Genomic DNA, 72,089 nt, shown 5'->3' with positions numbered 1-72,089 from the left:
CTTAAAATGTTATCTTTTTATTATTACAAACCATGACAATTTACAGTGACATTTACGGTACATTTAAGGACAAAGATAAATGTATTTACATTAGACGTGAAGACGGAATGTCAATACTGCTGTATTGTTTCGTTAATTTCTAGACTCATCTTGTTTGTTGGTTTTAATTTTAAAGATGCTAATCTAAACTTTATATCTGCTGCTTGAAATTATTTTGGTAAAAGATATTGGTATAAACGGATATGCACTGATCGGGGGTTTCAATTCCAAATTGTATATCTGACAAACTTGATGAATATTAAAAGTGATAAATTGATGATTATTAAAAAGTTTTCAAGAATTGAAAATTATATTGTCATGACAATAATACTCTTATTGAAACCGGAATATCATTTATAGACTGGTAAACTTACAGTGTAAATTTATTTATGTACACCAAACTTTCGGGCAAATACTTTTGTAACTGTGTAAGGCAAATAATTTATGCATTGCAAATTCTAGAATTCACAGTGATAAATATGTATAAAATGTAATGCAATTACACAAGTGCTGTGAATTACTTGCTTTTGTCCTCTAATATGCTTTCTAATATAAATACGTTTGAGGTACAGGATTTATTCCCTTGTTCTTTTTTTTGTAATTTTCACTGCCAGTTAAGTGTTTCACTAATATTTGATCCAGTTATTAATAAAAATTACATGGTTACAAAAAGTAGTGTTTTTGTTTGATGTTTTTCTTCTTTGTATCGATCCTATAAGTTAAGCCTCTTTCAACTGATTTTTATGGTTTGTTCTTATGTTTTGCTGTTACACCACTGTCCCAGGTTAGGAGAGGGTTGAGCACTCACAAAATGTTTAACCCCGCCGCATTCTTTATGTTCCTGTCCCAAGTCAGGAGCCTGTAATTCAGTGGTTGTCGTTGGTTCATGTCAGTCATATTTGTTTTTCGTAAATTGTTTTGTTATAAATTAGGCCGTTAGTTTTCTCAATTGAATTGTTTCATATTTTCATGTCGGGGCATTTTAAAGTCGACTATACGGTATGGGTTTTTCTCATTGTTGAAGGCCGTAGGGTTGCCAGTAATTGGTCACAACCACTTCATTTGAACTTTGGTTGATAGTTGTCTCATTGGCAATCATACTACATCTCCTTATTTTTAGATTAAAGATAGAAAACTTATAGGATAATAGAATGTATAGAACAATTAAGGATTGATGAAGCAAATAATTTTATATATAGTTAATAATATTGGTACAGCTGGGAAGAATTTGTGTGATAAGTTTTATATAAATCATCTGTTACTGTATTGTGTGTTACGTGTAAAAACCCTTATTATATGAAATTCAATGACAATCTATGGTATAATGCAAGGTGTACATCTAAAAGAAAATTTTTTCACACAACTAAGAATAATGACGTTACGCACGTCATAGCGTCAATACCGTGACATTAACAAGTCCACACTGATAAACAGCTTTTTTGTAAAATCAAAACAGTTAATCAGTGTGGATTATCTGTCTAGTCTATGGACATAAATTTTAAGCTATATAAAATATATGTCCATATATTAGACAGGTATTACTGTTTCCAAAAACACAAATATTTTTTTTATAACATTTTTATGATAGTTTAAAATAAGGACAAAATGTTGGCAAAACGTCACAAATATCAGTGTCAGACGTAACAAATTATACGCATAATAACATTTATTTCTTATGCAAATTTTGCCAAACAATAAAAAAATAAAAAAAATTGCCAAAATAAAGAAAAAAAATTAAAATGTCAAAAAAAAAAAAATAAAAAAAAAAACAAAAAAGACAAAAATGTCAACAAAAAAAAAATATAAAAAATGAAAAATAAATAAATTTGAGGACAAAAATTTGTAAAAAAATAAAAAAAAAAATAATAATCGTTTGGAAATAAGTTTTTAAATCTCTTTCGTCGTCATATTGTAACTATAGCCATGAATATTTGAAATATGTGACGTTTGTCAAAGTTTTCAGATGTGCCTCATATGCTTTATGACTTGAGGTCGGATCGTATTCGTGGAAATTAAAAGAGTACAGTAAACATTTTTAAACTGTACACTATAGCACTGCCAGTGGCGGATCAAGGGGGTGGAGGGTGGGGGTGGGGGGGATGGGTGTTGGTTCCAACCCCCTTTTTTTGACGATCAATGCATTTGAATGGGGACATATAGTTGGAACCCCAACCCCCCTTTATCCTGGGTTAGGAACCCCCCCCCCCCTTTTATAAATGGCTGGATCCGCCCCTGACTGCTTCCCTCTCCCAGACGTGGATCAAGGATTTTGAAAAGGGGGTGCAAACTATGCATAGTTTGAATGGGACATATAAAAAAGTTTAAGCATTGATAAACCATACATATATATGTGTAGCGCCACAAGCATCGCCCTCGGCTTGCATACAAGAAAAAAACTGTCCTCTATTAGCTGCTCTTGTGAAGTTTTTAGCTCAGTTGGTAGTCTACTAGAGAGGTGCCTTACTGTACGAATTTTTGTGAACTGTCAGGGGGGGGGGGGGGGGGGGGGGGGGGGCTCTTTTATTTTGTATCTAGTAAGAAAGAAATCTTAGGTAGTAGGCTATATATTTAAATACATGTGTATTTCCTATACAATTCCCATGCTGTAGCAGATACATATACCAAAAACCAATCCTAGTCTATCATTGACATAATAATTGATAAATAAAATTCGAACTTGATCTGTAACTTGTCATGATAAAACAATACACCAAAAATCAAATCAATATCTTCAAGCATGAAGCAAAAAAGTGTGGAAAACTGATTTGCCGGACTGACCGATGGACAGACAGACGGACGGAGTGCAAACCTAAAGTCCCCTTCGACTTTGACAGTAGGGGACTAATAACCAGGCATTTTGTAATATCAATATATGATTTAGATAGCTGTGAATTTAGCTCGAACTGAAAATTCTTGCTTTTTTACCTTTTGAATAAATCCTTACATTTATGGCTAGCAATAAACCTGACTTCCAAATAACCTTGCATTTTGTAAGATCAATATATGATTGAGATAGCTGTAGAATTTTATTAAAATCCAAGTTGATTTGAAAAAGTTATAGACATTTTTAAAGGTGACTATCTGAATTTAGGGAGCTACCATTTGATTTTTAGGGGGAGGGGGCTAGGATGAAATTTGAAAAAAATAGGCAGGACAGAAGTTTTGAGTGAAAAAAAGGCAGGATGAGACACTTGCAAAAAAAAAAGTCAGGATGACAATTTAGGTAAAAAGGCAGGACAGAGATAACAACTAAAAAAAATTTTCATCCTAGCCCCCCCCCCCCCCCCTCATTAAATTCAAATGGTAGCTCCCTTAGTCAAAATGACTTAACATTTTAATCAAATTATGTTATAAAGCAATAAACTAAATTATCAATAACCTGTCATTTTATAAGATCAATATATACTTGACATAGATGGGCTGCAGAAGTCATATGCAGAATATAGTGGCCCTATTGCTTTTAAGTGTCTGCAAAATAGACCAAAATCATAAATAATAAATCATGAAAATGGTCCAGGTCAGAAAAAAAATGCCATTGTCGGACATGTTCACCTTAAAATCATTCCATACACAAAATGTAGAGGCTAGACTAAACCACAACAACTAAAGATTGAACCATGAAAAAGAGGTCAAGGTTCGATGAAAACTGCTAGTCCAAAATGCAACTGTACATCTAATAATTATTCCATACACCAAATATAGTTGACCTATTGCTTATAAAAAACTGAGATACAGACTTGATCATAATACATTTGTAAGTGAAAATTTCACATGAGAAAAAAAAAGCATAATTTTTAATCAAGCAGTCACTGAACCATAAAGATTAGGTCAAGGACAATAGACATTTGTTGGACAGAAACTTAGTGACTACACATATAAAGTACACAAAAATGTATCTGTGTACAAGGTATAAAACATCCAGGTCATCTATCTTCTGAAATATCAAACTTTATTCAAATAGTTTATGCTGCTGCACGATTATGCTGATTGTAATCCCTAAGTGTCACATTTTGCAACAATGGTCTCAGATGACACAAAAACTATTTCAATCATATTTCATGTGCCTGTACCAAGCATAAACCCTGTTGTATACTTGTCGTACATGTTGCATGGCCTATAGTTTATTTTTTTTAATTTTTATAATTGTGTATTAAATGCATATGACAGATCTATATAAAATAGATGTGGTACATTTTTGTACATGTACATGAATGATTATCACAGACACACTGAACAAGATATTTCTGCTAAATTTATTCACTATTTTTATAGACTCATTAAAGACTAGAGCTTGACATATTGTATAGACAATTGCCTTTCCTTCTATTGAAGCCTTATATATACATGTAGGTTTCATTCTACATGTAGATGTCATTTAATTATTTTTCGCTATTTCAGTTGCTGTCGGTCTATTACAAAGCAGGGTTATTATTCACATCACATTAACATATTCTTGTCCTGAATATACATATTAATTTGCCACTGGACTGTAAGCAGCTATCCATCATCATCATCATCATCATCATCATCATTGACATATATATAAACGTTCATGTATAGTATCTCTTCTTGTTTATATGTAAACTTTGACCTACTGCTTTATATACATTTTGTAGAATCTGAGAAATGGAATTAACCACAATTTGCACAAAAAATTAACATTAATCACTGATGGGTGAAATGAGGTTGGGGTCACATGAACACCGGCTTTTGTTTGATTTCATTTTTACCTAATATATATATACCTTAATTTTTTATTTAGATATTTGTAGACTTATAAGTTGAAACAAGAGTGCACACGCTGAAATGTCTCGCCTACTATACTGACCATTGATTTTATGTTGGTAGTCCTACATATAAAGTTTTACTACAAGTATCACATTAACATTTATGATCCAAGAAAATGAGGTCAAGGTCAGATAAACCAAGGCGGAAATACATGTACACCTTTAATTCAACCATGTCATACACAGAATATAGATGACCTATTGCTTGTAGTATAAAAGAAACAGACCAAACCATGGAAATTCCATATTGACCAATGAACCATGAAAATGAAGTCAAGGTCAGATGAACCCTGCCAGACAGACATGTACACCTTAAAATCATTCCATGCATCAAATATAGTTGACATATTGCTTGTAGTATCTAAGAAACAAAGTCAACCAGGAAAACTGAACATTGACCAATGAACCATGAAAATGAGGTGAAGGTCAGATGATACCTACCAGACAGACATATACACCTTACAATCATTCCTTACACCAAATATAGTTGACATATTACTTAAAGTTTAAGAGAAACAGACCAAAACACAAAAACTTAACATTGAGCAATGAACCGTGAAAATTAGGTCAAGGTCAAATAAAACCTGCCATAGTATAACGTATTTATAACGAAATCCGAGATCTATATTTTAATTAGATTGCCCTGATTACACCAAGATAACTAATATTACAGGGGTGTTTGTGCTCTTCGCAAGAATGCAAAGTCCGCGAAAATTCGCGTGAATGATATACATCATATATAAAGTATAACGTTATTATTTAACTTTCGGTGATGCAACGGCAAAAGCTGAATTTTTGCAAAAAAAGTCTTCACCGTGGTCAGATTTCGGGAATAGTAAAGTATCAAAAGTTATAGGTTTTTAATATATAAGACGATGCAAAACTTCGTTTTCATAAATTATGCTCAGAAACGTGCATAGATAGACCATTTCAAAACCGGATTTTTACAGCGCTCACACCGCAAATAACAACGCAACAGCTTCTGGCAAATGTCTTGCAAGAATGTCCAATGTCAAATTTCGTCACTTTTTACAAGTAAACGGTCAGTTGCGACGTCATTTATTAAAAATTTCGATTTGATGCATACAAAATAGATCTTTTCCGTAATTGTACTTTAACCTTACAAGACAGTTAAATAGTTTTTGATAATTTGCGGAGTCAAAACGACTTTGTTTTAAAAGAAATACAATTGATATCTTGCATGTTTGTCCACTCAGCGATTTTCTTGCGTTTTGAACATTGTCGATTCTGGACGCTATTTATGTCTTTTAAAATCAAATCGAAATGTTTTTGTGCTTAACGCCATTTTAATCGACCTTGATTGTATCATATCGGACAGTTTTCATTGGTGGAGGAAGTCGAAGAACCGAGCATCTTCGGTTAGATAAATAACAATAATTGTCAATTAAGATCGAAGTCGAAAAAACATCGCCACGAGCGTATTTCAGACTATACAGGCTCGTGGTCACTTTTTATGAACCAATTAGACCGCTCCGCCACCACATAATACATAAACTTAAAATTCGTGGTACAGAATCGCAAAATATCCACAAATCTTCTTGTCCAAGACTTATCGTGTTACAATTGTGATAACTGTTTTAATGGCGCAATAAACGATTGTGAGAAAACGCAATTTATTTGAAATTTTAAAATGGTAAAAATGATTCAAAATGTCAGTCACTCGAATTCCGAAAACAAAATGATGACCATTGCGATACAAATGATAAAACATGTATAATCGAAGACATTGTTAAAAAGGACATGATCATTGCGGTTTTGGCAGACGATATAGATTAAGACAACAAACTATACAAAAAATCAGATGACTTGGGTTGTTCGTTTAGCCGAGGTTCTAAAGTTGTTAAAGGGCTGTATTACGAGAGGATACAAAATCAGCCATTCATTTTCAAAATTGTGAAGCGTAAACGCTGAGATTTGTTATTCCTCTGCAATACTATTCATATGTATAGGACTTAAAAGTACGAATAAATTGTTTGTGTCTGAAGAGTTACACCTCGATAGCATGCAAAGCTTGTAAACATATTGAATGAATATAACTATTTTGTTCTGACAATCGGGTTTTTTTTTCTTCAGTTAATTGTTCCGTTATTGAAAATAATAAAGTGTTGAATATTTTTTCGAGATTAAACTTGTTTAGTAAGATCCGTTTAACTTGTAGACCCCCGCACATTTTTTTTATCAAAGCAAAAAGGAGAGCTTCCTCCTCTCGGATTTAAATGGGAGGAAACATTAAAATGTAATTACGTTCTAAACCCTATTATCTTATCCAAATACATATATATTGTGTTGTTTGTAGCTTACGTAGCTTCCAGTGGGAAACATTACATGCAAATTCAATACAACCAAACATTTGGAAGTATTCATATTGGTCCGAAAAAAAATTTACAACGAAAAAAATATCCTCGATTTTCGGCGTAAAACGTCAAATTTTGACGTTACCAATTGAGACGCAATGTCGTGCGTTACGTCTAATATAGGTATTTCAAAAGTCATCTATATGGCACGTACTTTGTTTTGTGTCTGGATTTAAGCTGACTGCTACATGTACTAATGATTTTGATATCATGTGATGAGGTGATTTAAGCCATCAGGATATTTATACCAATGTGTCCTATTTCCGATTGTGACATGTTGCCTGAGTGTGAGTTAACATACGGGGTCATGCATGCAAAGCCAGGAGACGCTTACCAGGTAGGCGCACACTGGCTCGATCTTTGTAAAGGTCATGCGTTTTTCTCAGTTTTTGTTTGTTACCTTTATTTTCTTCTTTTTAATCGATTTACAAGATTTGAACATAAATAAATTACTGTCGACTAAACCAGCATTGTAGAAACACTTGGCTGCACTCCCTTTCGGGTTGATGTTATTGCAATCATTTTCCTCAAACGTTTGCTCGTTTATACCTGGACTTACCGAGAAAGATTATTAAGACAACTTCAGAAATTTTCAATGTACATATTAATCATTTATGATATTAAACGAGACTCTATTATTTGAATTTACATTTCCACATCAGACGTTTGCAATATAATTTAAAAACAAGATAATTAGCTTTTGTGTAAATTTTGTATTGTATCTTAATTTGATTATTTTAAAGCTTTTAACACGAAAAGAAAGGTTTCCAAATTATATTTGTTCATACTATGAAAGTTACTGCTTTTTAAATTTTGAGGGAAATCAACAGACGGTAGCATAAAAACAAAACATCTCGAGGTTACCACACAGTATTCATAATCAAAATTTTGTTAGTTCTTCTTTTGATGACTAAACCCTGTTTAATAAAAGACCATAAGGGTAAGAAGAAGGGACATACGTTATTAAAATACAAAACAAAGTTCCTCATCAATTGTTGTATCGTAATTTTATTAGTATTCTAAATATCAACTATGGTATACGGAATTATTTTTTTCTACTACAATATTTCTTTCTTGGAAGTAAATTATTTTAACTTTTAGATGCAACTATTTGATTTTCAAAACCTCTGTAATGTTATTACAAGCTAATTACAAAACATTTAAGCGTTAAACACCAATCAATCAATCAAAACATTTAAAATGTCAGATTACCTCGTGTGTACGTACTTTGCACCAATCTTTCCCATAAAACGAACTGATCTTATCAGTATTTGATAGCCTTTCTTGAAATAGAATCCACACAACTCAATCGACCAACTAATTACGAAAAATAGAAAGTCTTTACGTGAAAACAAGAAAACATTTCATACTGCAGCTGCTACAACTTTATTTCCTAAATATAGAAACAAAGTAGAAAAAAATTCAAATTTGACAAAATGTTTGATGTCACATCTCTTTTTATCTCAGTTAGGGGCTCATTTTGGTATGGGAAAATTTGTATTTTTTATCCATACAGTTTTTAATTGCTATTGTTATAGATATTTGCAGCAGCAGTAAAACAACAATATTGGTTCAATGTTCGGTAAACCTCGCCTTTCCCAAATTTCTAAGCCTTATATAAAAAAAAGTCATTGTTACTTTGAAAATTGATCTTATATTGTAAATGTATGTATTATGAAGTTATTACATATAGTCATGAATCTAAATTGTATTTTGTTACTAGTATAACTTGTTCGGTGATTTAAAATGTTGTTCAAACGAAATTACCATCTTTGTCTTCTTTTCCATTTATATATCCTGTAAGTAGAAATGACAATGCTTACACAAACCTTAAATTACCTACCTGTAATATAAGGTAAGATTAAGTTAGGAATATAAAAAAAAAACAGAATGTAAGAAGAATACACGGGAACAATTACAAAGAATATTTAAATAAGGATAAACATCATGACGGCCAAGAGAAAAACAAACTTTAGAAAACACCAACGTTCATCTCAGCAAAGATGAAAACCATCGAAAGGGAAAATGGTTCTTTTATTTCCTTCACCTACCGAATTAGACTTATATATCACCAGGTGTGTACTAACATGAGCTACACAACGGGTGCCACATGTGGATCAGAATTAAATTCGATTTGCTTACCATTCCGGAGCACCTGAGAGCACCCCCATTTTTTGGTGGGGTTCGTGTTGCTCAGTCTTTGGTTTTCTATGTTGTGTTTTGTGTACTGTTGCTTGTTTGTATTTTTATTTTTAGCCTTGGCATTGTCAGTTTATTTTCGACTTGTGAGTTTGAATGTCCCTTTGGTATCATTCGCCTCTCTTTTCAAGTGACACCCTTCATCTTGCTCATTTAAAAGAAAAAATCCGGTGAAATGTCATATACGAGGATAAGTAATAGAGGAGCAAGGATGATGGGTTTGCAACTTTGACATGCGCATCTTTTTCACATGTTTCTTATGTTATCAAGAGACAAAGAGACTAAAATCATAAGTTAAAATGATACGCGACTAATCGCGGTTTTCTGTTACGACATTGTCCCCTTTTTCCATAAAATTGATTTTCTACTGAAAGCCCCTCGGAGAATTAAATAGTAATCATTTATTAATCATAGCCAACTTATATTCTTCGGATGTTTATGCTAAATAGTTGTTTAAAACCTCAGAAATCTTCCGTTTGGAAATACTAACGAAGTACCAAGATAAATTCTTTTAAGTTGTAGGCTACACATGAGTACAGTTTTCCTAGGCCGACACATGTGACTAAACGTGTCTTAGCCATTCCTGACACATTAGCACCGTAAGAGCGAACACCTTTGTCTGCAGGCAGGACTGTTACTTGCAAAGTTATGAATCCTTATATCCCCTTTTAGGATTGACAAGATAATATCAAATCCGTTGCATCCTGTGGTGACCCTCATTGAATATCATAATGTATAGCTGATTGTCTACACGTACTTATTAAGTAAACAATAATCTAATCAATGATTAATATAAGCACCTATTTAAAATTTACATTTTGTTATCGTAAAGAAAACGCATTTACAAAGACATGATGTAAGTAGTCACTGATACGTTACGTCGTTTAACCATTATAATTCATGGGACTATTTAGAGGGCTTAACTTCCATTAGACAAAGACCCAAGAAGAAAATGTAAAATGCGATTAATATTTTTCAGTACCCGAGTATCGCTCAGTAAACCAACGATTTCTCGATTAATAATTCTTCACCGAGTTGACATCCCTTATACTGATACATATTAAATGTACACAATATAGGGCTACAATCAATTAAAATATTGTGAAAAAGATCTATAAATGTAAGGAAAATTATTTAATGGCGTATTTTCAAAATTCGGTCTACGAATTCTGCTTAAATAGACTATGTAATTACTATGAACATTTCTCTTTTCATGATATCAAAATTTAAGGGAATCGTATAAATCTGCTCATCTCATCATCTAAGTTTAAGTGATATATGAAAAAACATGAAAAACCATGATTTTGCAGCGATTTGAGCAAGTCAATTCCAAGATATAACAACAGTACTGAAGAACAGTATTGAGTAATCAAGTACGATCAAGAAAATCATTGAACGAAAAAGACATTTAAATGAAACAAGACAGATGTACTGGTAAAAACATACCGATAGTGTTCATAAAACTTAGTGATAATTATGGTCTGTCTAAGGTCTATATATTCTGTTTATAACATTTATGTCGATGCAGCTAATGGGAACATTTTAATGTGGCAAAACAAAACAAAAAAAAAACAAAAAAAAAAAACAGTAAAGCAACGTTTAAATATTTTTCATGCTATACTTAATGCTCATTTTAACATTGGCAGGATTTATCTTTCTTTATACATATTCAAACCGAGCGGCTTTGCATTTATGTCGATGCAGCTAATGGGAAAAGTTTAATGTGGCAAAAAAACAGTAAAGCAGCGTTTAAATTTTTTCAAGCTATACTTTATACTTATTTTAACATTGTAAGGACTTATCTTTCTTTATATATATTCAAAGATCTTCAAACAGAGCGGCTTTTAAGCGATATGTAAAATGTTGTCTAAATGTAAGGCATATCCATGTTAAAATGACAATAAAGCATGGCATGATAGAATTATTTTGATTCTATTGAGAACATTTTAAAAGTTTCTTCTTCAAAGTGGACATATAAAAGACGTTCAAATGTTGGGGTCCGTGTTGCCTTGTCTTTAGTTTTCTATTTTGTGTTTTGTGAAAGACATGCGAAAGATACCCCACCAAAAAACGGGGGGATCGTAGGTGCTCCGGAAGGGTAAACAGATCCTGCTCCACATGTGGCACCCGTCGTGTTGCTCATGTAAGTACAAACCCGGTGATAAGTCTAATTTTGTATGTCACATTCGACGAAAAGGGGACGGGATTTTGGTTACGACAATAGGAACATATTCGTCGTCATTTGTGTAACAAATATTCAATAACGGTCAACCAAGTTGAACTAGTGATGGCGTCCGTAAAATATTTGGAATAATTGAAGTGTTAGAACATGGCTTTGTCAACAAAGATACCTTGGGCTAGTTTCACGAAGCTGTCTTAGGACTAAGACATGTCTTAGGATGGTCTTAAGACATATATTAGTCCTTATTAGTCATAAAGTTAGGACTACACGAGAGGTGTCTTATGATGGTCTTAGGATAGTCATAAGTTTATTTGTATAAATTACACTCATTTTTTATATTAATTTTGCAAATTATCAAATTATTATCTAATTATCTATTCTCCTTTTCCTGCTCATAACTAAATCTTTATAGGTTGACGGATTATCATGATTTGTCAACAATGAACATTCGATGTATTGATATCAAGAATGCACGATTTTATCCTTTAACATTGTTATAACCCAAACAGTGACAAATTGAATTCAACTCACTTGTACAAAAAAAAATATGTCATCATTTTATTCTTTTTTTCTTAATTTTGTATTTAAAGTTTCATATGTATATTAGTGTATTATTTATAGAATATTTATATAAATTACACTTCTTTTTTATAATAATTCTGCAAATTATCTTATTATATTAATCAATACGTTTAGTAATTTATGGGAAAGACATACTACATGTACATGAATTTTTCCATAAATCCATGTTAATATTTATAAATTTAAAGAACTTCCGACAGGTTAAGGATATCTTTTCTAAGATCATCCTAAGACAGCTTCGAGGCGAGGACTGAGATATGTTCTAAGATAGTCATATGAGGATCATAAGACATGTCCTAAGATATATCTTATGACAGGTCTTGCAATGTAGGAAAGCTTTATGAAACCGACCCCTGGAGTACTTACAAATTATTTATCAACCAATTATTACCTTTTGACAGATAAAACGAAACGTGAGGCTACATGTATCATCATTCCATTGAAATCCACTTTTATTTCGCATTGCAAGGCAATGTTCATTTCCGAATCGATTGTTTGGAGTGTAAACAACCCAATCAACAAAGGTTACCTCGGTCTGACTACTTGCCCATATCCAAACGCCTTCGTTTTGTATGTCTGTTCCGCCTAACCAGAAGTCTATAATATCTATGTGTAAACAAATTTAAAATCTATTGTTGATATAAATTAAGGCTTTATTAGCGATATCAGTTTACTACATGTATGTCACAAAATGAAAAAAAAAAAAACATTTATAAACTTCCTGCGAAATACAGATTGTGAAGTAGTTTGAATTGTAAATCATCAAAGTGATTAATCTAACATGCTTAATCATTAATTAGATGTACTTTGAATATCGTTTCACCCATGGACCTTTCAATTATAATTCGAATGCATACGCTTCCTTTAAATCTTAAAGTTTCAGTTTGTTTGATATAAGACTTGAAAAGTGATGTTTATTTAGCATTTTCATTGCAATTGATATACATACTTGATGCAAATGCAGTTGCTGTTGTCTTCAAAAAGTCCTTTTCACAACTCGATTTTACTTCTGCAAGCATTCCTTCTTTATTTTCGCATATTATCTAGAATAGATATGTATCTTTATAATGATGTGCATTTCTAGTATATGAGAGGGTTTAGCGCTCGCAAACATGTTCAACCTCGCCAAGTCAGGAGCCTGTAATTCAGTGGTTGTCGTTGGTCGTTGTCCTTCATATTTGTTTTTCTTTGAGTGTTTTTATGTGAATCAGGCCGTATGTTTTAACGTGTTGGGGGATTGTTGTACATTTTGTCCTTTTATAGTTGACAGTTCTTTATAGGTTTTACTAATTGTTGAAAGCCGCACGGTGACCTTTAGTAGCTTAGTTCTATGCCATTTGGTCTTGGTGGAAAGCGGGCTTCAAATAAACTATTGTATTAGGTTCAGCCAAGAGACATACACGAATCCACTATTGTATTAATGTTTGTCACTATTTATTATCATATTTTTCTTAAATTGGTAATATTACAGGCTTGACAAGTGGAGTAAAAACTGCCTTCTGTAATGGAGCGCTCGAGTTGAACCTCAGTTTTGAATGAGTTTCCGTTTGTCATTTTTTTAATCATGGTTTGTACTTTTCAACATATTTTTTTAATTGCAAATGACCCTTGATGTTGTATTCATAGTTTTAAAAATGATATGAGAATCGACCAAAATATAACTTGAATATTGTAAAACGAACAACTGTTTTGTTTGTACTATGGTTGTCCGAGTGTTGCGTTTTTATAAATGTCAGATTGAATGCATTTCTTGTATAATCACAAAAAATAAATAAATGATGCTTTCTCAGTTTAATTCTTCATCTACTTTTCGTATTTCTTAGAAATGTTTTTGCTTTGTAGCAGTATCAGTGATTTAGAAGAGTAACAAATGCGGATGTATACTTAGTTGATCAAAATACATGAAATGTCAGTCAACTGCACAGCTTTATCTCAACAGCTCATGGTACATGTAGGTTTTAAAACCACAGTTACTGGGGAGGGATAAATCCTACTTTGTAAAGAATCACTCTGATTCAAACAAAAAATTCTCTGAAACTGACATTATCAAGATGCTTGATTTCTTGATTGACAACATATTTGTTACGTTTGGAGGACGTGTTTTTCAACAGACTGTCGGAATTCCAATGGGAACCAATTGTGCCCCTCTTCTTGCCGACTTGTTTCTTTATTATTATGAGGCTGACTTCATACAGGAGCTTCTTAGGAAGAGAGATAAGAAGTTAACAATATCCTTTAACTCTACGTTCCGCTATATAGATGATGTTCTCTCACTAAAAAATACAAAATTTGGTGACTATGTTGAACGAATCTATCCCATCGAACTAGAGATAAAGGATACTACAGATACAGTTAAGTCTGCCTCATATCTTGACTTACATCTAGAAATTGACAATGAGGGTCGGTTGAAAAGACAAAAGAGATGATTTCAGCTTCCCAATTGTGAACTTTCCATTTCTATGTAGCAACATTCCAGCAGCGCCTGCATACGGAGTATATATCTCCCAATTGATACGATATTCCCGGGCTTGTGTTTCCTATCATGATTTCCTTGATAGAGGATTGCTGCTCACAAGGAAGCTATTAAACCAAGAGTTCCAAATGGTGAAGTTGAAGTCATCCCTTCGTAAATTTTACGGACGCCATCACGAGTTGGTTGACCGTTATGGAATAACCGTTTCACAGATGATATCGGATATGTTCCTTATGTCGTAACTACAATACCTTTCCCTTTTCACGAATGTGACTTACCGAATTAGACTATTTACCGGATTTGTAATAACATAAGCAACTCGACGGGTGCCACATGTGGAGCAGGATCTGCTTACCCTTCCGGAGCACCTGAGATCACCCCCAGTTTTTGGTGGGGTTCGTGTTGCTTAGTCTTTAGTTTTCTATGTTGTGTCATCTGTACTATTATTTGTCTGTTTGTCTTTTTATTTTTGGCTATGACGTTGTCAGTTTGTTTTCGATCTATGAGTTTGACTGTCCCTCTGGTATCTTTCGTCCCTCTTTTACTGAAATGGCAAAATCATCCTTCTTGTTCCATTCTCTTTGACCCAATATGACTATACAATTCGAACACAAAGTTAAACGGACATTAACTTGTTGCATAGTAATATCGTTATATATCAATTAAGCGTCATTAAACTGATGGTTTGAATTGTGTCAAACAGCTGATATTTTACAACATAAATAGGTGGGGGTAATATTCATAGTATTGATATGATTAATTTTTTCAAGAATCGAAGCACTATTGTTTCCAATTGTTTCATGTTTGTCATTATACCCTTTGGTTTAACCTGATATCGAGTAATAGTTCAGACTATTTTCAATGGCAAAGATAAGGGTCAAGTACAAATCAGTACAGTCGAGTATGGTTAAGACTGGGGTCGAGTAATGTCGAGTAAAATTCAGACCAATTCAGACTGGTCGAGTAAAAATCAGTACAGTCGAGTACAGATATAGGCCATTTCAGACTTTTACTGGTTTGTAGTGTATCAAATTATAGACCGATTTCCTTGATAAGCGTTCCGGATAAAGTTATGGAAAGATGTGTATATAAGTATATTTACAACTACTTACTTGAAAAAAAGATCCTGTTGACACTCAGGATTTTCACCTGGCAACTCGGCTATCAACCAATTATCATATATGTCAAACGAATTTGGGAGGGCTTTGGACGACGATGAGGACATTCAGGTTATATTTTGTAATATAAGTAAAGCTTTTGATAGAGTTTGGCATAAAGGATTGATTCGTAAATTAGAAGGAATTGGTATAACAGGTCAGTTGCTTCGCTGGGTCAAAGACTATTTAAGTGGCAGAAAGCAACGACTGGTTATTAATGATAAAATGTCAGATTGGCGAGACATTACTGCCGGTGTTCCTCAAGGATCAGTTCTTGGTTTTAATATTCATAAATGACATTGTAACTGAAATTCGGTCAAAAATAGAACTTATTGCAGATGACACAAGTTTGTATCTTATAGTGGACAATCCAGTAAATGAAGCATTAAAGCTTAATGAAGATTTAAAGAAAATTCACTATTGGTCTGAGGAGTGGTTGGTTAATTTAAATGCTAATAAAAGTGAGAGCATGACCATATCCCAGAAACTTCAGAAAGCAATTCATCTACAGCTTTTCATGCATAATTTCCATTTAAATTATGTAATTTAACACAAGCATCTTGGAGTGATACTGTCAAACGACGGTAATTGGCACAAGCATATCGATATAATTGTAAAGAAAGCTTATTCCTGTTTAAATACACTTAGAAAATCTAAATTCATTTTAAACCGAAAAAACTTTAGAACTCTATTTTTCTTATATAAGGCCAATTCCTGAATATGCGGATGTAGTGTGGAATACATCTACATTAATTTTAATTCATTAAATAGAAAGCGTCCTAAGTGAGGTAGCAAGGATTGTGACTGGAGGAACACGGTTAACATCAATTAATTTACTATATAATGAAACGGGATGGGAAAAACTAAACGATACACGAGAGGACAAGAGAATTACATATTTTTACAAAATGAATAACAATATCACTCCAACTTATCTTAATAACATTTTTCCTGAACGGTTCCGTAAGACACATGAATATAGTACGCGCAATGCTAATGCTTTTCAACCTATTGCAACAAGAACTACCTTATGCTCTAATTATTTCTTTTCTTCAACAGTGAAATACTGGAACTCACAGAACATTGAACTACAAAATAGTCCGTCCCTTCCCGCCTTAAAAAATTATTTCAAAAATAAACGTGAAATTAAGCCTGTATTTCATTAGTGTGGTTCCTGGTCTGGTCAAATATATCACGCAAGAATAAGAATGAATTGTAGCGGACTCAATAAACACCTCTATGACAGAAACTTGATACAATCGTCAAAGTGTGTTAGTGGAGAAACAGAAACAACAGAACACTATTTATTCAAATGCAAAAGATTCAATGTACCTCGTCAAAGACAAATACATACATAACCTAGGAATTCCTATCAGAATTTCCACTAATGGTTTACTTTTTGGCTCTGATAGACTAACAGTAGATCAAAATAAATTTATATATCAAAGCTGTGCAAAACTTTATTATGAGTATCAATCGATTTACATCCACAATCTAATAATTCTATTCACTCCTCCCTTATACAGAAATGTTGTTACTTTCTGTAATAGCAACCAGATTTTTCTAAACGCCGTTACCCCCTCCGTATGCTATTTTATGTATAACAATTAAAAATGAACTTTCTTTATAATATTGTATTTATTGACTGTATTTTGTTACATACATATTTGTTTGCTATTCAGCATGTAAACATATCAGTTTCGTAATTTTATTTTTGAAATTAGGGAGACGGATTTATATAAAAGCACTACTCTTGTTTCTTAACCCCAATTATTGAATTACTTGTAACTTCGTATTTATTTACTCTTGTAGCTAACGGATTCTTTAATAAAATATGTTTACACTAAACACTGATGTTAGAACACTAAACGGTTTTGGGCATTTAATGTTTACTTTGAATTGGTAAATAGACGCTGTAAAGTAATCAAAATGTAAGGTTATTCACTACAATATAGAATAACTCTTATACTCTGTCATATTTGTAATAATTTAAAGAAATTGTCGTATATGAATTTAGTCGATTAAGAGGGAAATCCCCTCACTAGTTTCTATTTATCAGAAAAACTTTTTACCCTAGTTTCCCTGAAAGAGTATTCCTTTATGATGAAGCAGTTTTTGGTTTGTTCAATCAGAACAAATGAATAATATAGTGTATAATATTACTTACCTTTGCATCGTTCCAAGTTATTTCGTAATCACTGAAGAAGTAGCATTTTGTTTCGTACTGTATCCACCCGTTTTGGCATGAAAGTAAAACTGAAATTTTAGCGAAAACTATTTAGAAATTATAAACTTACTGGAATATACAAATGTTACTACTTTTATTGTATTAAACAACGCACTATATGATATGTGGGTATATTTGGGATATGACCCTACAAATAGTTTTAAAGGAAATCTGGGGATTTGAAATTTTTTACCATTTTTTTTATTAAAACATTATCCGATATAAATATCACTAATATGCCTTCATTTAGACTTTCAATTGATCATTATATAAATAACACATAGCTGAGAGGGTGATAGAGCAGATTGTTACCCCGAGAAAACATTGTCAACTGAGGCGAAGCCAAGGTTGACAATGTCTTTTCGAGGGGTAACAATCTGCTCTATCACCCTCTCAGATATGTGTTTTTTTATTTTATTATACTGAATGTTCTGTTATTACTGTCTATTAAATTTCAAATTCAAAGTAATGAACTATGTCGTCTTGTACATAACAATCATCCATATTTATTAAAGCGCACACTTGAGCAAGCGTCTCCGTGAAGGGTAATATAGTACTTGCCATGGGATAGAGTAAATTGTCTCCCTCGTATTAAAAGTATAATAAATACAAATGTCATATAGCTACAAGTGTTTATCGTGTGAAAATCATGTTAAATAGTCTATTTTCCGTTTCCACCTGAAATGCATATTTAAGAGTTTTCATTTTTTTCCCCTTAATTGACATTGTAATTAGTTATCCATTTTTCCCTTAATTGACATTGTAACTAGTTATCCATTTTTCCCTTAATTGACATTGTAATTAGTTATCCATTTTTCCCTTAATTGACATTGTAATTAGTTATCCATTTTTCCCCTTAATTGACATAGTAATTAGTTATCCATTTTTCCCTTACATACATTTTCATTGACAATGTAAAGCTAGCGGAAGGAACAGATTTATCTGTGTGTAGTTTGTGTAACCTTTCAGTTTTTTTTTCAAATCTGTTAATTACATTTCATATTTTGTTATGCTAAAACGTTTGATACCAGTAGTTATTTTCACTGAACATTTGGTTATAACGTGCATACGTGCTTCCGCGCTTCGTGGTAAATGTGCTTCGGCTTTTACACCCAAACTAAATATAAAAAGAAGCATTCAATTCTTAAATACAAAGTCAATTCTAAATCGAATTGATTTTTTATTTTGATTTAGTAATCTCGCTAACGAGCACACATTGTGTAGCGTCATCACTAAGGACTCCCTCCTTTCCTGTGTCTCTCTGTCAGTTGTTTTAGAGGACACGTGTTATATATTATAGACAGACATTGATTGACAAAATATAACAGTTAAACATGATATTAGGGATTTATGACATTAATTTTTTTAATTTCTTTATAAAAAAAAAAAAAAAAATGAAAAAATAATGAAAAAAAAAATGAAAATTTACCTGTGGACTTCTTCATCAATAGTGCCTCTCCTAAAAGCTCACTAAGTGGACAGCACGATTCGTCTAGATTGCACTGCTTGGTTTTCCTATCAAAACTAGCATAACAGCAGGTTCCCTCTGCGGAACACAAGGAACCACACGCCACTGATGACGGGACTATTACTGTCCGTATTGTTGTGCTGCTTGGAAGAATCTTTCTGCCCTTGGTATTGATAAAATCACATCTTTTAACATTAAGTTTTGCAGGACAATCTGGAGACATGAACATAAAAAGTAATGTAGAAAGAACAAAACCCAAATTGATACGCAAGGTAATCATAATACGTTCTTTTAGTTTTTGTTTACCCAATCGATGAATGTGTTGCTATCGGACCACATATTGTTGGATATGCGCTGATAGTCGAAAATATACATGTATCATAACGCATTTCCTTTGCATAACTTTATATCTGTATAACACGATCCGTTTTATTCCCATTATTACCTATGTACAAATAATAGCTTTTCTAAAAAGCTTGCCGTTTTATAGTTTATTATGTTGAAAATTGTATTTTTGATTTGTACTATCATCCATTCAGAATATTACTCTGCATGCCATATTAATTGTATTGGGTAATAAAAGTAGAACATTGGAAACACCAGTATGGTATTTTAAGGGTTTAAATTTTCTTTTTGTGCATGGCAATTTTTAACCCTTGGAAAGAGCTTAAATCACTTGCGTTTTTGCTTTTTCTAATTTCGGTAAACTTTTTTTATGAATGGGTTTTTCAGAAGACTGGTCATTTATTTACTCTCTGTTTATTTGTTTGTGTTTGAGAAAAAAAAGTGTTATCAAAGCTTTCATTTATTGTCCCGTGAGATAAACAAACTCACAAACGTTTTAGATCCCACTGAATCTTTTTTATACCCGGAACGAATTGTCCTTATATCCTACTTGAGCAGGTTCCATTAGTATGTAAGGGTATATAATTCCTGTGAAAAATGTTTAAAGAGTAAATCGGCTTAAAGTCGGTTATATAGGTCTACTTGTTAATTTTTGTTTTAGCTTTGTATCAATCTGATGAGTCAACCGCTTTTCAACTTTTTTTTACAATAAGTTCTTGCAAAATAGAAACAAAAGGATAAGGGGTATCCATCCGTGACACAAAATCAGTTCATGCGCTGCAAAAACACAAAAAGCAAAGAAACAGCGCTTTTATTGATGTATGTTCCGCTATATCACCACAGTCCCAGATTAAGGTTGGGTTGGGCGCACGCAAACATGGTTAACCCCACCAAGTAGGATTTGCGGCTGCGGCAAAATAATAAGCCTGGGTTTTACTGGTTGTCGTTTGTTGTAGTGTATTATATTTGATTTGTTAAATTGTTTTGTACATAAATCAGTGACATGCCGTTGGTTTTGTTGTTTGACATTTTTTACATTTATCATGTCGGATACTTGTATAGCTTGCAATACTGTACGAGTTTTTCTCATTGTTAAATGCTGTAGGTTGACGTATATTTGCTAACATCTACGTCATTTTGTCTCTAGTGGATATTTACCTCATTGGTAATCATACCACGTCTTCTTGTTTTTATGTTATAAATTTCTGACTGTCTAATTTTCTGGACCATGGCAAAATATATTTACTAAAACTATGGTTTCGAACATTCGCCAGCACTTTTTATATCTTTAAACACAATTAAATAATAAAGACAGAACAAAACTCAATTTATTTGAATCACGTTTGCGTTTGACCTTGCGTCATTAAAATATTGATTCAACACTTCACTATCAACTTGAATGAACACTTCACTGTCATTTTCATGACATGCTATCAGGATTTTTTTCCGGCCTCACTTACGGATACGCTCACATATAATAGATGCACCCCAATATTAACCAATCAGACGTTAAGAAAGCCTTTACTTCATACGAAATAATCTAATATTTATCAATGAGGATCCCTTAACAGATTTATCACACTATGACGTGCCCCGTATGACTATTTAGACCGAGTCTCATTTGACTCGGTAATGATAGATATGGTGTTTATTTCAATTCCTGTTAAGGTAGATTAACTGCATACCGTCATCTTGGATTGTAAAATAGCAGTTCACAATATGTCTAGTTATTTGCTTAAATATGCAAATTATGAGACAGACTGGCAATTAATGGGTTAGACTGTTTATTGGAATAAAGAAAACTAAGGGATTTTTTGCATTATTCAAACTGATTTATCAAATACCAAATACTTTTGTTTGTTCGAATCAAATTGCCAACTTAGCGATTTAAGGGGAGATAACTCAAACAGTAAATTTTTTTAAGGGAGTGATAGAGAAATTTTCAAATTTTTCTTGTAGCAAGAAAACAAGGTCGGTGACACCTTTTTTCTTTTTCTTTTCTGAAAGCATATTTTAAAACCTATCTTATATTTTATTTCAAAATTTTATCTCAGATTTCTTTTTATTCACAAAAGAGTGTTCTTTCATGAACAATCTATGCAAATTTGGGCACGGTGACCCATACTTTGTATTATATTTTTGAAAAACGCATGGAAAAGTCTACATTCTGGCAAGGTATAAGAACATTTTATCTGAGGAAATATATACCAATGATCCACTTTAAACAAAATGAGAAGATTCCAAAAGACAGCAAATCATAGAATAAGGAGAAGACAACACGTACAACAATCAAAGAAACAAGATAAAAAAATACAACTTCCACAAAATAACACAGAAAGTCAACGTTTGAACTACAGAACCCTATTAACATTTACGGAGAACAACCTCAGGTGCTCTGTAAGGATTAGTTAGTATGTTTGTGCACTATAGGTAGTGACATCAGTCATGTTACCCCGGTATTAAAAGTTGACCAGTATAATTTAAATGCATGTTTCGTTTAAAATTTTGTCGATGAATTAGTCATTGTAAAATTTATGAAAAATTTCCTCTCATTAATTTTTTTTTGTACACTTTTCCGTTGGATTGATTTACAAGTGTTTTATTTTATTATTTTACTTCCAAAACTTTTGGCCTTAATTACTGGTGTGGGTATTTGTGGTATTATGCGTTTTATTTTCGTGTTTGGCTTATTACAAACATTGTGCTGCGGTGTCGTCGATCTGCTCTGTTCAATATTAACAAAATTTATCGTGGTACAGATGACTTTTTACTCTACCCAAGAGATAATCATGGCGTCATCAAGATGCCTTTGCTAAACATGTATCGATAGGCTGACTATGTTTATCCTGTCTAAGAGCTGCTTTGAAAGGTCTTTTTGTAGATCATGCTGTTTCAAAATTTTCACTGTAGTGCGCGGTTTGTTTAATAAAGTCAGACTTATGATGTTACAACTGACACCAAAGAAGTGTTCTTTGTCATTTACATTATCCGTATGATAAAAATGATCGAGAATTTAAAGAAAATATAATTATGTTATCTGGAGGAGAAACTGTACGTCCTACACTTCATTTATATCACTATTTGCTCTATAATACTAAGTCTTGAAGATGTATAACATTTAATAGAAATAATTGATAGAAAGTGAAACGGTATATATATACATATATAATGTAGACGAAAAAAAAAATGAAAAAAATCGAGTTTTATTTGTTAACACTATAACATTACGTAACACATTCACACTACTGTCTTTGGAATTATCTTAAATCTTAAAATTTGTTTATGTGTTGCCATAACATATGGTTAAGTTTAACTGTAACTATTTCATCTGTCTGAGGCAATCTATAACGTCCCAAACCAATACTTGCAAATAATTGTTAATTTTTTAAGCTCATAAGTCAAAATAATTGCTAACATATAAATACACAAAGAAAGCAAACAGTTATTATAATATCAAAAACTATTTTGATATTTCAAATATTAATCGAATATTTTCATAATTAAAAGAAAAACAACAATTTTTAAGTAATAAGAACGGAGCCAACGTCCATTTCTCTTTGTTACATGTTTCTCCGAAGATCTAATAATACCATGTTTTAGTGTTTTTTTTTTATATGATCTCCTTTTTATAATGTGGTTTATAACTCATAGTCTTATTGTGACTGAGTGCATGAGGACATGTGAATATAACTCGGTCTTGATATTGTTGAAAAAGAAGAGGTACAAAATAGAAAGGGATAATTAACAATCATAATATGGCAAATAAAAAACAGACAACACCATGGCTAGAACAAAGCAGACAACACCATGGCTAGAACAAAGCAGACAACACCATGGCTAGAATAAAACAGACAACACCATGGCTAGAATAAAGCAGACAACACCATGGCTAGAATAAAGAAGAGACCACAAAACACTACACAGAAAAGTCGCAAGTGTGTAATAGGATTGTTGCACCTTCATTTGGAAAATATCTATGATCATAAAAGTTATATGTCATATAAACCTTTCATATAAAACCAAAATTTGTTGAAAAGTGCATTCTTAATACAATTTTCACTAAATTTAATTTCCAATAGGTATATCTCCAACAAATATTTTCAAATATAACCGTTTTTCAAAGTCTTAGGAGATATTGTTGATATTAATCTTTTATTTCATTTTTACAACATTCCGAAACAAGACCGCTTATATAGCAATTAATTTGACATAACTTATATTCCCAAGGGCATTAGTTCCCAAAAAATTATGTTTTACCTCATCAAGTTTCATAAATTCAAGCAAAATCTACCAAACACTGTAAGGATGGCGGGCTTACTAAGCAGACGGATTGATTGATATAATCTTTCCATTTTGATGGGGTGGTGGACAGCAAAAAATCAACTAAAAATTCAATTACAATTTTCTTTATGTACATCAAGGAAACATTGTCTTACACATTCAATGTTAATGAAGCGGAGAAGGTATAAGAATCATTTTAGTACTTTAAAAAACAAAAAGTTGGAAAAGCACTCTGGTGGTGTATAAACCGAGGTTGCCATTTCTTTTTATTTGTCGTAGAATAAACAGTTTTTATGTCTGCACAAGTTTTTTGTTCAGTTTTGGTTATGGACTAAAGTCTGTTGCCAATTTATATGAAAAAAATCATACCAAAAATAGAAATATATTCAAAACTCAAAAGTCAAAATGAGCCTGACAAAATTGTGGTAAAAAACACATAGGTGCTTGAGAACAGGATCCTGTTATGAGCCCCCAATAGTCCCCCCCTTTATTAATTTTTGAATATATATCACTTATTTGTACCATATATATACCAATATACCATATTTTAACTCTAAATATGCATGTTTACTATCAACATGAAACTCACTCTATAGTCGAGTTTCACGTTGATAGGGACTATTGGGGCTCATAACAAGATCCTGTCCTCAAGCACCTATGAAAAAACACAGAAAAGAAAAACATGTCAACAAAATACTATATACAAAAACTAGACCGAGCAACACAAACCGTGGCTGATGGTACATCCTGCTTCATATGTGGTACCCGTCATGTTGCTCATGGTCAGTGTCGATTCGGTGTCTTCCTTTGGTGATTCTTTCAAATGTCGAAAAAACTAAAAATGCCTTATTTGCAGTCTATTTATTTCTGCTGTAAGAATCAGTTTTTTTCACCAAAGGTGCATTATCCACCAACATTTCGTAAGGATATGAATTGTATGATTTCACCTATCCATGACCTTGACCTTTGACTTATGATTGATGACCCAAAACCTATTGGGGTCTTTTTTCTTTTCGTTCCAATGCGAATTCTAATCGGTTAATTCTAATGAAGGTTTGACATATGGTTCAGAAAACGGCATCCCCATAACCGAAATATTTGCCCAATTTCGGACTCAGTACCGATTGTATTGTGATCTTTGACCTAAAATTCAATAGGACTCCTCTTTATCTCGTGGATCATTATTATTCAAGCAGTAGTTGAACATATGGACCAGGATCCGTAACCAATATTTTGCCAAAATTTGAGTTTATCAAAGCCGCAGTGAAATTAACCTTTGAGTTAGCCACCATTGAACTAATAGGACAGACTTTCTTTACTCAATGGGACATTATCAAACCAAGTTTATGACTCAAAAATATTATCTGGAAATTGAAATGTTGACAACCTGACGACATTCATCAGTCCAACTACGTCACAAACCTGCTAAGAATATTGAAAGTTATCATTCCGTTAATTTTATTGATAATCGAACATGAATTGTTGCTTTAGTGCACCTGGGACATAATAATAGTCCCAGAGTGCATATATGTCATTTATGATGTCACTGCAACATTGTAAAAAAGTTCAATTAAATTGACTAAAACTAGTCATTTTACGAATATTTTTTGTTGAAATCAAATATGAACGACATTCTCACTAAAATGCAGATGTTTGACATGAACATCTTTGGATAAGTTAGCTTGAAAACAAGCTTTTGGGGTAAATCTGTTACTTATAACTAACGCCTTAATAATTATAACAAAATTTCAAAGTGATTCTATTTTTAAAAGAAGCTTATGCAGTTTCCCTTAAATCAAGGATTTGACAAATCCTTGCTTAAATCCAAGAAGTTTGAAGCCCTTAAAGAATCAAAGCACAGGGAGCGCTAATAAAACATGTTCTATTTACTCAACATTTTTTTGTGACTTTTATTTTCCCATCCTTATGTAATGGAATCACACCTGACAGGAAACTATACTGTGGCGATTAACTTCATCATTTAAAATCTCTTAAGAAAAGACTATCGACAATTGAGATTTAAAATTCAAATGACTTAGAACTTTTAGTAATTCATGTCATTCACTTGACAATATGCATGTGTGCAAGTGTCCTCCCCTTTTCTATAATAAAAACACACGATTAGACACCTAACAAATATACACTGGTATAAAATGTCATGTTATTATGAATCACATTTAATGGCCAAACTTAATTAAAATTCTACTTAATTCAATTTTAAAAAAAAAATTAATGACTCTTACTGTTACCATAATATTTTGCTTTTAATAATCAATAATTCTCTAATTATACTGCATGATCTTTGTTTAAGGGATTTCTTTACCACAAATTACTTAAAAACCTTTACTCATAACCTGTAGAAATTTTGTTAAAAAAACAGGAAATCAAATCCTTTTTCACAGTGATGTTGTTTATAGAGCCAGTACATTAAAATATGATCTATGTTAACTTATGGTAACTTTGATTAAATTTATTTTAAATTGTTATCAATATAACACTGTAATATGATCTTTGAATATTGTCTTTATTGGCACTAACATTGATGTTGTTATTAATAAATAAAAACATAACTAAATATGTATGGCTTTCCAGTTACTTTCTGTCCTGCTTCCTATTAAGATTATAAAACAATGTTTGGCTGCTGTACCCCTATTTTTCACATTTTTACCTATTATGTTTTGTTCACACATTGATGTCAATATAATGGAATTTTATGCGACTGTCATACAAGTGAGAGGTTTAGTAGCTATAAAACCAGGCTTAATCCACCATTTTCTACATAAGGAAATGCCTGTACCAAGTCAGGAATATAACAGTTGTTTTCCATTCATTTGATGTGTTTGAGCTTTTGATTTTGCCGTTTGATAAGGGACATTCCGTTTTGAATTTTCCTTGGAGTTTGGTATTTTTAGTTATTTACTTTTCAATACTTGTAGTTTGGCATTCATAAGGTTATGCTTTTCTCAGACTGTTCATGACATCTTAACAGGGATTGAAATTTTAGTCTTGGAAACATGGTATAGGCTGCACTTCTGTAAATATAGACAATGCAATTTCCTATAGGAACTCCCTTTGTGGCTAAAGCTGTGCAACTTTTACTATGAAGGTTCGTAAAAACTTTATTTCCTAGAACAGAAAGTTGATATGCACTACTTTTTTATTCAAAGGTCAAAACATAGGGCTGTGCAGCATATTTTCAACATTTATATGCCCCAAACTTCTAAGAGTTCAAACTTATACTAAAACTATGTACTACCCCTACCTTTATTTTTGGTCTGCCTCAGAATTCATTTTTCACCGGTAGTGTGTTTTTATACTGGTAACATTCCTAAGTTATTTCTCTATGAGATGAAACATAGAGATCATATCTGGGAACCAGTACGTAAACAATTTAAAATATCTATGAATATTATATACCTCCCAAAAAGAGGTGTGGCATGTGAAACAGCTGTACTTACAAAGTGCAAACTGTATGTATAATTAGTTGAAATTAGCTTTGAACTAGCTTTCAATAGAAGTAAGTACTCTTTTTGATAGGCTTTTTGTGTGCTTAGAATTGACATGATGAGAAGTCTTTTCCAACTGATATTTATAGGTTCTTATGATGTGCTGTTAAACCACTGTCCCAGGTTAGGGGATGGTTGAGTGCTCACAAACTTGTTTAATCCCACAACACTGTTTCAGTGCGTGTTCTTAGTCAGGAGCTTATTATACAGTGGTTTTTGTTGGCTGCCTGCCTTATTTTTTTTGTTTGTTGTTTTAAGGCATGATTCAGGATCTTGGTTTTCTCTTTTGAATTGTTTCCTATTTTGTCATGCAAGAACAATTTAAAGCTATGGTATAAGTTTTGTTCATTGTTGAAGGCCTTACAGTGTCGTTTATTTTTTAACATTCTTTCCTTTAGTTTCAGCTGGATATTTGTCTCATTGGCATTTTAAACCACATATATATACTTTCATTCAGATGCAGAAGCTGCCTTTCAAAACATGCAATTTAAAAGTAGTAGGGATAATATAGCCCATATTTGGCCCAAAATTGAGTGCAAATTTAAGTTAAAACTCATGTTTTAAACTTTGCACTATCATGGCATAGGTACAAATGTATTAGGTGCTCAGAATATAAAAACAAATTTCATATTTAATAAGTTACCATAAACTGTGAGGAAATTAGTCTATTTTGTAAAATTTAATTATTTCCTTGTTCTGTATCAATTTTTGAGTATACATTGGATTTTGGATTGTAAAAAGTATGGGCTCACCAAAATAACAATTTGTGCCTAAAAAATGTGAAGACATTAACAAGTTCACATTATTGAGTACCTCATTGGGCGAATAAGACAAAATAACATAAGTCTCTAAAATATTTTATTTTTTTCCTGCCAATAGAACTGACAGAGTTAATGAACTTTTAACAACAAATCTCTTCATAATAAATAACAATTAATAAATATAAAAATATTTTCCAGAAAAAGATTTTTAAAGACTGTTGGAATTACAATTAGACAGCACTTTTCTCACGAGACTCTATGGTGTTACAAATAAAAACATGACTTTGAAGCATACAATAAAACAAGTTATTGCACATAAAAAAAAAAGCAATCAATGCCTCTCCTGAGAAAAGATGTAATTCTAATAGCTATCACAGAAACTAACAAATAAAACATGAATTGAATTTTATGTACAAGACATATACACAAAAACAACATACAATCATGGGAGGGGCACATATATTTGTAAGGTTTGATTGCAAGGGATGTCTTTATGATAAATGAAAATTATTGGATGCAAAATGACTACTGCACATATTACCACTGAATATGAAATGAAAACCTCTTATATCTAGTAAAATCTGAATTTGTCGCAAAACTTTTAAACTCAATATATAAATCAAATGATTAATGATCCATTTGCATGACAATATGTTTTTCTTAATCTTTTTTTATTTGTTTTAATGCTATTGTCACAATAAAATATAATAAATCCAGTGATGTTGGTTGTTTAACTTAAAAGTAGCACAGTTCAATTCAGGTGAGTTAAATTCTTGTACTGTAAGGCAATATCATATTAAATTTTGGTGCTTAACAAAATAACCATGATGAAATTCACCCCCTAATTAGTTTGACACCTAAAGTAGTAATAGTTTCCAATAAAAAGGTACATTCTAGATGTATTCGGCCAAATATTTTGCATGAAGCTCAAAATAAAAAAAAAACAGCATTAAATTTTATAGCTTAAAGAATATGAAATTCACCAGAAACAATCATTGCACGATACCATAACTAATCACATTTTTGAAACATCAGAAGGTTCTCAGAAAATGTGAATTTCAGTCAAGCCTTGTTGACACAATATCCCCGATATGTCATTAAAGCATATGAATAAGCTGTATATTTCTAAACATTTTTTACCCCCCAAAAAGCCTAAAGTTGGACTTCAACACTGTGAACATGAAGTATATAGCTGACATAAATAACCAATGTCAACTTCTGTGCATATAAACATTTTGGTGCATTTTCTATTTTGGTGTGTAATAAAATTTGGCACTTCTATATAACATGACAATCATGACAATATTAACAACAAAAATTGCAAAAAAAAACATGGCTATAATATCCCAATTATTAGTGACAGAATTAACTCTCAAATATATAGCATTTTATCAGATGTTGAATGAATGGTTGCAAATACATTTTAATCAAGCACCAACTCCCATGAAAACCTTCACAGTGAAATAAATCAAAATATGAATTCACCAAAAAATAAACAACATGTAGGCTGACAAAAAGTGGTATTTGTATCAAATTCTGAAAAGGAAGATTACTGTACTTAATAAAAAATTATTTTATTCAGAAAGTATGGCTTTTTATTATAAAATTTCAAATACCAATGAAAAAGGGAGAACTCTTTAACATTGCAATGCAAAATTTATTAAAGATAAGAAAAGTCTGATTTCTAAAGGTTGGTTTATAATAAAAACCATCTTATGGAATTAGTATAATCCTAAGAATTCATACATTCCAGTGTCTACTCTACATACACATGTATAACATTTTTTCGTGTATAGTGAATTTGTTGAATAAGATGCACCATCCCTTTCAGTACACCCTGATCTATTTAAACATGGATGTTTTTCCTGATTGGCTGCTCTACTGTAAGTTATTACTTATTGGCTGCTCTATTGTAAGTTATTCCTGATTGGCTGAAATACTGTAAGTTATTCTTGATTGGCTGCCCTACTATACATGTCTGCATGTGATATTTGATGCTCTAATGTGTCTGATAACTTTATCAATGAGGATTTCATCTGAAATTTAAAACAAGAAAGTATTAACTTTTAATCTTTTTTTCTAATGACTTGCAGAAACCTTAAGATTACGCTATGTGTCGTTTAATAAGTAAATTCAATTTGTGACTGTAAAAACTCATCAAATTTACCAGGCTTATAATTTGGAACTGCAGACAAGCTTTTCATCTATGTCAGATTCATTAGTGGTCCTGGAATCAAACCAGCAGGAATGCCAAATCTTATATGTAATTGAAGAGCATTAAAAGCCCCAAAAATCTGAACATTTATACCAAATACAGCTATACAAGGAATCAAGATAATCCTTATATTCCATAACATTCCAGTGGATTAATATCTTCTTCACTCCACATACATCAACACCACTGTCTCAGTTTTAGAGGAGTGGATTTGGCCCCAGCAAAAATGTTCAACCCAGCCACATTCTGTATGTGTTTGTCCCAAGTCAGCTGGAGCCTGTAATTCAGTGGTTGTCGTTTGTTGCTGTATTATATATTTTTTTTCGTTTATTGTTTTGTACATAAAACCATCTTCACTAGCCAACGGTTACGATTCAGTCCCCTCCTCTCCATTCTTGGCGGATTCAGATAGATTTTCGGATCTACGAGGTAATGATTTTAAGTGGTCACAGTTGTAACTGGCTGCATCCAATCAAAAAGCGCATTAAAGATGATCACGTGTAAATGTAGAAAATGTAAATAAACAATTGCCACATGCTGATTGTTTAACAAGTCTTTACCCCTAAAACATAGTACAATATTTATTGAAAATTTTAAAGTTCTAAATCAACTAATTGAAGCTCTTGGGTACGTTTCTCGTGCAAATGTTGTAATGTCAACATATATTTTTTGGTTCCTGTTTCATGAAATTTGTAAACACTTGACACAACCATTTTTACCCCTCCATACTGAAGGGAGTTTAACAGCTGCCATTGGTCAAGAATAATGTAATCGGAATGGGCTTGACTTTTATCAACCGATAGATGGCGCAGCATTGTGATCACAAATGTTGGCTTAATCTGCCAAGAGTGGAGAGGAGGGAACTGAATTGTAACCCTTGGCCAGCTAAGATGACATAAAACAGGCTGTTAGTTTTCTCATTTGAATTGTTTTACATTTGTCTTTTTTGAGCTTTTTATAGCTCACTATGCCGTATTTGTTTTTGCTTATTGTTGAAAGCCGTACAGTGACCTAAAGCTGTTAACCTCTACATCATTTGGTCTCTGTTGGAGAGTTGTCTCCTTGCCAATCATACCACAGCTTTTTATTTTCACACAATATTTTTCATGCATAGTTAATTTGATTACCGGTAATAAGATGCACCACCACCATCAGTCCCTGCTACTCTAATAAAAACAATATTCCTAATGGGCTGCTCTACTGTAAGTTATTTCTGATTGGCTACTCTATTGTAAGTTATTCCTGATTGGCTACTTTATTGTAAGTTATTCCTTAAGCTCTCAATGCCTTGGGGTAGAAAAACCTTTGTGTTGTGTGAATAATTCAACATTTTACAAACAGAAAATTGACAGAAAATGATGGCATCAAATATATCTATATTCTATATTAGGACAGGATTAAAATATAACACAGTTATCTCCTAGTTGAACTAATAGATTGAAAAGTACCTGGTCTATCATGGTTATTGAAGAAGATAAAATTTCTTTCCACTTATGCATTTCACTGGCATGGAGGGATTGCTGTTGCTTGAGAAGTTGTATCCAATCTTCTTCAGATTTAGGTACATGGCTGAAAAAAAACAAACAACACTAGTAGTAAATTCATTAAGATTTAATATTACACAAGACTTTCAATAAATTTACTATGTATCAGTAGGGTTTTTTGATACATTTACTGAAAAGTGGTAACAAGAGGGTATCCAAATGGGTGCAAATTGGGTACTTTTATGTTATATGAGTAACAAAAATAACAAATCAAACACTACCATAATTTGATCCTATTTTCATTCATGCAAATTTAAAAAAAACATGGATTTATCATACAATCATAAGGTCACTTATATAGCAGTATATAAAAAATTCTGATAAAGCATGAATAGAGGGTTTAAGGTAAAAACTGTAAAAACTCCTTCATAATAGCCAAAACTAAAAAATGTTTTATAACTAAACTTTCCTTTAAAAGATGTCAGTGTGATGCAAAAAGGGTAAACTATGCTCATCTTTTTGGCAATGACATTAAGATAATCATAAAAAGTCTAAAGAATTTTTTTCAAATTTCAAGGGCAAAATAAAGACTTTTCTGGAAAAAAAGAAAGGCTTTTGATACACTCCACAAGAACACTGAACTTACTTTACATTAATACTGGTTTCGGAATGTGGGAAGTACAATATATTGGCATAACCTTCTAGGGACCATAACTTATAGAACAGAACTGCATTGAATATCACTAGCAAAACTAATCTGAAATATAAAAACATACGATTCATATAAACACATCTCATTTGACACATTTATTACACAAATAAGCTAACATAACTAATCTGAAAAATATAAACAAAAAAGTGATACAAGATCAGTAATTTAGAAAATCTAGGTCAAACTAATTTGGCAAATATTTTGAAAAGTCCATATCATAATGAACAGGTGTAGTTAGTTTCAAGTCCATTTCACGACAACCACTTCATGTGTGGTAAACTTTCTTAAACCTAGTACTGGAAGGATAACACACAGAATTGAAAACACTATGCCACTCCTACTATCATAGACAGGGTATACAAAATTGTGCTTGCCTAACATTACTGTCTGAGGTTTAATTTTACTTTTACTACGTTTGGCCAATTTTGGTTCTTCAAAGACAGTGGTAACAAATTTAAAAAAGTATAACAAAAATATTGGTGCTAGTTTAAAACATTAGGATATCTTTTTAATCTCATCAAACCAACAATCTCATCTTAAAAGTATCTACAGGTACCTACATAACTAAAATCACTCGGACTAGAGTATCTGCATTGAGTTTAGACAATCCTTCTTCTTTGTACACTGTATGTGTAGAGGCATCTGAAAGAAACAACAAGCAACACTATGAACTTTTTATTTCATTATAGTGTAAAAACCATTTTTTATAAGTTTTTGCAACAAGCCTTTGTCAGTTTCTATATTTTCTCTCTCAATTACAAGGTTGATTATGATCATTCAAAACAATCATTTACGGGTAAATATTACACCCAGATCCATGTTAATTTCATTAAAGTAATAAAAGTTGTTTTGAAGGGACTTTAGTGATGTGTAAACATGGTCAACTCAATCACAAAATAAAGTCCAAAGGACTAAAGTTAGTTATGGGAAGGACCATTTCATATAATGCTTTTATAACAACATACTACAAATTTGTTAAAGGTGGTAGAAAAGTGCAAAAGTGGTCAAATCAGCAAATACGCAAAATATGCAAATCGTCATTTTATAAGCTGCAATGCACTGATATCACTATATACATCAGGGAAATAGACACTTACAAGTATTTCTGACTGGTAATGGAGGTGTCACTGGTGGATGATGCTTGGCCACTTCGTTTAACGATAAATGTCTTGTGGCCTTTATTTTGGGATTTTCCTTCATATTATGCATTAACACATTTGACCTAGTTCTACGCTTTCTCAGTTTGTGTTTAGAATTTTGTGACCTCAATGTCTGTATTGATCGTTCCTTTTCACATTCCTGTTTCAGATGCAAATCCATGAATTTAAAGAAATCTTTCACACCTTCATATCCATTCTTCTCTATCATATCTGAAAGAAAAAACATAATGTGTCATCAGTTACAGCTACTCTGTGAAAGTATGTTCAATTAATGTTTTGTTAACGTGACTGTTTCATTTGTGATAAGGTTGACTTAAAACTGAATTTTGCAGGGATTGGAAACAACTTATCTTGGACACTTCCTTATTAAAACCATTGCATAAAGAAAGGTTGTAATTTTAAGGGAATTCAAAATCAGAATTACTGAAAATACTGAAAAATTCAAAAAACTTAGAGGTGATCTAGTGATTGAAGAGAATCTGATAAAAAGTAATACCCAACAAACAAGAATATGGCATATTTTTACAAGTATCCCTCCCATTACCACCCAAAAAGGATTCCAATCTTAGATTTTTCTGATTAAACACCTTATATAAGTTTTGACCTGTTGAAACCTTCATTCACATTTGAAGAGGATCTGATTTAAAATGAAACAGCTATCCTGGAGACATGATTAAATATGGCACATTTTTACAAGTCCCCATCCCGAACAAATAGTACTTCATTTCAAATTTTTCTGATTATAAGACTCATACATGGAAGGGATCTGAAAAAAATGAATTAAACAACAAAGTGGTGACTGACAGACAACAAAGTGATAAGAGACAGACAGGTCAAAAACATTTCACCCTGCAACTCTGTTGCACTAGGTATATTAAAATTAAAGATATCACTGTTATTCTTCCACACTTATATAAATTTATATAGGTACACACTTTTTACAATGCCCCAAACACTTTTCTTGTAGCGTATCTCTGTGGTAACTTTTAATCTTGATCTGTTTTTTAAGACCCTTGTTAAACAATATCTATTCACAACCTGAAAAACAATATCAAAATATAGAATGCATATAAAAGCATGTTCTTTTTGTTAGTATATCTCACACTGATTAAATACACAATTGTTGATTTCTATGATTAAGCATCCATTAATCACTTATTGCTATATTGTAGTAAGGTTTTTCAAAATAAATTAAGACCTAAATTCCATAAATTATAATCTCATTTTGTGTTTTTTTTTTAACAAAATATTTGATTAATTACTACTTAAATGAAGTGACTGTTTTGCCATAACTCTGTCAGTCAAAGATATAACTCTATAGGGTTATTACAGAAAATAACATGCGTGTGTTATTACAGATACTTTCATGAGTTGTCTACTCTTTATTCCTTAAATTTTCTAAATCTGTAATAACATATGTTTGTTATTTGTAAAATTATTTCATTTATAGTAGGCTCTAGGGAACTCTTGAGACTTTGCGCAGAAACTAAATGCATAGCCTTGATAACTAATTTTTTAATTAAATTAATTCATTTTTGATTAACCATGGTAAATCAATGAGACGAGGCTATTAAGGGATAAACTTAGCTGTGATAACAAGGCTAGGTTATTAAAGGAATGTAACTTATTATATAAGACACTTGGAAATTACTGAGAAACTTGCGCAGAACCTCATTACATGCTCTGGTCATTATTTCTTACAATAAATTAAAATACATTGTAATTAAGCATGATGTATGTCTGAGCAAATGCTTTGAAGTGATATAGAGAAGCTGTGATAACACCCTTTAGTTATTACAGGCATATTTTTTCTGTAATAACATATAGGTGTACTATGCAAAATTGGCAAACTATGAACTGTTATATCTTTCAATAGTTAAGTATACATATAGACAAAAGTAATATCAATAGAACTTTTACACATTTTAACTAAACTAATGATGTATATTGTCCCTTTGAAACATGTAACATACATATGTTATCACAGTTCTTTGATTTTTTAGTCCACAATAACAAATGTATGTTATTTCTCTGTAATAACCCTATAGAGTTATATCCCTGACTGTCTGTAAAACTTGAAATTTTGGCAGACTTGGCCTACTATGAATGTTTCCAGACCAAGGCAATGAAGTCACATATGATTCAAGTCATAATGGATGGGCTGATGTAACTAAATGTAATATCTAAATGACAAAGAAAAACAGTTACATCAACTTTCACCTCTCAAGGTCAAAATAAAGTTGACTGAAATGAATATTTTTCAGCAGGTGTTGGTTTGAAGAAGAAACAAATACCAATTTTCAAGTCTGGTTTGAACCAGCCAGGGATTAAACCAGCAACCTCCCCACAATTGAGAAGACATGCTATCATGAGACCAACAAGGCGGTAAAATTTTGGAAACTACTTAGTATTGCTCAAATGATATAAAAATAAATTTTCCTGTTAATGTATTTCTTAATGTATTTCTACCAGTAAATAAGAGTTCATTCAAAGAAAATATACAACATGTTCATATTTATTACCATAAATGTATCTCCATAGGGTATACCATTCATGTTACATTCACAGTCAATGACATACAGGGAACCAGGCTTAGATTCCTTCAAACAGGTCTGTTTTTCTGAAGTCTGAGAAGATTTTGGTCCTATTGAGTAGTTTAAGGATATTTTGTACCTCACCATTCTCATTCTCTGTCCTTCTTCTTCTTGCCAGGCAGGCAGGTTTATATCTACAATTAATGATTTAATATGCATATTTAATTCATAATGTGAAAAATATGGAATAATTCATAAAGATCATGATGGTTGTAATCTTCAAACAAAAAGAAGCAATGTTGCAATATTCAATAGTCATTTTCTGAGCATTTTCTATGTTTGTTCGTTAATCTAACCTTAAAGGGCTGCCCTGTCAAAGCTGTATAAATGGTTATTTATGTAATAGCATATAGTGCAATAATCTAGTTTTAGAGAAAACTAGAGGCTCTCAAGAGCCTGTGTCGCTCACCTGTATTTACTGATGCTTTGGAAATCATGTAAAATAAGGTTAAAATCATAATTATTAGTATTGTATATTAGATATTATAATGATATCTAAGATAATAACAAAAAACTGCAAAATTTTTGTAAAATTACTAACTCAGGGGCAGCAACCAAACAACGGGTTGTCGGATTCGTCTGAAAATTTCAGGGTAGATAAATCTAAATCTGATGAACATTTTTGCCACCTGTCAGATTTGCTCTAAATGCTTTAGTTTCAGAGATATAAACCAAAAACTGCATTTTACCCCTATGTTCTATTTTTAACCAAGTCGGCCATGATGGTTGGAATGCGGGGTCATCGGACAAATTTTTTAAACTATATACCCTAATAATGATTATAGACAAGTATGGTTAAATTTGTCTCAGTAGTTTCAGAGAAGAAGATTTTTGTAAAAGATTACAAAAATTTACAAAAAATTGTTAAAAATTGACTATTAAGAGCAATAACTCCTAAAGGGGTCAACTGACAATTTTGGTCATGACAACTTATTTGTAGATCTTACTTTGCTGAACATTATTGCTGTGTACAGTTTATCTCTATCTATAATAATATTCAAGATAATAACCAAAAACTGCAAAATTTCCTTAAAATTACCAATTCAGGGGCAGACACCCAACAACAGGTTGTCAGATTTGTCTGAAAATTTCAGGGCAGATAGATCTTGACCTGATAATCAGTTTTACCCTACGTCAGATTTACTCTTAATGCTTTGGTTTCAGAGATATAAGCCAAAATCTACATTTTACCCCTATGTTCTATTTTTAGCCACGGTGGCCATCTTGGTTGGTTGGCAGGGTCATCGGACACATTTTTTAAACTAGATACCCTAATGATGATTGTGGTCAAGTTTGGTTAAATTTGGCCCAGTGGTTTCAGAGGAGAAGATTTTTGTAAAAAGCTAACGATGACGACGACGACGACGACGCCGACGGACGCCAAGTGATGAGAAAAGCTCACTTGGCCCTTTGGGCCAGGCGATCTAAAAAAGCAGGGTTCATTTCTTTAGAAAAGTCTTAGTGTGGTATGCAATGTCAATGCAATGTTAACTCAGTATCTTGTTGTTGTATTAATTTCTGGACTTACTGCTGGGGGAGGATATAAGCACAGTTAAAATTTTATGCAAAGCAACACTTAGACCAATAAACTTTTTTTACTACCCTTTAACACTAAAATGACAAAAGATTACAGAATCAATTGATCCCATTACAAATTACACTCAAGATTTTTGCTATAGCTATTAGACAGCACTTATTCAAACACCATGTCTACAGAAAGCATGAAGTTAAAATCCTACCATATGATCTTCTTGCCTCATGGACACTGGTCATAAAAGCTGTATCTGTAAATATCATCTGGAACATTTTATCTACAGACACTGGGTATACATCATTATGGCTGACCTTTCCTACATGCTGATGAAGAGAGGTACAAGTTATCTCCCCTGAAATAAAGTAAATTACAATTTAAGATACATGTTGAAATGTTTACATTTTCATTGTAATTTTAGTGAAATTAATTCCATTCTGGCCAAAATCTAGTCCAACTCTAAACTGGTTTCTGCACTTTTGTCAAATATCATAAACAAACAGTTTGAAAATAAATGGGAAATGTGTTCATGGGGCACAGATGATGCTCCCGCTTGCATATAACACTATAAAGGTACATAACTCAAGAACGGTAAAAGTGACGCTACCCAAATTTATAGTTAATATGAGTTTTGTGGTAATAAGAACCTGTGCATAAGTTTCATAACATTTGGTTGAGGCAAACTAAAGTTAGAAAACGGAAACGAAAAATTCAGCAATTTTTCCATATGTAAAGGGGCATAACTCTAGAACGGTATAAATGACGCCACCAATATTCAAACTTGATCTGTGTTTTGTGGTAATAAGCATTGTGCATAAGTTTCATAACATTTGGTTGAGGCAAACTAGAGAAAGGAAACAAATTTTGGGATGTACGGACGGACGGACGGACGTACAGATGGACAAGGGTAAAACTTAATAAAAAATAAACACTCAAGCATTACTGCATATGATTTCATCCAAGAACTAGAATTTTCAAAACTAAATAGTTCTTTAATATATAATATCCTTCCAATGTTTTGGGGATTTCCAATTTCTATTTATAGCCTACCTTCACTTTCTTCTGTTTCATCACTAACATCTGTTGGGACTTCTTCATCTTCTTCTTTATCAATAGCTTTATGATACATATCAGCTATCAAAGAATCTTCCTCCTTTGCAGGAGGAATAAGTGCAACATCCTCTATAACTTCTTTCTGTAATTAATGTAATTATTCTTAGTGAAGGTTACAATTACTTCCTGTCGGTATTTTGTTATACCTATGTCTAAAATCTTTTGGGTTAAGAAATATAATATAATACATGTAATATAATACTATACCTGCCCTTGAATTTTTACTTGATAACATTTTTGTTCGCTTTGGAGATTCCATATATCGTCAAGTTATCGGAATTCCAATGGGGACTAACTGTGCACCACTTATTGCAGACCTGTTTTTGTATTGTTATGAGTTACAATTTATGACTAAAATCAGTAAAGACCCATCGAAACAACATCTGATACAAAAATTTAACAATACTTTTAGATATTTGGATGATATAATGGCTCTCAATAATGAAAACTTCAGTATGTATACTAAAGAAATTTATCCTGTTGAACTTACTTTAAATAAAGCTAATACTAACAATGACCACTGTCCTTTCCTCGATCTTGATATCTATATCATTAACGGGAAGCTTAATACAAAAATTTATGATAAAAGAGATGATTTTTCATTTCCTATCGTTAATTATCCATTTTTAGATGGTGACGTTCCCTTATCACCATCTTATGGTGTTTATATATCTCAACTTGTACGATTCGCTCGTGTATGTAACAAGGTATTAGATTTTAGCAAGAGAAATTTATATATTACTGAAAAATTATTACACCAGGGTTTTCGATATCATAAACTAGTCAAAACATTTACTAAATTTTATCATCGGTATAAGGACATCATTCGTAAATATAACTCAACATGCAGACATCTTATACATTCGGGTATTTCACATCCAATCTTTTATGGTAATATTCTTTACAAAGCACAAAAATGTCAGTATTCACCTAAAAAGCTAACAAAACCTTTAAACAGACTTATTAAGAAGGGATATAGTTACGATACTGTTGTCAGGTCATTAAAGATTGCATATTTTGGCTTTAATATTGATTCACTTATATGGTCTTTGCTTTGGAATTAAACATATTTATTCTAAAACCAGTTGTTGGCATTACACGGGTTATGTTCTTCTCATATATTTTATGACGGTATAATACTAAACCCCTAACAGGAGGGATTGTGCCTGATATTCATATGATGAAGACAAAATCTTTCAATCAGTTTGATTGAGGTCTGGAGCTGGCATGTCAGTAACTGCTAGTAGTCTGTTGTTATTTATGTATTATTGTCATTTGTTTATTTTCTTTTGTTTCCTATTCTGACATCGGACTCAGACTTCTCTTAAACTGAGTTTTACTGTGCGTACTGCTGTACGTTTGTTTTTTCTACATTGGCTAGAGGTATAGGGGAAGGGTTGAGATCTCAAAAAATATGTTTAACCCCGTCGCATTTTTGCGCCTGTCCCAAGTCAGGAGCCTCTGGCCTTTGTTAGTCTTGTATCATTTTTAATTTTAGTTTCTTGTGTATTATTTGGAGTTTAGTATGACGTCCATTATCACTGAACTAGTATACATATTTGTTTAGGGGCCAGCTGAAGGACGCCTCCGGGTGCGGGAGTTTCTCGCTGCATTGAAGACCCATTGGTGGCCTTCGGCTGTTGTCTGCTCTATGGTCGGGTTGTTGTCTCTTTGACACATTCCCCATTTCCATTCTCAATTTTAATGATGTACAAAAATTGGTATGAAAAATTCGTATTAGGTTCCCCGAAACCCTGTGTCTCGCCTACGATTGCTGCTGTCAGTGTAAAGGTGTAATGTTGACTTAAAAAGGGAGTCCATTCATCAGTAAAATACAGAATTTTAAAAAAAATCACTTTCTCTTTAGATGCTTTTTCTTTGTCTTAGAAGATTAGCTTCTGTCCAAGATTCATAACAATCCATGAAGGTTAACAAACTTTAATCCCAGACTGTCCATCTATCAGAAAAATACTGAAACTGAAAATATATTTTCAAAAGTTGACTTCAGACATCTGCATTATCTCTTAATCATAAAAAAGTTTTATAAAATTCTATGAAGGTTTGACAAAGTATTTGATGTGTAACAAACTTTAACCCCAGACTGTATCTACTTGTTAACTGTAAAAAAAAATAAGTCCATTTATCAATAAAATACAGAAAAATGAAAATAATTATTTTCAAAATTTTGATCTGGATACTGTATTTTGGTCATTAACAAAGCTCCTGTCCAAATTTCATGTAATTCCATGAAGGTTTGACAAAGTTATTGATGACTGAAAAACTTTAACCTCAGACTGAATCTGGATGTTAAGTGTAAAAAAAACTAAAAACTAAGTCCAATTATCAGTAAAATACGGAGAAATGAAAATAAATATTTTTTAAATTTTGCTTTAGATACTGTATTTCGGTCATAAACAAGCTTCTGTTCAAATTTCATAAAATTCCATGAAGGTTTGACAAATTTATTGATGTCTTAAAAAACTTTAACCACAGACTGAACCTAAATGTTGCACTGTTGCCGCTGGAATCTAGGATCGCTATGTCTCGCTTTTGCGAAATAAATTTCACTCTGTCCAATTTTGGTGTTTGTAAAATTGTACTTTATACTGTACAGTCATGACAGTTGGAAAAATATATGAGGTTTATTTTCATCGATTTTGCATTAAGATACAATACCAATAAATATTAATTCACCCAAATTTGATCTTTAAATTTGATCAGAATCAGGGACATGAAAAATGCAAAATTAAACCCAATGAATAGGATTGACTCTAGAATTTGAAAAATTAGAAAATCATTGAAAAGATTTTTATTTCTTTAAAAGATAAAAAATATTTTCTCTACAAAACAAATAAACATGGGACCTTTACTACTTGTACCATTTTCAATGTTTTTGTTTATTTTTTTTAATTGCTTAAATCTATGTATAATTATTGTCTTTATAGTATGATAATTAAGGATAGTACAGAAAAGAACAGATCTAGAGATAAGATCCTTTTCTAAAAGAAAAGCTATGTGTTGTAACAATGTCATGATCAGGGTAAAATCTAACAAATAAACAAAAAGTTTACCTCTATTTTATCTTCACATTCCTCTTCTTCTTCATCTTGTTCTTCCAATCCATTATAAGGAGGTACATAATCATCATCACTTGATGTAAGACCCAATTCTTCACCATAACTCATATGGACCCACTGCCACATTTCAGGGGGAGTCATTGGCTGAAATAAAAAGATTCTATAAAGTAATACAAGAACATTATTAACACAGTTTTGGGTTTTATCATTACATATTATTTCAAGTTATTAGATAATTATTTTTCCAGGTTCCCTTGAAGGGAACCCTGAGAAATAAAATCAGGTAAAAGTATGTCAAAGTTTCTAAAACTAAGAAATATAACTACTTTGTGAGGAGCACCTTTTAGCTTTGAGGAAAGTGTATGTTCTAACATCTAATTGATGATATATTCACAAACAATTTTGTAAAAAAAATCAACTGATGATCATAAATTAAATACCTCTCCAATGCTTTTAAAATTAGACTTGAAAGAATTTGAGATCAGACTTATATTCTATCAGTTTGACCTCTTTTAAATATAAGTTATTTCAGATCTTGTACAGTATACTACATGTACTATTTGTAAATGGGCAATAATATTGTAAGATCTTAATTTTGGATGAGGATCTAATATACAACTTTGAAACAAGTCGGTAAAAATAACTCTCTTTATGTTCTACTTTCAGCCACTGCTTAGAATATTTCATATTCACCTGATCTAATAATGCATTTTGCCAAATTCTAAATAGCATAAGATATGTCTTATCTCTAGCTCCGAAAGATGTGAAGAAGTATTTGTCTTTATTTGTAGTAATCTGTATGGCGTTTGGTATAACTCTGGCTGTCTTCTCCTTGGTTACAGCTGCTATCTCTTTAGCTGTGATTGTTAACTGTAATAAACAAAAGGATGTTAATCAACTAGCTACCAACAATATTAATTTGGCCATTAGGCTTACATAAACTTTTATTAAACAGTCAAAAGATATAACAGCAATCTTGTACATGAAAAAGAGGCTAAACAGAAAAACATATTTACACCATGCAGGATGTCAAATTATAGGTTTTATTGTGAGTGAAAGAAGGATATCGCTTGATATCAACTCAATTTATTTAATTTCAATATAAAAGTGAATGAGCCTTTGCAAGTTTACAATTATTATTGAAATTAAATAATGTGAGTTGATTTCAAGTGATAAAAAATTCTCACAAAATGTTAAACCTTTTTCTCTTATGATAATTATTCCCTTCGTATGGCCTTTTTTGTTGCTTGGAGTCATCGGTAGAGGCTCTGTTTGGGTTTTGCCTGATTGTAGCTTTATGTCATATAGTGGGATGTTAAAACTTGAACTTTTTGCAGATTATGACTCCCATTGGAAAAGCACACATTAGTTACACTGATTCCTTATTTCTTTCCATGATCAATGGAGTAAATTAAATGATAATGCAAATGCCATTACAGAAACAGGAAGTAACTAGATTGTTTCCACAGAGAAAGTAATCTGAAGTGACCTTTGATAGTCATAACCTCACCTACAGCAAACAGAATTGTCATAAATTGATATCACACAGCAGGAGAGGTCAACCAAAGGTACACATTTTAAGTCATTACTTGTTGATATTGCACTTCCTTCAGTAAGCTATGAATTATATACCTCTTCATGTGTGTTCTAGATAACAGGCCACAATCATTAGAGAATCAGTTTATGTAAACAGACATACACACTTTGTAAAATTGAATACAGACCTACATGTAGGATGAGACATGCAGTGGTTAATATTTCAACTGAGAATGAATAGTTATCTCTGTATACCTCCTATCTATAGCTGCATATATTCATGAACATGGATGCATATAGCTTATTGCCCAATCAAAAGGTAGCATTTCACTAAAACATGTATTACAGATTTCTCATAAATTCTTGAGAAATTTTGTTTTCATTATTTAGTCGAGCATTTAAAAATCCCTGTTCTTACATTCTACTTACAACTGTTTCCCACCGAAATATATTAGCGTAAAAACAGATCCAGTTCTGTGTAATATACATTCTACCATGTACTAAGATGTCTCTCTGTAAAGCACAGGAATAATCTGAAAGGGTGTCAACATTGCATCAAACAACAATATTTTCTTGATAAAAGAGAGACAAAAGTTAACCTCATTTAAATATCAGACTATAAAGAATATATATAATGTATCTGTACCGTAATTAAAATTGAATGCTTCTTTTTGTAAATTTATTTGGGTGTAAAAGCGTTGACCGAAGTACATTTTGTATGAAGTGGGGAAGCGCTTCATTCTAAAAATGTAAAAATGTGTGCACGGTCAACGCTTTTACAACCCTATAAAATTACTAAAAGAAGCATTCAATACTTATAATTACATTTTTTTGCTAGGATCATGAAAACACGATTTCTATCAAGTTTTTCTTTTATTTATCTGTGCACTTTATTGTGAAAGCTCGTGTCATCATGAATGTTACATATCATTTAGAATGACGCGATATTGCTGTTAGCCAATCAAAACAATGTATTATAATGAAGCATACAGGTAGTGTTATTATTGAGCAATGAAATATAAATGTATTGTTCATTTGAATATTTTTAAGGTAAAGGGGAGATAATCCAATTTAAACCATGTTTCATTGCCAATTTCAAATGCATAAACTATATGTCATGTCGCTTCTGATAGAGGTTAAAGAATTTCAACTTTTTAGCTCACCTGACCTGAAAGGTCAAGTGAGCTTTTCTCATCACTTTGCGTCCGTCGTCCTGCGTCCGTCGTCCGTAAACTTTTACAAAAATCTTCTCCTCTGAAACTACTGGGCCAAATTTGACCAAACTTGGCCACAATCATCATTGGGGTATCTAGTTTAAAAAATGTGTCCGGTGACACGGCCAACCAACCAAGATGGCCGCCATGGCTGTAAATAGAACATAGGGGTAAAATGTAGATTTTGGCTTATATCTCTGAAACCAAAGCATTTAGAGCAAATCTGACATGGGGTAAAATTGTTTATTAGGTCAAGATCTATCTGCCCTGAAATTTTCAGATGAATCGGACAACCTGTTGTTGGGTTGCTGCCCCTGAATTGGTAATTTTAAGGAAATTTTGCCGTTTTTGGTTATCATCTTGAATATTATTATAGATAGAGATAAACTGTAAACAGCAATAATGTTCAGCAAAGTAAGATCTACAAATAAGTCAACTTGACCAAAATGGTCAGTTGACCCCTTAAGGAGTTATTGCCCTTTATAGTCAATTTTTAACCATTTTTCGTAAATTTTTGTAATCTTTTACAAAAATCTTCCACTCTGAAACTACTAAGACAAATTTAACCAAACTTGTCCACAATCATCATTAGGGTATCTTGTTTAAAAAATGTGTCCGATGACCCCGCCCGTGAACCAAGATGGCCGACATGGCTAAAAAATAGTACATAGGGTAAAATGCAGTTTTTGGCTCATATCTCTGAAACCAAAGCATTTAGAGCAAATCTGATGAGTATAAAATTGTTCATTAGGTCAAGATCTATCTGCCCTGAAATTTTCTTACCAATCAGGCAACCCGTTGTTGGGTTGCTGCCCCTGAATTGGTAATTTTAAGGAAATTTTGCCGTTTTTGGTTATTATCTTGAATATTATTATAGATAGAGATAAACTGTAAACAGCAATAATGTTCAGCAAAGTAAGATCTACAAATAAGTCAACTTGACCAAAATTGTCAGTTGACCCCTTAAGGAGTTATTGCCCTTTATAGTCAATTTTTAACCATTTTTCGTAAATTTTTGTAATTTTTTACAAAAATCTTCTCCTCTGAAACTACTAAGACAAATTTAACCAAACTTGTCCACAATCATCATTAGGGTATCTTGTTTAAAAAATGTGTCCGATGACCCCGCCCGTGAACCAAGATGGCCGACATGGCTAAAAAATAGTACATAGGGTAAAATGCAGTTTTTGGCTCATATCTCTGAAACCAAAGCATTTAGAGCAAATCTGATGAGTACAAAAATTGTTCATTAGGTCAAGATCTATCTGCCCTGAAATTTTCAGACCAATCAGGCAACACATTGTTGGGTTGCTGCCCCTGAATTGGTAATTTTAAGAAAATTTTGCAGCTTTTGGTTATTATCTTGAATATTATTATAGATAGAGATAAACTGTAAACAGCAATAATGTACAGCAAAGTTAGATCTACAAATAAGGCAACATGACCAAAATTGTCAATTGACCCCTTAAGGAGTTATTGCCCGTTATAGTCAATTTTTTACAATTTTCATAAATTTTGTAAATTTTTGTAAATTTTTACAAAGTATTTTCCACTGTATCTACCGGGCCAAGTTCATTATAGATAGAGATAATAGTAAGGAGCAAGAATGTTCAGTAAAGTAAGATCTACAAACACATCACCATCACCAAAACACAATTTTGTCATGAATCCATCTGTGTCCTTTGTTTAATATGCACATAGACCAAGGTGAGCGACACAGGCTCTTTAGAGCCTCTAGTTTAATTTAGTGCATGCTAAGGGGTTTTTTTAATACAGATCGTGTAGACATTTCAAGTACATCAAAGCAGCATAAACTATCAGGTACTGAGAAAGCTCATTGAATACAGATCCTGTAGACATTTCAAGTACATCAAAGCAGCATAAACTATCAGGTACAGAGAAAGCACATTGAATACAGATTCTAAATGAAAGCTTCATAAACTATCAGGTACTGAGAAAGCTCATTGAATACAGATCCTGTAGACATTTCAAGTACATCAAAGCAGCATAAACTATCAGGTACGGAGAAAGCACATTGAATACAGATCGTGTAGACATTTCAAGTAAATTGGTTCAACAAAACCTATTATGCACGTTTAAAGCACATTGAATGCAGATCGTGTATACATTTCAAGTTAATCAAAGCAACATAAATTACTATACTATAGAATGTAGACTGTATAATGTCATTACAGAGAAAGACGAAATAAGACGCATCAATAAAAAAGTATGAAGATAGAAGAATGAATATTAATAACAATAAATCAATAGATATAAAACAAAAGGAAAATAATATTTTTATAACGTATCTATTTTAATTTTTTGGTGTCATATCAGTCAATGTGTGTCCATTTTAGCTCTCAACACAGTCAAAGTTTTAATTAACCCAAAATAGTGATAAATTTTAAAAATCAAAGCCAGCCTTGAAAAATCCTTTCTCTTAACACATGTAACAGAGAAACATTTGTACAGAAGATATAACTTCATAATGGTCAGTAAAATTATGTGAATTTTCAGTTTCAAAATTTGCCTGATTTTGGATAAATAAAGCTCTAAATACTGGAAAACTGATTTTACATGCTAGGATTGCTACATTTTGTGCCTGTTTCATATCAAGTCCAAGGAAATCTATCCAAGATGTTCTTTCGTATTTTGTTTCCTTATATTTTCTTGCTCAAGCAGACTGAGTGTTGGTGGTTGTTGCAGTTTCATGTGGATCTATTATTTTTTTCAGGCAATTTTTGTAATCTTTTATATATTACTGAAGTTTGTTAGCAAAACATAACCTCATTATTCTTTACCATGTTTACAGAAAACAAGTTTCTCCAGCTTTTCATTTTGACTTAAAATTGGGAATGATCAAAATTTCATAAATGAATATACAAACTACATTTGTACATGTAGTCTATGAACATGAAGAAGTTTCTCCAATTATAATTATCAACATGTATTTGCCAATATCATTGAAACTTTTCAGTCATTTCAGTTGAACTTTAAATTACCTGCAGAAAAAAAGATTTTGACATCAGATAATAAACAGATAAACTGTTATCACAGAGATATGTCTCGCCTTTTTGTAATTTTGATAATGCAAATGTTGAAATTAAAATAGCAATACTTTAACATGTAAGTTATGCAAATATTTAAAGTCGATGAACCATGACTGAAGGTACATGGCTGAACAATCTCCATGGAAATGAGATGTGCCAATGTTAATACAACTGCATACATAATACCATTGACTTATCATAAGTCGTTCCATTTAAACAAACCTAAACACAAACATTAACTTGTAAACTATGTAAAAGTTTCAAAGTCAATGAACCATGATGAGGGGGTGGGGCTTTATAATCTCCATGGAAATAAGACTTGCAAATGCCAATAAATTTTTCATACCAAATATCACTGACTTAACATTAGCAGTTCATCTTAAACTGAACTAATCACAAACTAAAACATATAAACTAAGCAAATGTTTCAAAGTCAATAGACCATGACTAAGGGTGCGGAGCCAAATAATCTCCATGGAAATGAGATATGCCAATGCTTATACAACTGCATACCAAATATCATTGACCTACCACTAGTCCCCATAAACTGACCTAATCACAAACTAATACATGTAAACTAAGCAAAAGTTTCAAAGTCAATCATATCAATAGACCATGACTGAGGGGGTAGGGCCGCATGATCTCCATGGAAATGAGATGTGACAATGCTTATACAACTGCATACAAAATATCATTGACCTACCACTTGTGGTTCACCATAAACTAGACCTAATCACAAACTAATACATTGTTGACGCCGCCGCCGGAAACAGCATACCTATGTCTCGCTTTTTGACTCCGTCAAGGCGAGACAATAACACATGAAAGCTTTCTATCATGAAATATCACATTATCTAACAGTTATTCATGTATAACTTACCAACTATCAGTCTCTCATCATTAGGAAGATCTTTGAAAAATTTCCTAAAATCTTCACTTCTTGACTTATATGTTGGACTAAACATCTGAAACATATTCATGATATTGGATTGAATATAAGTTGAAAATTAAGTTCTTAGTATATTACATTGATTTGAACACTACATTTCTTTTTTTAAATGTATATAATCTCAAGTGACAACTAAATAATGTATCTACATGCATGAACTTTAATGAACTTCTTAATCAATTCAAACCACTCTAATAAGTAGCTGTAATTGTTGAACTTTGACATAGATCTTCCTTTTACAAAAAAAGAACTATTTTTTCACAGTGATCAGTTTTACTAATAACAGGGTATCTGTGTAAAATAAGTTTTATTTTGAATTTAAAAGTAACAATATTCTCATACTGCAAATGTATTATACAAATTTTCAATTTAAAACCAAGAGGGCATACACTGAAATGTCTCGCCTACTTTTTACTGATTATGATTGAAATTCATTTTGTAATTAATTCTTTTAATAAGATCAAGTGCTTACTACAGGTATCATATACATGTAAATTAAATACATGTATAAGCATTCTACAGGACTGAGGTATCAGTCACATCAACTTAAAAATATCAATGATCCATGAAAATGTTTTAAGGACAGTCAACCCTGTCAGACAGACTATATACTGATTTTAGTGTTAAACATACACCCATAAACCATAAAATTTTGGAACTTCCGATGACAATGAGAGCATGTTGGATAGAGACAGATGTTTTACCTTGCAATAGAATACTTACAGACCCCTCATCATGCTCATAGCTATAGAGTTGTTGCAGAGGTTCCTCAACATGCAGAAAGTATGGAACCTTCCTTAAAGGAGACAAAAGTTTAACCTCCCCATTCAAACCAGCAGTGGCTGTGAATTTATGCATCCCACACAGTGAAATGGACACTCTGTTTTAGCATCAATTCTACGAGGTATGATAAAATTTTTATACCCCAGTCAAACCTTAGGGTTCTTTTTATTTGAGAGAGTACATGTATCTATAACATTTTCATATTTTCATTTGACTTGGAAAGCATACACTGATTTGTTCAGATAAATTTTCAGCAAGAAGTGGATAATGCATTACACAGCATATCAATACTTTCAAAAACTTCATCTAAAATTAGTGAACTACAATGTACAACACCAATTCATTAAAAATTCATCAATTGTCATCATGGTCATACAAACATGACAAATGAAAACCACATACATATTGTACATGTCTGACCCAAATAAAAGAATAGGAAAGTCTTCTACAGATAGTTATATAAGATATATGTTGTACATCTTACATTATGAACTTGAAAACATCATTCAATTGTACACAGACAGGGTAGACATTAAACTTACCGCTGAATACCATGGAGTACCTTTTTTCTTCTTCTCCGATTTCTTGGCTGATGTTGAGCTTGCTGCTTCATCCAGTGACTTTGAAGGATCACTCAACCCACTTTTTACATCAGTTTTTGAATCAACTGTCAAATTGAGATCAAGAGATTTTTCCGAACATTTGTCAATAATATTTTCTAATGATTTTTCAAATGAGTGTTCCCTAGAATGGCTGTGATTTAACTCAACACTGCTTCTACTTCCTGGCGAATCAGAAGATTTTTCTATCACTATGGATGACCTCTGATTACTACTTGCATTAGCTTTTAACCCTAGGGATGAAGTTCCAGATGACCTGTCAGATTTTGATACTATTATATCACTTGCCCTTGAACCAGAGGCCAAACTAGCAGATGAAGATCGTTCAGACCTCGTATTAGTTTCTGTATTTCCAGATCTTACACTTAGACTAGCAGATGATGATCTTTCATTTCTTTTGAATGATGAGGTCCTTAAAACTACCTTTTCTTTAAGAAATTCATTTTCCTCAGATTTTGTGACGGTGAGAAGGTCAGGGGCTGATTTTTTTCCATCACCACACGAGAACCTGGCAACAGGATGTTCTGTATATTCATTAGATGAGGAATTCTTGGATGGACTTCCAGACTTCCTGTAAAAAAATATTCTAAAATCATATAAAAACAAGAGGCTGTTAGTGTCACAGCAAACCAGATTTTCCTGCAGAGGTCGAAACCCTGAACAGTTGAGCAAGTATGGACACAACATTTAAGCTTAAAACAGCTCTGAATTTGGATTGTGATTGAATATTTGACACAGCATAGGTTTGTGACACAAAATGAATGTTGTCAAAGAACTGAAAAATTTGAAATCGGACATTTACCTATTATCATGAATATGGTCCAATATCCAAATCTAAGTACATTGTTAGAATCAGCATATCAAAGAACCCCAAGAATTCAATTTTTGATGAAATCAATCAAAGTTTAATTTGGACCCTTTAGACCTCAATATGGTATTATCTAATTGATAATAAAAATAAATACAGGTTTAGATTCAGCATTTCAAAGAACCTTATATATTTATATATATATTCAATTTATGTTGAAATCAAACACAGTTTAATTTTGGACCCCAATTTGGACCAACTTGAAAACTGGGCCAAAAATCAGAAATCTAAATTTTTTTTTTAAATCTGTCACTCCAATTATAATTGTGTGATAGATATTTACCATGCGCTAAAGTTATCTGATAGCAGGTGAAAATTATTTAAAAACACTTAGTGTAATCAAACCCACCCACCATACATCCCCAAATCAATAACCGATTTTTCCTTCGAAAATCCGGTTAAAAATAAAACTGTTTACACAGAAGTATATATATGTCTTTTAGTGAAAATTGTCACTATTTAAAACTGATCAATCAGTTTTGCTAAATTCTTAATTTATTTTATTTGTTAGTCCATCACTATAAATATATTTCAATGAATATTACATGTATATAATTGACAAAAAAAGGCTTGTGTCATGTGTGTGATGTTTTAATGTTTTATGGTTACAAAATACAATAAAATGTTATAAAGATTGGAATAGAAATATCTTTATATTTTAGGGATGTTTTTAACATGCTAATAATCATTACTTATTTCCAATGAAAAATAAAATACATGGTAAACAGTTTCCCATACATGACATGTATGAGGGTCTGGATGGGGGTCCTGTATTTTTTTATTCTTTGTTTTTGTAATTTATCTCTATTCTTTATATTTTTGGGCCATTATTCTCTATTCTTTATATCTTAGCAACCCATTATTCTCTATTCTTTATATCTTAGCACCCCATTATTCTCTATTCTTTATATCTTAGCACCCCATTATTCTCTATTCTTTATATCTTAACACCCCATTATTCTCTATTCTTTATATTTTAGCACCCCGTTATTCTCTTATTCTTTATATCTTAACACCCCATTATTCTCTATTCTTTATATCTTAACACCCCATTATTCTCTATTCTTTATATTTTAGCACCCCATTATTCTCTATTCTTTATATTTTAGCACCCCATTATTCTCTATTCTTTATATCTTAACACCCCATTATTCTCTATTCTTTATTGATTTGCCTATTTTTCTCTATTCTTTATTTTTTTTACCTTTTTTCTGCACTTTTTACCATTGTTATTCTCCATTCTGTAAACCACATTCACACCCTCATGTATATTAGTTAAAAATATTTATCAAAAAGACTGACAAAATAAAACAAAAGCTATTAGCATACCTGTAGATATAATCTGACATGAATATACTATTTCTTTTTTTTTCTTTAAGAGAAGGCCTGAATAGTTCAATAAGCATAACATCCTGCCCTAAGTATACATATATTGCTAATGAACTATTTTTTTAAATACGTTCAAATACTAGTATACAACACTCAGGTAAAAATCACTCTAGGTCATGTAGGTGGTAAATTTTTACATGTGATTGTAGGTGAATCCTTCTGAAATATTAATATCTCTATGCACATGTATATATATACCATAAGTAACATTTCACAGGATCAAAATTATCACTCTAAATCACCCAGCAGCAAAAAAACTCAACATCAGCAAGAGCGGTTTTTAACTGAAATCCCTAATGTGTACTGTATGTATAACAACCTTGAAATAGAAAGTCCCATTCTGATATTACACTGAATAAAAAATATCTAAATTTAAGGTAACATCACCTTGGATATTTGCTTCTCATTCTGATCCACCATTAGATCATTTCAACATAATATTTAAGTCACTCACCTTGGAAATTTGCTATTCATTCTGATTCAACATAAGATTATTTCTACATAAGATTTAACTCACTCACCCTGGAGATTGAATTCCTTCTCATTCTGATCCAACATTAGATTATTTCTACATAAAATTTAACTCACTCACCCTGGAGATTCACTACTCATTCTGATCCAATATTAGATTATTTCTACATAAGATTTAACTCACTCACCCTGGAGATTGAATTCCTTCTCATTCTGATCCAACATTAGATTATTTCTACATAAAATTTAACTCACTCACCCTGGAGATTCACTACTCATTCTGATCCAATATTAGATTATTTCTACATAAGATTTAACTCACTCACCCTGGAGATTCACTACTCATGTCTGATTCAACGTTAGATTATTTCTACATAAGATTTAACTTGATCACATCCCCAAATCAATAACCGATTTTTCCTTCGAAAATCCGGTTAAAAATAAAACTGTTTACACAGAAGTATATATATGTCTTTTAGTGAAAATTGTCACTGTATTTAAAACTGATCAATCAGTTTTGCTAAATTCTTAATTTATTTTATTTGTTAGTCCATCACTATAAATATATTTCAATGAATATTACATGTATATAATTGACAAAAAAAGGCTGTGTCATGTGTGCTATGTTTTAATGTTTTATGGTTACAAAATACAATCATGACAATAAAATGTTAAAAAGATTGGAATAGAAATATCTTTATATTTTAGGGATGTTTTTAACATGCTAATAATCATTACTTATTTCCAATGAAAAATAAAATACATGGTAAACAGTTTCCCGTACATGACATGTATGAGGGTCTGGATGGGGGTCCTGTATTTTTTTATTCTTTGTTTTTGTAATTTATCTCTATTCTTTATATTTTTGGGCCATTATTCTCTATTCTTTATATCTTAGCAACCCATTATTCTCTATTCTTTATATCTTAGCACCCCATTATTCTCTATTCTTTATATCTTAGCACCCCATTATTCTCTATTCTTTATATCTTAACACCCCATTATTCTCTATTCTTTATATTTTAGCACCCCGTTATTCTCTTATTCTTTATATCTTAACACCCCATTATTCTCTATTCTTTATATCTTAGCACCCCGTTATTCTCTATTCTTTATATCTTAACACCCCATTATTCTCTATTCTTTATATTTTAGCACCCCATTATTCTCTATTCTTTATATTTTAGCACCCTGTTATTCTCTATTCTTTATATCTTAGCACCCCATTATTCTCTATTCTTTATATCTTAACACCCCATTATTCTCTATTCTTTATATTTTAGCACCCCATTATTCTCTATTCTTTATATTTTAGCACCCCATTATTCTCTTTTCTTTATATCTTAACACCCCATTATTCTCTATTCTTTATTGATTTGCCTATTTTTCTCTATTCTTTATTTTTTTTACCTTTTTTCTGCACTTTTTACCATTGTTATTCTCCATTCTGTAAACCACATTCACACCCTCATGTATATTAGTAAAAAATATTTATCAAAAAGACTGACAAAATAAAACAAAAGCTATTAGCATACCTGTAGATATAATCTGACATGAATATACTATTTCTTTTTTTTCTTTAAGAGAAGGCCTGAATAGTTCAATAAGCATAACATCCTGCCCTAAGTATACATATATTGCTAATGAACTATTTTTTTTAAAAACGTTCAAATACTAGTATACAACACTCAGGTAAAAATCACTCTAGGTCATGTAGGTGGTAAATTTTTACATGTGATTGTAGGTGAATCCTTCTGAAATATTAATATCTCTATGCACATGTATATATATACCATAAGTAACATTTCACAGGATCAAAATTATCACTCTAAATCACCCAGCAGCAAAAAAACTCAACATCAGCAAGAGCGGTTTTTAACTGAAATCCCTAATGTGTACTGTATGTAAAACAACCTTGAAATAGAAAGTCCCATTCTGATATTACACTGAATAAAAAATATCTAAATTTAAGGTAACATCACCTTGGATATTTGCTTCTCATTCTGATCCACCATTAGATCATTTCAACATAATATTTAAGTCACTCACCTTGGAAATTTGCTATTCATTCTGATTCAACATAAGATTATTTCTACATAAGATTTAACTCACTCACCCTGGAGATTGAATTCCTTCTCATTCTGATCCAACATTAGATTATTTCTACATAAAATTTAACTCACTCACCCTGGAGATTCACTACTCATTCTGATCCAATATTAGATTATTTCTACATAAGATTTAACTCACTCACCCTGGAGATTGAATTCCTTCTCATTCTGATCCAACATTAGATTATTTCTACATAAAATTTAACTCACTCACCCTGGAGATTCACTACTCATTCTGATCCAATATTAGATTATTTCTACATAAGATTTAACTCACTCACCCTGGAGATTCACTACTCATGTCTGATTCAACATTAGATTATTTCTACATAAGATTTAACTTGATCACCTTGGAGATTTGCTATTTATTCTGATTCAACATTAGATCATTTCTACATAAGATTTAACTCATTCACCCTGGAGATTCCTTCTCATGTCTGATCCTACATTAGATTATTTCTACATAAGATTTAACTCACTCACTGAGGAGAATCACTACTCATGTCTGATCCAACAGTAGATTATTTCTACATAAGATTTAACTCACTCACCCTGGAGATTCACTACTCATGTCGATTCAACATTAGATTATTTCTACATAAGATTTAACCCACTCACCATGGAGATTCACTACTCATGTCTGATCCAACATAGATTATTTCTACATAAGATTTAACTCACTCACCGTGGAGATTCATTACTGACTCTGATCCAACATTAGATTATTTCTACATAAGATTTAACTCACTCACCCCGGAGATTCACTACTCATGTCTGATCCAACATTAGATTATTTCTATATAAGATTTAACTCACTTACCCTGAAGATTCCTTCTCATGTCTGATCCAACTTTAGATTATTTCTACATAAGATTTAACTCACTCACCCTGGAGATTCACTACTCATGTCTGATCCAACAAGATTCATAGATTCTTGACTACCCTCAGATAAAGGTGTGGAGTCTCCAGATTTTTTCCTAAAATAAACAATAAGAGTTCATGGTTAAATAGAAATCAATTATTTTATTATGTTTTTATATGATTTATACAAAACTAGTGTAATTTTATGTATTGATTATTATATGACGACCTAGCAAATCTAAATATTTCATCAGACTACCTATACAATCATCAATATTAATATCATAATTTGTACATTTGCACAATTGATGCATAAACAACATATTGACAAACAAACAGGGAGTGGCTGTATCCAATAAGAAACTTTGGGATGAATAAAATCAATAAAATGGAACAATTAGCCTCCCTCTAACTTACCAACTTCCCATATTGATACAACACATATTCCAGTTGTTTCTCAGTCATAATTAAAACCAAATGGATTGAAAAATATTTCAAAAGTACATTCTGTTGTATAAAATAAAATGGGAAACAAACATTGCTTTTCATCTGCAGTCAATATTCTGTTTTGCTGAGAGTCCTTAATATAAAAAAGAGAAGTGATAGGATTGCTGATGAGACAAGTATCAACCAGATTTAAAATGAAGTGGTAATTAGCAATCAATCATAGGCCACCGTACGGCCTTCAACAATGAGAACAACGTGATACCAATATACGACCGCAAAATTTTTTGCGGTCGTATAAAAACCCATACCGTATAATAGTCGGATATAAATGGTCCTGATATGAAAAATTTGAAACAAATATTCAAACAAAAAAACTAACAACCTAATTTATGACAAAACAATTTACGACACACAAATATAACAAAAAGTAGGCAATGACAACCACTGAACTACAGGCTCCTGACTTGACACAGGCACATACAGAATGTGGCAGGGTTAAACATGTAAGTGAGCACTCAACCCTTCCCTAACCTGGGACAGTGGTACAACATCACAACACCAGAACAAACTGTACAAACCCTGTTTTTTTTCAGATAAAACGGCCTTCTGACAACCAAGTGACTATAACATACTGGATTCATATCTTATTCCATAATCCAGTATGCTCTGGTGACTGCAGAAGTATTTGACTGATTATATGTACATGATGTAATGTTAATAAATTTATTCAAATAAAATGCAATTTAATTTTTGATGTACAATCACAGGTCAAAAGTGTTTCACACCTTGAAAATTACGCTAAATACATTTATTTCATACAAAAAACACTTTTTTTTATGTTTTCAAAAACTTATATCAGATCCAATTTTATTAAACTTTTGACAGTTAAACTCATAAATGTTTGCAATTCATAAGGATTATTACAAAATGTTTTTGTTTGATGAGTCATTATTGAGAATACATGTAAGACATAATTAGAATACAAATATTTAAATTCTCTACACATGCACCTATATATATATTTTTCAAGCAGTAATTATTTATATTTGTCTTTAAACAGAGATTCTTTAAACATATAACCCAAACAAAAATTTCAAAACTATTGCAAGAAACTGCAGATATTTTTGTATTTAATGGTAAAAAATTCATTCAAATCAGACACATATTAAACAACTTTATAAAACAATTTTTTTTCAAAATAAATATGAAATCTATATAAAGTCTAATTTTCAAGATATGAAACATTTTTGGCATGTGACTGTAGTTCAGATAAACTGAAGACCCAAAAACATACAAAAATTTCTATAAAAAAGTATTTTAACGATTAAAAGAAAACCAAAATATATGTAAATATATCTATATTAACTTACTGAGTATAAGTACACAGTAAGTACTGTTTGGCCACGTGGTATAACAGAAATTAGTGTTTTTATATCGCTATTGCTATTCAACTAATAGACGTAGTACATCCTGGTTACTTAACATTGTTATAAGTCATATTAAATGACCCCAAATAATTAATGTGTATAAAATACATGTACATTCATGCATGTAAAATCATCTAAAATTACAGGCCTTATCTAAAAAAAATGTAATATACACATAAGGAGATTAACTTTGGTTTTTTTGGTGGGTAAAATCCTCAACAAAATTTGATGTAATAAAATCTATTCTTTATACCCCCTTAATTCTACAAAAAAAATACACAATTGGGGTTTACTCGTGTTGACCAAACAAACTTTACCATTATAAATCAAATAATGCCTTTTTAATGTCAGGATTTAAACTGTGACAACAAAAATTTTCCTCTTTAACATTAGAAAATAAAAAACTCTTTTTCCTTGAAACATATACTGATATATATACACCTAAGTCCTTCCCCAAACTTCATTGAACTAATACCCACTAATGCAAAAAAAGTTTTTTAATTAGAGAAAAAGGTTTTTAAAAAACTTATGTTTATTGACAATGCAATGTAATTCTGTTTTAAATTAGAACAGGTTACAATCAAATATGAACTATAATACATCCAAACATGCAAGCATATTTTCATTATGCTTGCAGCTTACAAAAAACATTAAATTTCTAAGCAAAGATCACATGTTTACCTTTTCAAATTCAGCTCAAAGTTTTATTTCTATTTTAATCTAATGAAAACAACATTTGCATTTTTCTATTTACCTAGGTGTTTTAACGATTAGCTGCTTGATCAGGCGCGGGAAACTGTTGTTCTTTTTCATTTCCATTCAGTCAATTAAATCCATTCATTAAATATCCTATATGCATGTATCAACTTAATTGTCATTAATCCTCTTACAAATGTCATAATTTATTAATTATTATAACACTTAATATTGTTGACATTTTTTTATCACTCATTTTGTACAATCTTTTAAAATCACAAAAACACACGAGGCTTCCATTGGATTTAAATGTTTCAAATTTTTTGTTGTAAGTAAAAGGCCTGTTTCCTGTCCATTAAAAATAATTTGAACACTTAAGTGAATGTTTTGTTTCGGAAACCATAACATTAGGTTAAAATGTCCTGTTATTTCACACCAATTATATGTAATTGAGCAATACACATTTAAAATTAACCTTTAACACATGAGTGGTCACAATATGGCATGTCTTATAAGGTGATTGAGGTCAAAGTTTACACACTGGAAATAGTAGTACCAGTGACCCAATAACTGTCCACTTAGTATGTCAATAATACACCTGTACAGGTTATATTGAGGTTATCAGATTTATTGTCTATACATTGTACAAAAAAAAATGTATATGCCCAAAAAGATTTTATAAAAGATCTTCTCAAATGAATATATTTCAGAGTTCAAAAGGTAATCCTTTATTGCAAATTCATCAAATTAGTCACAACTGACCCTGAATTGGCCTGAATTCTTTATAATAAAGGTTTATATCTTAACTACTTTTTAAATCGATTTAAAGTATATATCTTCATTCAAATTTAAATCACCGCACTCATATCTTTAAGGTTAAAATCAAGGATGACTTACTAATTTGTTTATCTTATATAACAGTACATGTATTCAAGGAATTGTATATTTAAAAGGAATGGAAACGCGGCCCGAAATCAATCGGGATAACCGCAGAGCTATAATCCATGTCTGACACCGTCAGAAGTATGATGAATAATATAAAGAATCATGACGGTGGTCCATTTCCTGTCATATAGATCGGTCTTTTAATTCACAGGGTCATCTTGAACGATTGCTATTCAAAATAATATATAAAACAAGAGATATAGTTAAATATTGCAATCATTTGGCTATAACTGCCTATATATCTTGATCTTACAATCAGGTAAAAGAAGAGACAAGGACAAAAGGGACAACTTGTTACTACCATGACTATTATACAATCATCTTTAAATTTAATTAATATACAATGAACAGTTTATCAAAATCTCAACATATAATGTACAATGAACAAACACTTTATATTACTCTAGAATGGACTACAGGGCTTATGAAAATGGTTGAAATCATTTGACATCCAACCCAAGTACCTTTGTAAATAATTTGTCTTGGATATAATGGAAGGTACAATCATGCTTTGACTTCACCACAAAAAAGGGAATGTCACATGTACATTAAAAAAATATTAATACGTGGTAAAAAGGCATGACGACAAAATAAAGGACATGACATCTAAACATGGTATTTTGCTTCAGATAAAACGCAAGAATTTCTTTTATATTTATAAAGTTCCTCAAGAGAGACGAAATGGTAGAAATAGAAGAAGGGTTGATTAAGTTCTGAATACATGTACCATGTGCCTGAAAGACTTTTAACAATATGGAGGGAATGGAACTCCCTGTCCTGTAATCTCATTAGAGAATTTGATAATCAGTTAAATTTATTTTAAGATAATTATATATAATAATGTATTCATTGCAGTACCTAACCAACATAGCTATATATATTATGTATATCGAAATAATTAAAAACCATAAATTAAAGCTGGCTGGGAGGAGGGCACCTAAAGATTCACATGACAATACACCTGCCAAGTAAAACAAACCTGCAAAATTCACACGTTAAACAAGAGTGCACACTCGACTGCTTTACCTATCATGATTGAATTATGTTAAAAGTCTGTAACATGAAGTTTTAGTACAAGAATCACTTAAATTAACAAATATCAATGATCCATATAAATGCGGTCAAGACTCAAGGTCAGATGAAACCTGCGACATAGACATATACTTGTACACACTAAAATCATACCATACACCAAATTAAGTTAGCCTATTACATGTACTTATAATATCTGAGAAACACTACCTCATTACAAAAAATGAACAATGACCAATAAACAAAATTAGATCAAGGTCAAATGAAGCCTGCAAGAAAGACATGTACAGCTTACAATCATTCCATACACCAAATATGTCAGCCTTATTTCTTAAAGTATCTGAGCAATAGACCAAACCACCACAAAAACTTAACATTGTCCAATGAATCTGGGAAAAAAGGTCAAGGTCAGATGACACCTGCCATCAAGTCATGTACATCTACAATAATTTCATTAATAAATAAGTAAATGTAAGTGTGCATTTCATACAAAAATTAAAAAAAGCATGTATACAGGGTACATGTATATATACATGTATGAGGCATCCAGGTCCTCTACCTTCTTAAATATAAAGCTTTGTACAAATAGTTTACATTCCTGCCACTGGATTGTAATCCCTGTCTTGCATTCTGAGACATTTGACGCAGGCCAGACAAAAATCTTTGAGAGCTCATGATCAGGTAGCGTTATTAATGAAGAACTTGCCAATACCGGTACATTGTTAACTTATATCATTGATTCAATATTTTCAACAAGCAGACTTCTCATAAGACAACCAGATACTAATAAATCGGGTTCACTTTACATGCTTTACAAGCTTCTATTACATGCATTATAGGGACCTAAAAAGGAAGATGGGTTAATTTGGATCTGGAAACTATGGCCTTTAAAAACTTCAACAACATGACACAGATTAAACTTCCTGTCTAATAATCTCCTGTGACAGGAGAAACTTTAAAAAAAAAATTTTAACAATTCTGTTCATTGCAGACAAACTGTTCTTCAAACACACAAAAATATGTTAATAATTAATATTATGATAGTCAATTCTACATTTTAGCTGGACTTGGGGTGATCATCTGAAAATGAAAGTTTATCTCATTGTTGAAAGTCGTACAGTACACTATAGTTGTTAAAATCCTTCTCCTTTGGTCTCTGGTGGATTTATTGTAGTTGTCTCATTGGCATTTATTCCACATTTCCTTATACATTGTATTTATACTCTGCGTAAATTTGTGGTGTAACTACGGCCATATTTGTCAATACCTTAGGATAAAACCTAATTAATAAGTACATGAAGTACTAAGTAATTGATAATAATATTTTCCTGATATTTTCAGAAGCTTAACCCTCTTGCTGCTGCTTATTCAATGTGGCCATATGGTTACATTTTGTTTGCCAGGAACTTACAGTAGAAGCTCAATGTTTGTGACAGCACCACACCTGGCTATGACCATGATGATGTCATGCCCTGATGACATTACATTGAAGACCCATTGAAGTAAAAGAGTTCACTGTATAATCTTCGATGTTTTATTTGAAAGACACAGTAATGAACAGGTGCTTGAATAAATACACTAGTTTCATATTCATGATGTTACTGACTTTTGACTTCGGAGTATATTTATTTTTTGGACAGGTAACCTACTCTGTGGTTGGACATCCTGGCAGTGGTACTGTAAATATGGAAATTTTCGAGGCAGTTTTATTCTATTTTCATTTAACATGTTTAAGAGTGGAAACAGGAAAATAAAACTTCTTCGAATATTTCAAGGAAAACTGATTCAACAAATGAAGGCCATCCATTAACTTCTATAATATGATTATGTACATGTACAGGGCCATTTTTTTATATAACAACAGACCTATATCACAAATTTAAACTGTATTTCTAAAAGAAACAGTCATGAAAGTGTTAGAAATCAAAATTTTTAACTCACAACAGTGGAATTCAAATGAAATATAGTTTAAGCAAGCTTATATTTTGCTATAATAGAAAACTTTTTCCTAAGTAATACTCTAATAAATATACAGTTATAAGTAAATGAAATTATTTTTAAAGCAGTAACTACAAATTATTCACTAAAATGGAAGCATTTTATGTCCCTCTCTCGAGCGCAGCGTAAATTTATGTTTTACGTAAAGACTTATTGAAACCTCCATGGAGTCAGTAAACTTTTATATGGATAGTTCATTCAGCTTGAATACTTCAATTACTCATTTAGAATCACATTCATGACATTTCTTGCATAGATGTGTGAAAGTGACCCCAAAATTTTGATTTATTGGCCTAAAAAGTAGAAATTTTGAGGAATGAGAAGTATAAATGGACAAAAAGAGACCTTATAAGGAAGACAAAGAGGTCCATTAGTGGTATTTATCATCTTAAAGTCATCTTTTGTATCATATTCAACTGTTTGTAGGCAGATAAGATAAAATTTGATCATTTATTGGTCCACACTATATTCTATCATGATGAGGTTTGGTTTGGATTTTTCAAAGAAATTTTCCTCGAATCGCTGTAGATGTCGTCTTACATTATACTAGATTTTTCTCAAACTATTGAACTGATTATGACAAAACTTGACAGTAATCATGTGGTACTGCTTGAAATAAACAGTATTACAAAGGAAAAAAATCACATCCAGTTTATTCAACAAAAGAGTCTTCTTTAGGTGTAATACCACCAAATCATAGTACGTCACATGCGGTTGCATACAAAAAAGGGTCGAAAAAAAATATTCCCTTGAATTTGACAGTTGTAGGAAATTATTCCTAAATTTCATTGCAGTAAAAGATTTCTGAGTCATGAACATATATCTCAGGTGTTTAAAAGCACCATTCTTTTTTCATTGGGTGTTTCTATAAAATATTTCCGAAACTTGTGGTTACATGGTTACTAAAGCTTGTAAACAGCAAAGAAAGGGGTGGAAATTTGATTGGTTACCTTCCAGTGATGGTTATTATCTTATATGAAATGAAATGTAATGCGAATTTTTGTCTGTAGTACTGGACAGGATAAAACTTTACTCATGCCAAGTATTTCTTTATTCATTGTTATTTGAAACAAAGATCAATTCTGCACAATTTTTTGAAAAGTGCAAATTTAACAAAGACTAAATAGGGGAAAAACAATGATGGTATTATACCTACATGTACAATTTGTGCATTTTGGAAAAAAAACTTTCTGTTTTTCCTTGATACATAAAACAATGGATTTTTTTCTCCAAATTGGCACTATAAATTATAGCTTGATTTTATTTCTTTAAGTGCTCTTACATGTCTTACTTGACTGAGTACCAGGATGTCTTACCACAGAGTAGGTAACCTGTCGAAAACTTAATTAAATACTCAGAATATTCACAAACCCCTGATTGGGTCTTGAGAAATTAAAGTTTCAAAGTCAAGTTGGTAATATGAAAATAGTCTATTCAAAATATAGACATATGTGTCCCTCAGACACAGTCAGTGTGATTACATGTGTCCCTCAGGCAGCAAGATGGTTAATCCATACTTGCCAACCTCTGAAATCTTCAAAGAGGGAGATCTCCCCCTCAGCTATGACAGCTGAGGGGGAGATTTTGTGCGAACAACATTTTCAAGTTAAATATATGACCTGTTTACGTATTCATCTACAAAACACCAACAAGAGTTAATAAATATACTTGATTTCTTCAATTCATGGTTATAATCTATACAAGGTGTTTTTTTTAAGCCTTTTTCAATACCTCCTAGTCTCATAACTCATAACATTCCGTATTTTGATTTTGTTGTGAGACTCGCAATAAGCATGCTTTCAAACATCCTAAAGACCACCAGAAGAATTCGAAAAGTGGATTGAACATGATGTGCAAAATGATTCATTGCCAAGAGAACTTGGTCGTAAAAATTGAAAATCTCTCATTCAAATCTGCTTGACATTTTGATTTGCAGTTATCTATTTCTTCTTTTTTTACACTGCCACTAATGGTCCAGACAAAGACCTCTATCTTGTTGGAGTCGAAATAGCATTGACATAGAACTGAATTTCGATTACTTATATATCGAACATAAAAACTACTGCCCAAAGTTTTCAAATGATCGCCGATTGTTTATTTATTTCTATTGAAAGTAAAGAAAAGCCAGAGAATTACGAACGCAGGTTATTCCAGGTCAAAATATCCGAAAGCGTGAGATTCTATTCTCCTGTGACGAAGCGGACCAGCAAGCGCCAGATTTGGTATGAGTTAATCTTCTTATTGGTTGAAAACAAAGATCTAATGAATAATCTTCTATATACAATTTGTAGTTTTAACTTGAACTTGACTGTTGATGTACATGTTTATGTAGTACTAGTACCCAAGACTCTCTTGGAATACTTTAACTTATGGTGTAAATATTCAAAAGCAAGCTTACAATTGATTGGACGACCAGCTGATAAGATTTTGTAGTGCTTCTGCTACTGTTGCACTGACAGATGTCAACGATCCAGACTCTTCATTGTCTGTGTCCAGGTAAGATTCGGGGGTCTCAGGAACTGGATTATTTTCAGAATCTATGTGATTTTCTGTGAATGGATCATTGGAAGTTGAATCTGTTACTTGTCTTTGCATTAGTTAGATGTTGTTTATCTTAAAATGTCTTCAACTATAAATTGATTTTTTCAAATAAAAGTTATTCCTAACAGGATCCAGCTGACAGGAAAACAAAGGTTTAGTTCGAAAATATCTGAAATTTTTATTCATAGGAAATGTCCAATTATAATATTAATAGATTGTAAAATTATGAGCTCTATTTTTTGGGGGGGTTTCAATATACATTGTAATACAATAGTAACAACTTATATCTTTTTATACGAAACCCAAAGTCATTGAAAAATTTGACTAAATCACAATAAACATTTTTTGGTAACAAAGCACTACGACGTACAATTATTTAACCCTCTATCTGCGGAAGATACATATGTGTGTCGTTTTCTTCTTCTTCCCGACTATTATTCCTGGATTACATGTTCTTTGTGTAATAAAATAGTTTTTTTTTATAATTTCGTATTTATTATTTGAAAAATATCCCTTTCTGCATTTATTAATAGGTGGTTATTATTATGGCTGTTTCCCCTTTTGTTCTCATGACTTTTCATTATTGCGTATTGCGACGTCTTTTGGTTGTACTTAGGTTGACGGCAAGATAGCGCTTCTAAAATTTGGAACTGCTAATTAAATCCGGTACGTCCGATATTCTTCTAGCGAAAAATTTAACATAAACAATTAATTATTGAAATAAACAAACACATACATAACGGCTTCATTGCTTGTTCCGACTGACAAATGAATGCTATACACGAATTAAACAACGAAAAAGTCTACATTGATATCAATGAAAATTTATCAATTAATGAACCATAACTTACATGTAGAAAATGGCAGCGAAAAAAAAACAACACCAAATAAACAAAACAAAACAAAACTATAGCGAGTATAGTGTAAAAATGTATCCATCATGTTAACTCATGTATCGTAGATTGGTCATTTTTAATTAAATAGCAAATTATAAAAGTCCATTACAAAAACTTATATTGGACAAAGTTTAATTCATTTTCAATTCAGAATAACAAGTTACTCAAGTAACATTATCCAGATATCTTAGTGTAACTAAACCGAGCACAAAATTTGTCTTATATATTCCCCCTCTCGTTATCTTGTCTTATTTACACTGAAATAGCCGAATTATAATGTTTTGAAAAATAAATAATTCAATTCTTTATACATATCAATGGTTCTTACGCGAAGTTATTTGTCCATTTTACTTAGAAAGAGCTTCCCAGGGTTAAGGTTAGGCGGTAAATACCACCCCGGTACTTACCAGTGGTATTTACCGGTAATACGAGGCAGGCATTACCTGTGAAAGGGGACGAAGTGTGTATGAATTATTTTTTTTTAATTTAAACATATTTTAACTACAAAATCTGTTGAAAAAGAAACAGAAATACCGTAACGTTTCCGATTTCGGTTCTATTGTTAGGGATTTTAGTTGTGACGTTATTTATGTTATGACGTTATATTCAATGTAAACAAAGAAACGCTATCATCAGGTAACGGTTTTTCATATCAAGCCATTCAAGGAATTATTAAAAATGAAATTGGTCTTGCGTTCCTTCCTATATTTTACTAGACTGATAAAAATATATTTTACTCAAAGACTCATGCAAACGAGACCGGAAAAAGGAAGTAGATTTCTGCGCAAATGCGGGAAAACAAAAAAGTTTGAAAATAAAAAAGTTAACGATTTTGAGTTCATTAGTAGAATGAAAATTTCCGGAAGTTTTCCCGATTTTTTTATTTTATTGATTTTTCTACCGTAATAGGAGACTTCGTCCCCTTACCACCCGGTAAATCCTCCTCAAGTGGTCAATACTGGCAAATCTTGGTCAATTGAAATTTTCATGGTTCTTTTGACAGACTTAATATATTTAGCAAAACAGTTGTTGATGGGAGAATCATTTCATCTTTATTCCTTTGGCATGATTCAGTTTATAAAAAAAAAAAAAAAAATGAAATTTGAACATTTTGAATGTTTTAATGACTATTAACATGAATAATGACTAATTTAGTTTTAAGGAGTAGTAATATAACATACTTTACATGTATAAAAAAAACTTTCTATTTTATTTTAAAAAGGTTTGATTTTTTACAGTTAAATAGAATTACAGATGGCTAGATTATCAAATTATTGCCTAGTTTACGACCCGCAGGTGTCAAAAGTATAACCATAACTTGGCAACTGCCCCCTAATAAATGTTGACAAGACAGGAAAAAAGGTCATAAAAGGTACGTTCGAAGAATGTTTACAACAATAAATTAATTCCTGACTATTCATCAGCATAATAAAAAATCTTACATATGCAGGAAATAGAAAATTTGAATGATCTTTACTTATATGCAGGCATTTAACTCTTCCCTTAATATTTTATTCTAATAATCACTTTATGTAGAATTTTAAATGATATAAGAAAAGAGAACATTCAGGAAAGTCTAATATTGACCTTAACACTTCCATATTTTCATTACTTACAATAATAGAAGGTAGGGCAAAATGTCACAGGACAGAAAGTCACTTTTCAGTTTTGAGAGAACATTTTCTTTGATTAAGAAAAGACTTATTTTTGATTACCATTTTGGTTTTTCTCTAAAACTATTACATATATAAAAAACAAATCTAAATGTTGTATGACAGGTGTGTTCACGATTCTCCAACATTTGATATTTTTGTATACTGGTAAATAATTTCTTGTTAGAAAAACGTGATTTTTTGGCAATAGGGATAAATGAAATTTACCTGTAAATGGAGTTACAGTGAAATCACATAAAATCAACTTTTGAATAGTCTGACGAATTGATAGTTGAAAAAAGTCAAAATTGGAAAAAAATAGTTCATCAAAGAGCACTGATATACAAAACAGAGATTAAAAACGAAACTAGTTTCTAATGGTATAAAACTATCAACAAAATTAGTAGTGATGGACAAATAAACTACACAATCTTGAAATTATGCATAGAAAAATGCTTTAAATTGATGACACAATTTACAGATGACAGTACTATATGGAAATCAGGTTCAAGCATCAAGTTTTTACAGAAAAAAAAATACAAGACTAGATAATATATGTAAATGGTTCTATGCATGAGGTTTTTAAATTTCTCCAAGTAAAATTGTTGTTTTGATATTTACTAGCAGGAAAAAAGTAAATACAACTTAAAGTTGGCAATCATATATTGGAAATGGATTTTAGCAGAGGCGGATTTAGGGAAGGGACCAGGGAGCCCGGCTCCCGTTATAACGCTACATATATGATTCATGCATACAAAAAAGAAGATGTGGTATGATTGCCAATGAGACAACTCTCCACAAGAGACCAAATGACACAGAAATTAACAACTACTGGTCACCGTACGGCCTTCAACATTGAGCAAAGCCCATACCGCACAGTCAGCTATAAAAGGCTCCGAAATGACAATGTAAAACAATTCAAACGAGCAAACTAACGGCCTAATTTATGTACAAAAAATGAACGAATAACAAATATGTAACACATAAACAAATAGACTGTTTACACGTCCAACTCAAACGTCACTTACATTAGGGGTCCGGGCCCCTTTATCAAAATCTGGATCCGCATCTTTTTATGATTAATTTTTGACAGGAATTTAACTGTGCATGAGCATATAAAAAAAATTTACAAACTAAGTACATGTACATGAAAGTTATAAATTGTATGAAATTACTTACAGGAACCAGATGGGGAGCAACCAGCCATACACTTAGAAAAAATATTTATCATTGATCGGATGCGGCAAACTCAGGCATTCCGTAAATGTACCGGCTCAATGAGATTTGATTCTTTGAAATTTTTACCAAGTTAAAATAAGTAGACAGAGTCCGACTAAAGATGCGGAACGATATTGTTATTTTTTTTATTGTAACTCTAGATTTGTAAACAATAACCATTTTCAAGCTGTCATAAAACAGTATTAGAAGAATTTTTTATAAATTATCTCATTTATTTTTTTTTATTTTTTTATGAATTTATTTATTATTTTGCATTTATCATTAAAAAGTACAACATTAAAATTATATTAGACATTGTAAACCAGTCTCAGTATACCTTCATGAAAACAACAATTTTAACTGCTATATAAACACTAAGCCCATCTATTGTCTGACACGTTGGATACACGTGTGTTGAATTTTTCAAATGTTGAAGAACCGCGAATAACCGTATGGCATTTGATGAAATTACTGGTAATAAAACAAGCTGTCATAGTCTATTTTTAGTTGTGCCAAATTAAGAAATATGTATGCCCATTGCATAATTGATGTTTGATAAATCTTCATTCAACTAAGTTCATGAACAATTTCATAAGCTGTAGATTGAATTTATCTTATAAGGCATTATTTCAAGGATTTTACCTTATGTATTCAAAAACTTGTTAAGTTGTTAAATGTGACTTTCCCCCTAGTACAATGTAGTAATAAGTGACTTTCTGTCCTGCATGTGACTATATCCGTCAATTTACGCAGTAATTGACCAGGTAGGAACTATTTTTTATAGTAATATCCTATCAAAATTTTAATAGACCAGTATTTGCCAGTATTTCCCGGTATTTACCGCCGGCATGGTCAATACTGCCAATCTTGCCAGAGTTGCTTGGTATTGAGTGTTTTGTTTGAATACATTTAAACGTCATGTCATTATAAACATTTATCCTTAATGTATCTGTTATATCGCAGATTGATCATTTAAAATGAAATAGCAAATTCTATAAATCCAATACACGAATTTACCCTGTGAGTTCAAATTGTTTTTTTTTGTTAAAGTAGATCGGATGTCTCCCGCTATCTTGAACTGTAAAATAGCAGTAAACAATCGGTGTACATTTTTTTATGAAATATGTAAATTTGCACTGAGGAATGCAATTACTTTTTAAAACTTATCATCTAAATTAATAAAATTATGTGTTTTGTCTTATAATAACGACTCTTTTACAAAAACAGAGTATTTTTATTTGAATCAATTTTTATTTCAAGTGAACGTAGCCATATAAGGGTCGTTAACTCAGATAATTCTAATTTATTGAAGGAATGAATTGTAAATTTACCTTTCTTGTATTGTAACCCCCCCCCCCCCCCCCCGAGATCAATAATCCATATTACTATTTTCATTTCTAAAAACACATTATAAAAGCAACCGCCATTAATTTATTTAAAATGTTATTGTTTATAGTTTTCCTTCTATTAACAAAAATGGTTTAAACACGTATAATCTTTATAAAATTTGACAAATTTGCAACCTGTAGCTTGAAAAAAAAACGTGAACCATACTTTTGATTATACTTTTTACTATAGCATGATATAATCTACATTTCGGCAAAGAATTGAAAAAATCAATTGTTTTTATTTAGAACCCCATTTACCTTAAAAGCGTACTTCATTTATAATTCAGAATAACAGAATGCACTAGTTACATCTAAATGCAACTAAACCAAGCACAAAATTGTCTTGCAGAATATTTTTCTCGTAATTGTGTTTTTTCAAACATAGACAAACGACAACGAACAACATATTAACTGCCCACAACGAACAAACGATGTACTTCACACAACGAACAGCACATGAACTAGCCATAACGAACACCACATGAGCTTCACACAACGAAAAACACATGAAATAACCATTACAAACACCACATGCATGAACTAGACACAACAACAACACATAAAATATCTCCAATGAACAGCACATGAACTACACACAACCTACAATGGACAACACATGAACCCCATAGAACGAACACCACATGAACTACCCATAACGGACAACACATGAACTAAACACAATAAACAACACACGAAATACCTATAACGAACACCACATGAACTAAACAAAATAAACAACACATGCACAACATACATTTAAACGATTGTCACTTATTTTGCTTATGTTCAGCTTACCGAATAAAAACAATACAATGCCTCCTTTAAAGATACACATATGTACGTGGGCAAGTTATCGATCTACGCCGGGTTCACAAAATACAACCAATCAATTTCTGTAAACCTGTTTATTCTGATTATGATATTACTGATTGCATGATAAATACAAGTATATATAATTCGAATATGATTTGCATATCTATAAATGCTTTAATCTGATTGGTCCGTTCGAATTTTTTCCTTTAAATTTACACTTCGATAGACCACAATGCCGAAACTACTTCCGTAACCATTACTGTGATCCGGCTATTCATGCGCGATACACATGCATGCATGGATCCATTCGCGCATTAACGTCATGGTAAAATTAAATCAAAACTCTCAAGTTGAAGGTTTTACCATTACTTGTACGCTTCAAATTTCGGATAATATCTCATTAAAATAAATTGTTTGATTTAGGTGTTATTTTATTTCAAATTATATTGCCTTAATCGAAAATATGGATCTCAGAAAGTCAACATGGCGGCTACGACACACCAATTAATTGTGCATTTGATTGTTAAAAGAAGAAAATGAACAAAAAAAAAATGTTAATTAAAAATCGCAAAAGTGTAAACTTGGTCGCTGACTCACAAAGTTTACATAAAAGTCATTCGGACTTTTATTCAGTTTGTGAGTTAATCGCCCCCAGTGTACACATCAATAACTTCTTGAAAAAAAATATTTAATCCTATATTTAACAGTATAACAGGACTTGAACTTTGGCAGCACGAACTTCGAATTCTTAAAAAAAGATGTGTTTATGAAAAAAGTTAAGAGACAATAAATATAGAATAATGACGTTTATGTTTTTGATACTCCAAATTATACACAAGAAACTAAAATTAAAAATGATACAAGACTAACAAAGGCCAGAGGCTCCTGACTTGGGACAGGCGCAAAAATGCGGCGG

General features: G+C 31.8%; 1 protein-coding gene across 9 annotated transcripts; it reads right to left on the bottom strand.

Moving 5' to 3' along the window:
- Window positions 1-28,462: 28,462 nt before the first annotated feature.
- LOC127702650 (protein Aster-B-like) lies at window positions 28,463-65,346 on the bottom strand. 9 transcript variants are annotated; one of them, XM_052206931.1, is made up of 16 exons: window positions 65,064-65,346; window positions 56,147-56,236; window positions 50,343-50,991; window positions 48,949-49,033; window positions 44,234-44,337; window positions 42,962-43,138; window positions 42,263-42,412; window positions 39,129-39,273; window positions 38,287-38,433; window positions 36,476-36,681; window positions 34,889-34,991; window positions 33,891-34,163; window positions 33,354-33,435; window positions 32,728-32,838; window positions 32,046-32,166; window positions 28,463-30,418 (listed from the first exon to the last, which is right to left on the bottom strand). In XM_052206931.1, the coding sequence occupies exons 1-16, from the start codon at window positions 65,258-65,260 to the stop codon at window positions 30,329-30,331; spliced, it is 2,730 nt and encodes a 909-aa protein (XP_052062891.1). In that variant the 5' UTR covers window positions 65,261-65,346; the 3' UTR covers window positions 28,463-30,328. The 9 variants fall into 9 exon arrangements, with proteins under 9 accessions (XP_052062891.1, XP_052062892.1, XP_052062893.1 ...); XM_052206932.1 differs by lacking the exon at window positions 65,064-65,346 and adding an exon at window positions 58,749-59,153; XM_052206933.1 differs by lacking the exon at window positions 65,064-65,346 and adding an exon at window positions 57,938-58,045.
- Between the last annotated feature and the right edge of the window lie 6,743 nt (window positions 65,347-72,089).

The sequence above is a fragment of the Mytilus californianus genome, unplaced genomic scaffold (assembly GCF_021869535.1).
Source record: "Mytilus californianus isolate M0D057914Y unplaced genomic scaffold, xbMytCali1.0.p SCAF_5, whole genome shotgun sequence".
NCBI classification, from domain to species: Eukaryota; Metazoa; Mollusca; class Bivalvia; order Mytilida; family Mytilidae; genus Mytilus; species Mytilus californianus.
The sequence above is the reverse complement of the archived record's forward strand: the minus strand, read 5'-3'. Positions and strand labels throughout refer to the sequence as shown.

Excerpts from the sequence above, each read along its gene's own strand:
- LOC127702650 (XM_052206931.1), bottom strand. The coding sequence starts at position 65,260 with ATGCAAAGACAAGTAACAGATTCAACTTCCAATGATCCATTCACAGAA. Across the intron at positions 34,164-34,888 it reads TGTTTGGGGCATTGTAAAAA|ATATGATAGAGAAGAATGGA; the intron begins GTGTGTACCTAT and ends TTTTTCTTTCAG. Across the intron at positions 33,436-33,890 it reads ATTACCAGTCAGAAATACTT|ATGCCTCTACACATACAGTG; the intron begins GTAAGTGTCTAT and ends TGTTTCTTTCAG.